We start from the raw sequence: 63,772 nt of genomic DNA on the forward strand, positions 1-63,772 counted from the left end.
CAAGGTTAAGAAGCGGGCAAGGAAAATCACAGTCGATACCTCAACACCCTGGGAAGAACACGTTCAACAGGCTGCCCTCAGGAAGGTGCTTACGTGCCATCAAGACAAGGACCATTTGCCACTTAAATAGTTTTTTTCCCCAAGGCTATTTCTTCACTAAAAAGCACATTTGTAGCAAAAACTCTAAATGTCTCCTTGTCTTAGCTAAAGTTTCTTAAAGCCTGATTATTCAAAAAATACCTCTAGACCAGTCCAATGAAAGTGCATTCATATTTTGTCGACCACACAGCATGATTGCGTAAATCATATGTAAAAAATTAGTAAAACAACCAAAAAATATTTTAAGGACAAACTTTATTTGTTGTTGGATCTTTTTTTCTTTTCACTTACTTGTTCACCCACCAGGTTAAAGTTTTTGTTATAATCAGAGATGGGCATTCCGGTTAAGGATGATTACAGGGATGGACGTAAACACACTTCCGTCCGTGCCTAGTCCGTCCTTTTTAAAAAAATTCCCGTCCTGCGTCCTAAACATGGGCACCCATCTGGGACAGACAGACAGACCGTTCCTTCACTACGAGGGAATGACCTTCTCTTATACTTACGATGGGGCAGTTTAGTTAATTGGATAGGACTTCTTTGAATTTACAATATTAGGCATATTTTGTGTAGGGCATGATAATAGTAGCCACAAGGTCAGCAAATTCGATTTGCAAAATTATTTGTATCATGGCCAAATACAATGAAATTAAGTTTGACCTTGAGTGTAAAACATTTTCTGCATCACTAAGCGGTGACTGAATGTGGCATCTTCACCTATCCCTCCACTTTTCCACATCCCGAACGGATACCCATTTTGTGGACGTAGGCTGGAGGACGAGTATTTATTTTTTTTTTCAACTGATGGACAAAGCAAGGGTTTTTCGTCTGTCCCTTTTATCGTCCCTAATAAGGTCAAGTACGGAAGGCCATTTCACTGACAGAAGCACACCTGTGTTGCATGTAATCCGCCACTACACTACTTCCGACCGAATGTGAAAAATCACGATGCGGTGGGCTGCCCGCCAAGATGCTTGAGGCACGGATTTCTAAATACACTTATTAATTTGTATCATAGTAGCTACTTTTGTGTTGTGAAATTAATTAAAATTAACAGATTTCGAGTTGCTTATCACTAAGACATTAAAAATATAAAGAAACGGTGATGTCATTTTTGTTTGATTGATGGGCACTCTTATCTGCAACAGCCAATCACGACCTCACTGAAAATGATGTTTGGTACGCAGACAAATATGTCAATGTTTACATGTGAGAGTCCTGCGCGAAACGAGGACACTGAAGTAGTCTGCCACTTAGGGCATTAGTCACATCAAAACAAATAAAATCTCTCGTGGCTTAGTATGTCAGAAAACTGCAATTACTCATACCCAAAATGTATGGACATCTCTACTTATAGCCCCATCAAACTGTTTATGGAAAATGCGTTACTCTCAATAGTGACATCAGCTTTGGAGAGATGAGTGTCTCTATGAAGAGAAAAACACCCTGCCTACTGCCTGATGACAGCTGGATAGGCTCCAGCACCCACCGCGACTCTAGTGAGGAGAAGCGGTACACATAATGGATAGATAGCAATAAGTTGAAGAAGTAAACAAAAAGTAATTGTTAGAGGTAAACAATGACCAAACATGCAGCACTTTGAGGCGTATTCATTAGTTCTCAAGAGTCCATTTTTGGTCGTTGGGTGTTATTTCTTTATTGTTCTGCATTTGCTGTACTGTTGAGTCAACATTTTTATTAAGTTTCTCTGTTGTAAAAATGTATTTCCTATCATAATAAAAGTTGAAGTACTCTCTGCTTTCTTTAAAACTGGTCATTTAAAATCACTGTCAAGTTGTGATAATGCTTGTGATTTTTTTTTTTTTTAGAACTGCAGACACTGCTCTCCCCCAACCCACCCCAATTTAAATGTACTTAACCAATTCCTTGAATACAGAAACGCGTGACCCGAATGATGACAAGGTGTAAAGAGAATGGATGGATTTTCTGAACAGAATATTAAAAGCAAAACCACTCGACATCGAATGATGACTGACATGATCTGATGTTAGGGCAGCATAATAAATCATTTAACCTAGCTTCTATATCTCTAAGTATTACAAATGGCTTCACAGAAGTTCTCTGTCACTTCAGCACTTTGGAGCAAAGTTGCTCCAAGTTAGTACAAATGCCTCATTGAATTGTCAATGATTTAAATCTGGGAAGAATTTGGTTGTGCTGGTGTTTTATTTATTTATTTTTTATTTTTCTGTCCTTAATGAGAACATCTGAGCGAGAGAGAGAGAGAGAGAGCCTAGAGTGCATTTGTGCAAGTTTGCAAGCTCACCAGCTGCTATCACTAAATATGGCTGCTCCGTTAGCCTGGCACTCTTCATACTGTCGCAGTAACAAGACCAGAATAACAAGCTACTTCAACCTCAACACCTACCGAGTGAGAACACTAACACTTGTATAAGCCACCCTGTGCGGTCATAGCCTTCTGCTCTCTTCGTAAAATTATATATATATACGATATATGGATATCTATGATTATATTCTATTGTGGGCATTTTCTGTTGGATAGAAGTTTAATACTTCAGATGGCTCAAGTTTATCTTCTCTAGATCTAACTGAAATATTCTTTAATTTCATGATTTGGCTTGAAATTCAACAAAACGGGTGCACATCATTGGACGTGTTGAATGAATACAATTCAGGAAAAATTAGATGTTTCCCTTGTCTTCATGCAAACACTGAAACTGTTACTCTGGTTGCCAAAATCTTAGATTTCAGCGATCCCAAAATTTTGGGGAAGAAAATCAAGACACGTTTAAAATGTGTTTCTCATAACAGCTGAGTTTTTGTGGACAAACCCTAAGAAAAAACTGACCAACCTTTAATGTAATATGTTTCAAATTTACATTCAAATGATACTCCGGTTTCCTCCCAAATTCCAAAAACATGCATGGAAGGCCGATTGGACACTCTAAATTGCCCCTAGGCATGAGTGTGAGCGTGGGTGGTTGTTCGTCTCTGCGTGCCCTGCGATTGGCTGGCAACCAGTTCAGGGTGTCCCCCACCTACTGCCTGAAGATAGCTGGGATAGGCTCCAGCACCCCTAGTGGGGAGAAGCGGTATTGAAAATGGATGGATGGATGATAGCATCAACTGAACAGTGATACGTTGTACATTTTATGGAAATAAGAAGAATAGAGTCTCTGTCAATACTACCTAGATTAGCACTTTTAGTGAGCTACATCATTGGTCGTCCTGATTTTAAAAACTTTGCCCCAAACAAAAAATATCAAAGAATTGTGATGTGAGGGGAAGAACTTGGACCCAGAAGCAGACAAGTAGCAAAGTCTATCACCCAACAGGCGGTGAACGGCATAAACAAAGCAACAATGGAGAGCAAGGCTGGACGCAGCAGTGGTCGAGCACCCAACGAAGAGGCATTGGAGAAAAAGAGATGTCCTGACGATGGGCTCATGAGCAACCTGAGCGGAAAGACTGAAAGACACTCGGTCACGCCCTACCCTGAGATAAAATAAAGAACCCTCGCAACTGACATCAAGGACACAAACATACTCACGACAATATTTATTTCAAGACAAAATAGTGCATCATAGCAAAGTTTTGTTAGTCTAATATATGCAAAATGCTTGGCGTTAGGTTGATATTACATAATCAACAGGCACCATGACGGCTCCTTAACCTATTTTCAATTAAATAAACTTGCAGATAATTCATTTTAAAGAGAAAATTTAACAGGTTGTGCACTCAGCAAAGAGAGCAAATACACGCACCGATAGAAGGCAGAGTACCATTTTTTTGTAAGAATGATAGATAGATAATTGAAATGAACACAGAATACTTAAATTGAAAAGGTAAGTCACACAATTGCGGCTTGTAGCTGAATCTGCAAACAAAAGTGGAATATTAATAAATGCCTATTAAAAAAGGAACATTGTGTATTTGATCCACTTGTTCTCTTCTCTTGCTTTTATTTGATAACTTGTCAAATTAAATTGTCCTTGCTCTGTACTTATTGTATTATTATTATTATTATTGGCAGTTGGGCAAAAAGAAAAGCTGAATGCATGCTCTCAGAAGTGTTGAGCCTTTATCTGAATATTCACCGGCATCCATTCTGTCTGTGTCATAAGCTACGGTCACTTATAATACAACCTCCGATGTGTCTGGCAGAGTTATTGATTTTTTTTTCCGAGGCTACTTGATCCCCTGTGAATCGTTCCTGGTGCGTAAATGGCCTAACTGTTCCTAACAACACGGTTAGAATGTGTGCGTTCAAAGGATCTGAGAGGTTCTTCGACTCGGTGCAGCACAACACTTGGGTTGGAATGCGGCATTATCGAAATGTGAATGCTGAGAGAAACATCCTGCTGGCAGATTGTGTAAAACCCTCTTAGCAGTACTATGGCATTTTCAAATGACACAATAAGAGATTAAACACATGGGGGATATTTCCCGGTGGTTCATTCATACTGACTATAGATCTGTAGAGTGAGATTCAATTCATGAATGCATTCCTTTAATTAGCGGTGTTGTGATAGCTGAGGAGGATCTGTTCACGCTCCACTGAGCATGGAATATTGTTATGGAGCAACAATACAACAGAACGTCGACTTGGAAATAAACAGGCCAAACCACCAAGCTCACCCCTCAAAATGTTACATCTGTTTACTTACAGAATTGCAGGCTAAATCTATGTAGTTGAGTCGGAGCCATGTGATTAGCATACAGCCTTAAAGCTGAATTGCAGCATTCCAGTTGTAAAATGCGTTGTAAAATGGCGATCTGTGAGCTTATATCTCGCAGCGTCTTGTGTGCGGATTTTAGCATATGATGAGGGACTGTGGAGCACTCTTGAGAAAAGTATTTAACCTTTAACCACTTCCCTTAAAGTCACACTGTTCCAGATAAGGGCAGAGGGAAAACAAGAGAAGGTGAACATTCTGAGAAGCAATGCTGCCACCACCAGGCAATAGTGAGCACATAACTCCCAAACATAAATAATGCTGTTCCTTCATGGCTTGGATGCAGTTACAATTGCCTGGAAGAAAATAATGTTTTCTTTCTTTGTTGTTATGATTACTGCAAAGTCTTGAGCAGGCATGACTTGTCTTTTTACTCATATTGCCTACAATGTTGAATCAATTTATTACATAATCTGAAATTAAATATAAAGTAAACGACTTTAGTCTTAAGACTTACTTGATTAGTGACAGATATGAAGCCACGTACCGTTTCCATGATGTGTTATGTGTGTTCGTGTAACCAAATTTGAAGTCAAACTAATGTTGAATAGATGCTGTCATTTTATTTCAGAAAAATAATTGCTGGACTGAACCACATTTATTCTATACAGCATAGAAAACAGGCAAAATAAAACGAAACCATTATTACTGTTTTATAAATACGTATCATTACAGAAGGACCTCATTAAAGTGTTGTTTTGCTGTTTCTGCATTGCTGTTAAAAATGCATTCAATGCCTTGCGCAAAGTTTTCCCCACTGAACTGAACGTGAAATTACTACTATACATAATTTATATACAGTATAGTGTTGTGTCTGATTTAAAAATTTTGTTGCAAATTTATCATCGTAAATGTGGAAAGCGGTTTCTAAGTGATGATTTTATTTATGAGTGGGGAAAATATGCTACTGTTACTTTGTTTAAAAAAGTACATGTAATTTGTGTCCCGCTTGGCAGAAATAACTGAAATCAAGCTATTGCTATAACTACTATTAAATCTTTTGGCCGCCCAACTATTGGGAGGTTGTCACAGATAGATGCACAATTGGGGATCTTCTCCAAGTGCTGACATCACGACGGTTAACGTTATATAATCCTCAAGTGGAGATCTTCTCACAGTTCCTTTTAAATGTACTTTACACATGCCGAGCTCCTACATACGAGTCTGTTGTGCTTCCACCGTATAGACTGTATGCCTCTCTCTCTCTGCACTGAATTTAAAGGGAATGAGGGGAGCCACTTCCATTGGCCAGAAAAAACGACACCTGTAAAGAAACTTTACCCATGCACACAGAGAGACTTTGCGTTGAACTTGCGGTAAGCACGAAAATAGTTTCTATTTTAAACGTCGGTTGATACTCCATACATGGACAGCCCTCTGCTGGGACATGACACTTAAGATTAATTATGTTTTTAATTACATTTTGCTCAATGTGTACAGTGAGCAACACTGGGGACAAGAGAATGACACAAGTAGGACGTTTGTGGTCATTTGCTTGGCACCAGTGCAGAGGGAATTTGATGCTGATAGCACATACTGGAATGAAAGGTCTTTATCACGCAACTTTCATAAGATATGTGACATTCCGCAGTTAGATTTAATATTCAACTCGAACAAAATGTGGAAACATTTCTCGATTTAAATAGTGACCGTGATTTCCCCCAAAAAATATAGACACAAACAACAACAAAAAAAACCTAAAAACATGAAGCCCCTCACTGTTGCAGCTCTCTAACATTGAATTGACGGAGAAATGAGTCAGTATTCCCATTCTCCAACTTCTACTTACATCTAGACTTCATCCGCACGCACACGCACGCACGCACACACACGCACACGCACTCGCCAGAGCCCGAAAACACTCCCAAAGGCCTCCACTGTGATGGCAAGTCTACTGTAAGCCTTTGTGTGTTTCTCCCGCACGCTTGTATATATATATATATATATATATATATATATATATATATATATATATATATATAGAGAGAGAGAGAGAGAGAGAGAGAGAGAGAGAGAGAGAGAGAGAGAGACAGAGAGAGATTTCTGTCGGGCTGATCAATTGTTGTGTCTCATTAGTTTTCCTGTCCGGTAGTTTGCTTTCTGTGCCTCTGTCTGTGGTTTCAAGATTTTGACAAAATAAACGTGTTAAAGAAATTTTTGCCCAACCTTTCAATTCGTCTTGATTTTTTTCAATAATTTAGAATGATTTCCAATGGTGTTTTGTACCTAAAAGTTCAAGCCTCTAAATTAAATTTGAGCAGTCAAAACCAGGGCACAGAATGCGCCTGTCGTTTTGTCCCTTTTAGGGATTAGCCGGGATGGTCCATTTGTCAATAACAAGCGCAATTTATCTATTCTTTTATCAGGAAAATTATATGAGTTTGCATTTTCTAGACTTCTGCACATCTTGCTGATGATCTGAACATTTGAATCAGGAGTGATGCAGCAGGGAGAGATGGAAAACATGCAGGACATCGGCCCTTGAGGAACATGAATGAGGACCCCTGGATAAGACGGTCAAATTGTGCAGTCATCTGTTGTTTTAAATGGTAAATTTCACCTCTGATTAAGTGGGAGAGTGATTGCAAGAAACTAGACAAAATTCACACTTTTTATTTATGTTTATTTTTTATAGTTTGTACATTATGTGTTGAGACACATTGTCATTGCAATACAATAAAAGAAAAAAGTAGAAATTTAAACATCGTCTATTGAGGGAACACTTTGCATGCAGTGCTGTAGAAATGACATCATGGTCTAGTACCTACACTTAATCCCTGGATTGAGAGCATGTCAACAAGTGTCATGAAGAACGTGCTTTTGGCTGTTTTGCCTCTTAAATCCCTCACAGAGCAGTAACACTCCTCTTCCGCTTCTTCTTCTCTCTGGCTGTTGATACCCACGATTTGCTTGCCCTGCCATTGGCACGCATTGTAACTTTTTGTTGTGCTCCAGCTATATAATACAATACTTGCCAGTTGATGGCTCATGAGCTGCACCTTGAACTCCATTTGTGTAAACTAATTCATGAAACTGGCTGATGATTGGTTGATTACGTCATACATTTCTATTCATTTGAGAAATTCAAGATACACCTGGAAAAGAAAGTGTCATGGAAATTCTAATGGAAATGTATAGGAATATGGAGAGCTGGGCACTTGACCCTTTCTTGCCGGTCAGTTCCCTGCGCTCCGTCCGCAAGCTGTTTAGCCTTCCGGCCTCGACCTTCCGACCTTATTCCTATAAATTTTTGGCCCCCATTTTTGGGGTGGGGATTGACAAATTTTAAAAAAGGGTTCCATTAATTTAGTCTTGCCCATGAATCAGGCCTCGTGCGCACGATGTACCTTCTCGCAAAATGGGCAAACAACAAAAATTGTCAAAACATGTCAAAAGGGCCACAACCAACTTAGACAGGAGTGTGCATTCAAGTGTGCCTGTTTTTCATTATTCTGGCTTCACGTAACCCGTGCCTCCCGCCTGCTACTGGGGCATACCATTAAAAGAGAGGGGTGGGGGGTCAATGCCACAGACAGAGAGAACAAAGGAGAAGTCTAACCGTCAACCCACTTCAGTTTGACGAAACACTTCCCACCATAATAAACCCATAATAAGGTATGCGGATTTGAATAGTAAATAAGACAGCTAATGATTGTTATAGGGATTGTGGTGTTCTAATGGTATGCCCCAGTTGCAGGTGGGAATCGCGGGTTACGTGTTGTCAGAATAAGGAAATACAGGCACGCTTGAACGCACGCTGCTGTCACACGTCTCTTCTTACACAAACAGTGATCTTTAAATAAACCTATGCCGTTAGCATCCCACCCGCAGCGGCGTCATGCACGGATGCTTTTTTTGCTTTTCTTTGTTTTTTGTTTTTTTTGTGGGGGGTGGGGGGTGGAACAAATTTATATAAATAAGGCCGGAGGGTCAAGTGCCCAGCTCATTGCGTTTGTGAGCAATGTTTGCATAGCGGGAGATTTTCCATTCGCATGCATTATCCATTATTTCTCTGAATGAAACATGAGAACACAGTACAACCAAGTTCATTACTACACATTGGAATCGCACACTACTATAACGGATTTGGGGACAACCCGGCTTATGTGGGAGAGTAACGATCTCCCAACCCAAAGTTGCCTGTGTCCCTCCAGTTGTTCCTGATGCAGCGTCATCACGAGGTGACTGAAAGAGACAGTCAAATGCTGATGCTAGAAAAGCACCATATAAACGAAAGCCCTTTTACGTAAACATCGGCAGATGTGGAAAATAGATGTTTAGTTGACATCAATTAAAGAGGTTCGATCTTTGCTGGATACATATACCTGTATAGTATCTTGTTTGTGAGCAAAAAACTCAACGTGACAGCGAGTATTTGAAGTACAAAGACTTCCTTTGTGGTGTAGGAGTGCTGATGCTGAGGAGACGAAACACACAATGTGCTATGTGTGGGCTTCATAGAGGATGATATGCATGCAGACAAGCAGTTTCCATCCAGACTATTGACTTCACATCCCGGCTAACTGACTCTTGGCTCCAGTTTCCTATTGTTCAAGAGATGAGAGTGATATTTTCATAATTATCCAATAAGATTATTCCCCAAATGTTGAACTATCTCTTTTAAACAGACACAGAATTGCCCTCACATCATTTTCATAAAATGTAATTTATTCATTTATTCTACTCACCAAAAAAAAAAAAAAAAAAAAAATGAAGGAAGCTTGAAATCTGACTCTGAAACCCTTTTTCACTTCTGCATTTCAAATGTTCAAGTGTAACAGTCATGAGGACACATCCCAAACACATCATGCCAGGACTAAAGAAATTGAAGATAACCTTCCATTCAAGGTAGTATGTTGAAGGCTTCCAATGCCAGAGAACCAATTTGGTCCATCAAACATTAACAAATGGAAATAAATATGAAAACGTGTTGCCTCATAACTTGCTTTCCATTTGAGTTTTCTGTTTCATATTCTTTAAAACAGATAAGATTAATTAGTCAATAATTAAGGTTCGATATCATGTTTACATCTTTACAGTACTTTGAAGTATTAGCGTGTGTCAGTCACATGGGCCTCTTGGCCAGTTGTGGTTGTATTTTCTGTGACGTCACATGATCACATAGGCCGCATGGCCAATTAGGTTCATTCATATCCATCCATCCATTATCTGAACCACAGATGGGCTCCTATTTTGCCGGTCTGTCCCGCGTCCTCCGTCCGCGACCTGGGCACCCTTCCATCCTTACACCTTCGTCCTTATTCATAAAAATAACCCCTACGTCTTCGTCCTCTTAAAGCGCTTCCATCCTTGCATTTAACCCAGCCCCTGCTCCGCAATAATAATTATTCATTGCAAATCACCGGATTACCAGCCTATACAAATACATGATTTAAATTCTTCATGACTCTGGCCTTGTCCCAGTGCATGATGTAATTTTCCCTTTTGCAGTGATTGGTGATGGCTGACTTGTGGTGCTCCTGTTGCGGCTTTCCTTTTATTGCTCATCTGGTCGCTGTATCTTTTTCACGTTGGTTTTTATGTTTCTTCTTCCTTGTAATGAAACTTCTCCCCGTCTCCCCAACGTATGATTTATTGCATGATTGGCATAGTATTTCCTAAATGGTATTGAATTTGTTTTCGGGGTGATATCTTTTTATTTGTGTTTCACGGAGTGTTGTGTTTGGTTTGACGGTGTGTGTATGTTATATTTTTCCATTGCGTTTTGTATGCATTCTGTGACTCCTCTTATGTATGGCAGCACTACAATGCCTTGGTGTTCCTGTTTGTTTTTTCCTTTGCTGAGTTGTTTTTGTTTTTTACCTCTCCTGCTCTTCTGGTTCTGGCCCACTGTGGATATTGCCATTTGTTCAGGGCGTATAGTATGTGTTTTTCCTCTTGTACACTGTCTTCCAGGCCCGTAATTACTATTGCGCGTTCATGTAGTATCCTGAGAACTTACTGATTTTGTGGATCACGGGCTGTTCAGATGTCCACATATTTATTGGTTGGTGTGTTGCCTGTGTACTTTTATTTTAATGTCTCTGTTGTCAGCGTGTTGCATGTTCAGGCCCAGAAAGGCTATGGATTTGTCCGTTTCTTCCTCATGAGTCATCTTTATATTCCCAGTGATGTCTATGGTGTTTAGGTGGTCTGTGCGTGCATGCGTGCGTGCGCCCTGCTTTAACTTTTTCCAAAATATCGGACGCTTAGCGTTTCCACAATGATGATCTGCATTCTTCCGGCGATGTTGTGAGTACTTTGTGTTCCAGGTCTTCCATGAAAAAACTGCACATGAAGGCTGACAGTTTTATTGTAAATGAAAACTAATGAAATAGCAAAAACGAAAAAAGACATTTAACAGTTAAGATAATGAAATAAAAACGAGAATGTTTAGGGGAAAAACAACTAAAACGACATTGTCTGCTAACAAAATTAAAAGAAAATGATAATCTTGGAGATAATCTGTATCATTTTCGTTTTTGCAAGCTTTTTGTGATCATTTAAAATGCAAAACATGGCGCTACCGGATTTATCACAGCCATACAGCACCTCAACATCATCATCATCCATTAACTGTAACATTCCTTGTGACCGGTGGTGGGCGTGAATGAACAGGAATGTGGTTTAAATTTGGGGCTCAACTGCTAAATGAGAGTACCCAATTCCTCAAGCTGGTGGGCCAGCAAGGCGACTGTAAGCACAAACTCCTGCCGTCCCACCAGCTGTCCTTGACTAGCCAGAGCTGTGTTAATCCGATTTGAGTCACGATAGTCAATGATTGGATTATTCGATCAACAAATAACAAAATTGGACTCCAAAAATGGGTAACTGCAATGTAATGTGTACAAAAAAATTCGAAAAAGGGCAAAAAAGGACACTAGTACAAAAAAACAGGAACACAAGATGAATCAAAAACGCTTGCCGAAGGCATGGATAAATATAACAACAATTGCATGCCATGAAAAGACAAGAAAAAAGAAAAAAATGCGGCAGAAACAAACCCAGAGAGTAATCCTTAAGAAAACCAAGAATACTTACAAGAAAAATGCAAAACGAGACGAGATACTACGTGGTGCGAACAAGAGATAACGTCTAGAAAATCCAGCACTTGAGACAAAGTCATGAGCAAGAGGAATAATCCGACACTTGTTGTCGGCTTAACAGTCCCTTTATACCGAGCTAATTGTGATGCGCGGCAGGTGCGGTGCTGGATTCGAACGCCCTCCACTCCAGATGAAGTGATGCGTGACAGGTGTGTTGCTGGAGGGAGGACCTTCCACTCCAGCTGGAACTGAAAACAAAACAAAACAGAGACATGACAAAATCTAAGTGATTTTCTATAGAAACTTTAGCACGTTCTTCATGTTCAATACATTTTATTGAATTTGTATCAAATATTTTATGCATGTATAAAACATATGTCGAACTTGTAATTTTCACAAGCGTTTGAAAAGCCCTCATATGATTTATGGATTATTTTTGGAATGAAAATGGGGCCATAATTGTTTTGATATTTGACTGGATATGTAATGTCGTTGTAAGGATAATCCTACTCAGTGTATGGAAGGAAGATGTGATGCTTGCAATATATAAACGATAAAATGTATTCATATGAGGACACTTCTCAGTGACCCTTAGTGAATACTATAAAGAAAATGCAATACAGTTTTTTTTTTTGTTAGACCTATATTGAAATACCTTGGTGAAATACTAAAGCATTTCGGGACAACAGAATTGTCATGATGTTATTGTTAAATACCGTTATGGTTATGGCAATAAGATAGCTATGGATGGTCAGCTTGAGTGGAAAGCAGAAAATGCACTCGTCTGAAAACACTGATTATAGGCGAAAGGGCGCAACAAGTTAATTTCACACTGGCTTAGATTGAAAGGAAACAATGCTGACAATATTTTGCTCACGTTCCTCTCCACTCCAAACTTAAAATGAAAAATCTCTTGTGACAGAATAGAAGTCACCGTCATCACATTATGCATTTTAGATCAGAAGACACAGGAAACGGTACTAAAATATTTACACAGTATCACGTTCCTCTCTATTGGAGCTGACACGTGCAACAAAGGAAATGAAAATGTGGTCTCCTGCTTTTCACCGGCTGAGAAAATTAAACAGGCTTGTATCACAACTTTGAAGATGAAATCAGATGAGCAATGCTGTCACCCACATCAGTATGATTTTCTTTGTCAGTGAGCTCAAAATAGACTTTGTTATTTGACCTGCATTGTTCCTCTCAGGTTGAAAAAAAAAAAAAGAACAGCTGCGACAAGGTAATGACTTTGTAGTCAGGAGTGGAGATATTTATTATTGCATCGCAATTTATTCAGTCATATTCCAGTCCTCAAGAGCATTCTTAGTTGTGCATTTAAAATAATATGAAAACATTCAGAGCAGCACCCCAACACCTGCGGGGCTGCATTGTTTTTCCTCCATTTTGTCACAGTCTCGTTTAGGTATTTCCCATTAGACAATGACTTCTCTCATTGTGTTTTTTTTTTTTTGTTATTTATGTTAATGTATTTTTCATTTGTATTTGGCCCCCTCTAACTGTTAAATACCTCTGTTGTCTTTAGATTCAAATTCTGAAAAAAAAAAAAAAAACTTTATTCCCGCAATGTAATTAAGGCAGCAGTGAGCTTCACGGTTACTGATGATGTTTGCAACATGAATGAATAAGTAATGCAATATAATGGTTGGATGGATAAAAAGATAAATGAAAAAATAAATAAGAACGTAAAATGCAAAGTAGTAGAGGTTTGACATGCGGCAGTAGAGGGGGCACAAGTCAGTGCAAGCTGTAGGCCAGTCCCATGGAAGTCTGGGTAAATGCAGTGGGTTGCGTCACAAAGGGCATCTGGCTCAAAACTTTGCCAAATTACGAGCGGTCATCATAAGAATTTCATACCAGGTTAACAATGACTGCCACCTGCACTGTTACCCTACAGGGTTTGGGTCGAAAATGGAGTCTGTGAATGCTGAGACTGCCAGGGAGTTGGTTGACGAAGTTTAGGAGAAAGGCAGCTAAGTAGGTAGGTGGAAAATCAGCAAGGCTAGAAGCATAGGGATGGCAGCAAGAGAGCTTGGGAGGGGCCCTTTAGGTTCCACCAATTTTTTTAAATTTAATATTAGCTGCTCCCACCAGAAACCACATCGAGGGGTGGAGGAGATTTAGGTTTGCATGTAAATGACTTCGGAACGAAAATGATCCCCCCTATAAGACAGTGATTGACTTTGATTTACGACATATTAGCACACCCCCTTTTGGAGCTCAGTTGTAATTTTTTTTCCGGTTTCAGCATCTACGTCACTGCAGGGAGGCAACCGAGGTAATATTGTTCAAATCATTCAAAAAGTTCTGCAGTCTAAAACGGTGACCAATCACCACCAAAATGCAAATGCAAATTACTAGGTGGTCTTCTTGAACAGTGCGCATCGGGAAGCGGCATGTGCTTTTAGTCAGCTCCGGTTTGGGAGCATCAATGTTCAGCGAACAAAAAGTTCCAGCGAGGAGGCCGACTCCATAGCCGAGTGGGGCCGCATTGGAACGTTACACTGAGTGGTGTACGCGTAGCCCGGAGTCATTTCGTTCCCAAGAATAAAAAGGCATGTTGTAGTTACGCATGTCTACTCTTTCCCACTTCAGTCTCTGTAAATATCCCGACTGGTGCTTTTCTGCTGTGCGTCTTTGCCGTGATTAGCAAAGAAGCAGTGTATGCGCCCTCCCAGCAGACATATATCTATCTCTGCTCACTTCCACAGTTCCTCATTCTCATATAAATGAGCCACGGAGAGTTTAATCCTTCTGATATGTTGAAGTGGTCATGGGATCTCCACATGAATTTTGGTGCCAATTGAGCACCATTTTTGGACGTGAAAGCAATGAAAGTACAAGTTCCAATGGAGGGTTTGTAATACGTCCCTTATCTGACTCCCACAAAGACATGAAGAGAGCGGAGGGATACAGGCACGGCTGTATTCCTCATTAAAGGTAGGCATTTTTCAAGTTGTCACTTATTTCCCAATTTCTCCCAAATGAATGGATACAAAAAGAAAATGTTAACTAGTTTCAGTTTCCAGATCAAAAAATATATAACGTGAGCTCGTTAGTGCAAAATAGCCCATCTTGGGTCTTGTCCTCCTCTAAAGAACCTAACCCTAAATTAAGTTCATGACTGAATTCTTACAATCACAACCCAGGTCCATTTTATGCTTTCTGTTTCAAGAGGAATTAATGTTAACTAAAATGAGAAAAGGCGTTATGCTCCACAGGTGATTGTCAAAATTTGGTACAGGTACGACTCATGTTACACAGGCTCCCTCTGGTGTTATGTGAAATAAACACGGAATTAAATCCATCCATCCATCTTCTGTACCGCTTCTCCTCAGTAGGGTCGCGGGGGATGCTGGAGCCTATCCCAGCTATCTTTGGGCAGTAGGCGGGGGACACCCTGAACTGGTTGCTAGCCAATTGCAGGGCACACAGAGACGAACAAACATCCGCGCTCACACTCATACCTAGGGGCAATTTAGAGTGTTCAATCAGCCTGCCACGCATGTTTTTTGGAATGTGGGCGGAAACCGGAGTACCCGGAGAAAACCCACGCAAGCACGGGGAGAACATGCAAACTCCACACAGGACGGCCGGAGCCAGGATCGAACCCACGCCCGATGCTGTCTCTCACTGTGAGGCCATCGTGCTAACCAGTTGCCACCGTGCCACCTGAATTAAATCTTAATGTTTGTTTTTTTTTTTTTTTTATAAACGTATGTATATTTATTATTTAATTGCAGTTTTTTGTGTGTTTGATTTAAGTGCAATGACATTGTTCAAACTGGAAGATGCCAGTATTTTAATGGAGGTCGTGATAGTGGTGCTCGGAGAGCTGAGCTTTTTTATTTAGATGGTACTGTAATGTTCACCAACCACTGCTCTACACAACCGTATGCATGTTACCATGATTAAAGAGTGGGCATTAAAAAAAGCCCCCACGCTCCACAACAGCACTTTTGTTATGCTTATAAATATGTATACTGTACTGTGTTGTGTTGAACTATTAAATGAGAATTAACTGCAAAAATAAAACACTGTGTTTTTGTAAGGTATCATATGATTAGATTGTAAACATGGTCAAGGTGATACAACAAGTAACTTTGCAAATTGCTGACTTGACTTGGCCGGCCGGGCATGAAGAGGGAGGCAGGCGTTGCGTTGTTGCCTCAGGCTAGACTCTTCCTTCTCCTCTGCCAACCTCCTAATGAAGCCCCGGTGACACCAGGCACCTGTTCATGCCGTTACACCCTCTTGACTCCTGCCACTGCTTGCTGAGGGTTAAATGTGCCCTTACTGCATATAGGTGGGCTTTTACTGATTGTTCACCCCTGTAAATGACTCTCTTTTGTCTTTCTGTCTTTGCCAAGCTAAAAATGCACGAGGGTCATGCCACCGGCCTCCGGTGATGTCCCAAAAGTGGTGCAATGTTGAGTAGGATGCCCTTATCTGTCATTAAGTTGCCATTTGTTGTTGTGACTACGATTCTTTTCCTCCTTTATTCAATGAACTTGCTTATAACATCTGCTTTTTTATCATGCTTTAATTAATTATTAATTGTATTCACTTTCTCTTGTCAGATGAACATTTTGTTGCCCCGAGGGTTTATGTTTATTTCACAGCACTGTTTTCAGTTCAAATAAATGCTTTGCTCTGAGAGCATATTAAGAGTTTTGCTTGAAGTGATGTGTTTTCATTTTGTTAAGTGTTGTCTTTTGGGAGTCTTTTGCACCTTGGGATCACACCATTTTGTTTACTTTGAGAGCGTAGAAGAGAATGTTTCACGTCGTGGGTGGGAGAGATCCTGCCATCAGCCTTAGTTTTGTTTTAGTCCCTAGGAAATTAATATCCTTAGATTTTAGACAATTTTATTATTACTGCAGCGTGTTGGGAGTTTGTGGGCGATGTTGCCTTGTGCTCGTTTATAAGTATTGTTTTAAAATGTTTTATGTTATGAATACATGTTCTTGTTGCATTTTTAACGCCTAAAATCAGAGTACCAAGCTCTTTTTTTACATGTTAGCTGTTTATGGTACTTTAAGTCACAGTGGGAGAGAGCACTGTGAGGTATGCTGGAATTGCAGTCATGTTCTCCTGATTCCTCACGGTGTAATCGGGAACAAAAGTGCTTTGCTTGACGACTTCCTTTTTAAAAATCTGCCATTGACGTGTCTCTAATTGTCTAAGGGGAGCACGGCACTTTGTTCTTGGGGTTGTTTTTAACATTAGCAGTCGGAGACCACTTCACTTCCACTATCTCAGGCTGTTTGCCATTATGCGTCGATGTCTTTTGATCTCACACTTCTTTTTGAAATACACAAAGAGGCCGCCTCACTGATTTTCTCCTCTGTCTGTTATTTAATGTTACAAAGTATAATCTCATTGTACCGTTCATGATTTATGAAGTCCTATTCATTGAAGAATATGAGACAGGGTCCGATATTAAGCCTTTTTTGGGGGACCGGCATGTTAATTTTTCATCTTTAGCATCTTTAAATTGTATTTTTGCATTATAAGATCCAACTGAGGTTTCACAGTGGCTGACTGGTTAGCACGTCCGCCTGTCAGTGAAGAGGTACAGGGTTTGATTCTGGCTGGTATTATATATTGTGGAATAATAGTTTAGAGCGTTAGACCGTAAAACAATATTCAAGCCAACAGAAAGTAACCTGCTTAAAGAGGTACTTTGCTAATACGATGCAATTTTCAGCAGTAAAAAGTTAACATTTCATATGTAATGAATTTGATAACGTCATTATTTTTCATGGACAATTAATACATTTAAAAATGCATTTTCCCACTTGCTGTCGAATGAAAAATAACATCAGTGTTGAGTGCTCAGGTAAAACCAATCGCGGCTCACCTTGATAAAAGCTGAGCCGTGATTGGTAACCCATTTTTGTTGAATTTACTCTCACCTTTTATCCTTGTTGAAGGTCTAATTGTTATATATCATAAATAAGTTTAAAAAAATGACATAGTCCATGGAAAATATGCAGTGTAGGTGTTGTGTTTACCCAGAACAGCACAAAGACGCAGTGTTCGGCACATCAGGCCTCCAATGAAATATACTGGTCATGGACGGCTGTGGCGTTTGTTGTAAATCAAGTCAAATGAAGACTCTCTTACCCACAGGTGGGAACGTGGGTCTGCATGGTTGCCTGTCTGTATACTGTATACCGAGCGATTGACAGGTTGATTTAATTTAACCCAGTCTCACACCCCAAGCCCCGTTCAAGCTGCACAATATGAACAATGAATGAAAGTTAATGTCATTAGAATTCAGAGAGCACCATCCACGGGTGACAGATGATCAAAGACATCTAATATGACGTGTGTCGTGAATGTGAGCATCTTACTGACGGATCCTTATTGTCTCTATAGTAGGGTTAGGCTATATGAATGTCCTCAGTTTCCTATATACTCAGCCACAAAAGAATATACTGTATGTGATAGACAATGCAGAAAGGTCTCTACTGTGGGGCAATAATCGTTATTGACTTTTTGCCTGGAATGTCAAAGGATAGAAATACTGTAAGTGTCATGTTTTAGAAAGAAGAAGGGCTCAAGTTGGGAAGCAGGATTGCAGGGAGGACATGATTCAATTTAAAGAAAACAAAATAGCAAACACAGAACTGGAATATAATAAATAAATCCAAACAAAATGTACAAAACAAGAATCAAAGTAAGAAAACAAACACTAGGAAAACCAAAACTTGGCTTGACTTGAAGAAAACACAAAAGCATGTGTCAACATTGTGTTTCTGTTTGGAATACTGTATAGCATTATTTGACTGTATTACAGCCCCCCCTACTGTCAAACTGAGAGAGGTCTGGGCATGCGCAGTGCCGGGGACTAGGAGGTAGTTGAACATGGTGGAAGGCAAAAAGGCGGTTGCGGAGGTAGTCAAATAAAAGTATTGAAAGCTTAAGTCAACAATGGTAGAAGAGGATGGCTTCTAACTACAAAGTAATGCCGAGGTTTGACAAAACCAAACCGTATGAATGCTGAAAAAATGAAATCAACGTTTGGAGACGGATTACTGAACTCAACAAGAAAAAGCAAGCACTTGCTTTGCCTCTGGCCCTGGAAGGAAGAGCTTGTGTAATCGCCATGGAGATTACAGCTGATGATTTAGATAAGGATGATAGTATGGAAACATTGTTAGTAAAACAGGAGGGTGTTTTGCAAAGAGGAAAAGGATCATACATACGAGGCCTATTCACATTTTGATTGAAGAACGAAAGACAGCTCCGTTTCAATGGAAAATCCATCATTGACCTTGAACTGCGTTACACCCGAATGGAAAAATATGACATGACGCTACTTGATGTCGTAATAGCATTTAACCTGTTAGAGACAGCCAGTCTCGATGAGAAAAACAGACAGCTTGCACTCACAGCATGCACGGAATTGAATTATGCTGAAATGAAGTCCACGCTAAAACGGATTTTTGGAACAAAAGAGACATGCTCGTCTAATGCTATTCAGCTGAGTCAGGATGCAGCTTTCCTTGCGGATCAACGAGGAATAAAAGGCAAAAGAAATGCGGCGTCCAAAAGTGTTCAATTGAAGACACCGTTAACAGGTACCAATCCATTGAATACATTTGGCAAGCGTTTGAGATGTGCTGTATGTCAAAGTACTTTCCATTGGGCTAAGAACTTGCCCCTACAAGAAGACCAAAAATAATTGACGATGAAAACGTGGATGAAGTTAACGTAAATTTGTGGACACAGGAGCCCAGGTCTGACTCTGAAATTTTTCTGACTGAATCTCTGGGAGCAGCCATCATAGACTCATGCACTCGCACGGTATGTTGTGAAAAGTGGCTGGAGAGTTATGTCGATGAACTTGGTCAAGAGCAAAACGGAGCACCCCAGTTTTTGTTTTGGTGGTGGAAATTTAGTGTCCTCAAAAATAAAAAAATGAAAAAAATCAGACTGCCGGCTGAAATGGGACAAACAAGATGTAACATTGACACATAAGTTGCCAAAGCACCCTTGATATTGAGCTAAACATCCCTAAAGAGGGCTGGAGCTTTTTTGGACATGGGAATATGACAAAGCAGTGATGTTTAAGCAAACTTTAATCCTTAATTTCACCAGTTCAGGACACCACTGTGTGGATAGAAGAGATAAAGACGACATAAAAAATCAAATTAAGGATTTACCGGCAGCGTCAACAGAAAAAGAGATCCTTTTTGTGACTGAAAATATGCTTCCAGATGAGAAGCACAAAGTCCTACTCAAGCCCCACAAATAGTTTAGCCAAGCATCAGCAGATCGACTGCACAAGCTTCTTCAAATTTCAGGAAACAAAGACAAGGATTTCCTCATTAGCTTGCAACAGATACTACATGACTGTGATATATGCCAGAGATACGGCAAAACGGAACCAAACCAGCGGTTGGTCTGCCGCTAGCTTCAAAATGTAATGGGACAGTGCACAGACACGAGCTGGAGCAAAATGTGTGGTACCAAATGTCATTGACCAGTTCACACGCTTCAGTGCGGGAAGTATAGTGAAAACTAAGCGGTCCTCTGAGATAGTGAACTCCTTTATTCAAACATGGATAAGTTTTCATGGACCTCCGCTGCGACAACGCTGGCAAATTCAATGAGGAATTCAGGGATATGGCAGGGAATTTCAATGTAGAAATAAAGACAACAGCAGGATACAGTCCCTGGAGCAACTGACTGCTGGAGAGACACACTCAGGTGCTTACAGACATCATTCTCAAGGTCAAACGGGACAATGGATGTGACTGGCAGACTGCCCTGAAATGGGCCCTAATGGCAAAAAATCGCATGTACACTCTTCATGGTTATAGCCCACATCAACTTGTATTTGGTCAAAATCCTTACCTCCGGTCTACGCTAGTTGATAAGTCACCTACAGTGGCAGGAACAATAATAAGCGCTAAAGTGGGACTACATATCAACTTTGCATGCATCTAGAAAAGCTTTCATTGAGTCTGAAAGTTTGGAGACGTTTGGAGGACACTGCGTAAGCAGCTCAGGCCAACAGATGAAAAATACGAAACAGGTGATAAAGTATACTTCAAACGAGCAGTGCAGAGTGGAAGGGACCAGGAGTCGTTATTGGACAGGAAGGAGTTGTTGTGTTTGTTAGACATGGAGGGATTCTTGTTAGAGTGCATCATTTAAGGCTCAAGAAGACACACACACATGAACAGGATGAACAAACTGTACAAGATGTTTGTCGTGAAACTAGTAATGAAAAGCTTGCACAAACTACACTCGCTAAAAACATAGATGTAAAGAGTGCAACAAGTAACGCTGCCAGTGAAAAACATTCAGACAATGACAATGGACGAGAAGATAGAGAAACTAATGCAGAGCAAGCAGTACATTCAACAGAGGCACAAATTGATGTTGAGCACGCTGCCCATGATAATCCTGCCCTTACTGCCAATATCAAGTTAAAACCGGGTTAGACTGTAACCAAAAAAAATCAAAGTGCGCCAGTAAGAGCTAAAGTGCTTGGCAGAGCAGGCAAAGTCACAAAATTGTTATAATCTGCAGTACATTCAATCTGATGGGAGTGATGGCCAAAAGGAAGCAGTTGATACGTCAAGCATTGATGCTCTCAACATTGAATAAGAAGTCATGCATGTGTAACACCTCTAGAGTGATTACAGTTAATTATAGACCAGTACTAGGTTCGACTATTAAGATATAGATATAGATAATATTAACAACCAAATAAAGGACCACAGACAATAGAATAAGTTTGAACTGCCGGCGTAATTTAGTAAATAACAGTTGTAGACATAGAAATGACATACAATTACACACAATTGACATACAATTTACACACAGTTGACCCAAAGGAAAAATGTTTTCCCCCTTTCTTTCAAGTGAATTTTTCTTTATCAATATCCTTTTCTGTTCAACTATTATTTAGTTTGGAAAATATAATTTCAACCCGGGTTGTTGTTTAATAAAGTCTAATTTTATGTTCAAATCTTACCTAATCTATACTCAATTACCTTACCTCACTTTGTTGAATAAAGTTCAGTAAGAAGTAAGTATTTTGTTTGATCAGTTAAGTCTAACTTCAATTTTCAACCATTTCACTGGATGTGGTTCACACAGTCAACATTTCAATAATACCGTTACAGCATTATCATGCATGGTTTACAAAAATAAATGTGACACAATGTACAAAACTCAAAAACAATTCAGCAAAAGACTGAATCGATCCCAATGTCCAAGTGTCTTGTTTGAATATTTGTGTTCCTCTAGTTGTCCTGAATAGTCAATCCTGTGTTCCGGGAATCCACTGCAGTGTAGCAGAGTAGAAAACGGATTAATCCTACCAGGTTGATGAATCAACACAACGTCCAGTAACTGCTCTCCGCTCCTGCGTGAGAAACAGCTCAAGGGCTCGTGGGTGGCTCGCCATCTTGTGTCTCGTTCAAGAGTTCAGCTTCGTCATTTAGCTCAGAAGTTTCTGAACCAAACTTTAATGGCCTATCATAACAACAAAATAATACTTATACAAAACCTAAATATTACATCAGGTGGCATCAAATGCAAATTAAACTCGTTTTTTCGTCGAATGAAATCGATGCTCACACAATGACGCAGTTTAAATAATGGAGGTGGCCGGTGAAGAATGGAAAACATTGCAGGGAAACTACAACTAGCATTCAATTAAGCATCAATTCACCTTTTACAGCCATTACTTAAAATAAAACAATATACATTTACATTGAAAGGTTTCTTTTCTTTTTTCCCATTTGACCAATACAACTGTAAAATGTTCATTGCATGAAATAAAATACAATAAAAGTCTGAAACTCACCAAGACCCGTTCAGTAATTAGTGCATCACCAATTGAAGGACAGGTTGGAAAACTCAAAAACGACTCCTTCAACATACAAAAATAACATTGAATAGCTCGGTCTCTCTTTCGTTTAACCGTAGTTCTCCTTCAGCTTCTTTATCAGGTATGAGAAGAATAAAATAAAGTGCGCATTTCTAGTCACGTGACTAACGGCATTATGTCGCTACGTGCCTTTCAAAATAAAAGCGTTCACTTAGCGCGGAATCATTTTGAAGAATTACAAAAACACTAATTAAACAATGAATTTACCAGTGTTTAACCTTTTAATATATTTCTATGTCATGTTGATCATTTTTCCCGCATCCACAATGAATATTTTGTTAATGACTGTTTTAATAACAGGCTCTTATTTTATGAGGCTATGTTAACCAGGGTTACACATGCTGATGTACTCAACAAAAGTCGCTCCTCAGATTCAGCAAATGTGCTAATTTGGAATCATCAGTCATTTGCTCCTCCCAGCTCATCTTGAAATTTGGTAACAAAAAGTAGACTACATTTTAAACTTCCTAAAAGGTGGTCTATTTTGCTGCGCAGTTGGTCCAATGCAATTTTGCTGTATTTATTTACTCGAGGCGGCAGACAGATTTGGCACTCAGCGGACATGCACGGTGGACTTCATGTTATTTCTTTCAGAAATATGACAACAGGGGGATAATCCTCCTGAATCATTGTTGGAATTCATTCATTGAACGAATTCTAATCATTATCATCTTATCACTTATGTGCTGGGAGGTGGTTGTAAAACTCGGACGCGTGATCGGGAGGTGCAAATGCGGCACACACACGGCCGCCTATGTGATCCAAAAGGAGAGATATTGCAATTCCCGTAGCAATGTCATCTGCACAGACTCGTTTTCTTTTTCTGCAATGTTCAAGCTCGGCAAACTTGGGAATCCACGCTGCACCTCGTTGATTTCGATGCAAATGAGGGACACCGTGAGGATAAGCTAAGAACAACTCTACCTTCCAACAGTGACGAACAAACAAGCTGTTACGCCTTCTTTTACCGGCGCTAGCAAAATACCAAAACAATGAAAAGTATTGAAAGTATCTCTGACACTGTGTTGTAACAGCAAAGATATACTGTAGTGATTTTTTATTAACAAAAACGTGCAGAATGATGGCAAGCTTTCCAGTCATTTTTTTTAAAATATGTTAACTGCACATTTTATTAGAATTTTGTTTCTTCTTTTGCAACAACATAACCTTCATATAATCCTGTAAAGTATCTGTAATGGTACACAGTGATGATTCATTTTCACTGTGACAATGACAGAATTTAGCTCACTTGCAAGCTATTGAACCATGAAAATTAATTTGATTAACGTGGAACCTCAAAGATAACAGTAATTGTCGCAGAGCTCCAGCGGATGTACATAAATGTGGAGATATAGATGTACACAGCTGTGCATACCTTAATCAGAGTGCAATTATATATTGCCATGCGCTGGGTAATTCAGTGCAAGCTTTCATAGAGAAATAAAAAGGTCCTAGTGACAGTGAGGAAGTAAAAGCCGAGAGCATTAGACTCAGACAGCCTCCAGAAATATCGTTTAAAAGCAGTCATAGACTAAATGTAAAATATTTCGCTTCACCAGCATTTCTTGAACACCGACTTTGCTCTACGTGCTTGTATGTCCACAGCGCTTTGTATTGTTCACCTTCAGGGATTCCTGCTGTGGAGGCCTTCCAAGTTAACATCAATGTTTCTCAGGAGCACTACGGTCTCTAAACATTGTCTGAACTTTGACAGTTGCAGCTGTGTGCAGCCGCTTGTGCTCTCAAACATCTGACACACTCCTGCTGAAAACCTGAGTTGCAAGCCTCACTTTCATCCCCTGTTATTCCCACTGAGTTATTTTCAACATGTTCTCGGGTTTACTGAAGTTACTTTCGCTCCTGGAGATGCCTCTAACTTATTTTTGTCTGATGGAGTTTACAAAGCGCTTCATTCAACGTGCAGCTCTGCTGGGAACGTCGTTGAAGTTTTTGTGATGAATGAGTGTTCTGCGTCATTCGTCTTTGCTTGATTCACGTGGCTCGACACTCCACACTGCCGTATGAGATGGACCATTAATGACAATTACTCTTTAATATTTTATAGAGACCACATCAAGGTTTCCATGTATGTCCTTTTATAGGCCACTTATTTTTTTCTAGCAATTGTCAGTGACGAAAGCCTCTTGATAAGCAATTATTTATGCAATTTACGGTCTTGGAATTTCCAACCAATATGAATCACAAACTGACTTATGGCCTTTTTCTACAACTCATTCAATGCATCACTTGTCTCTTAATGTTGTTTCTGATTATGATCTAATACCTACCCCTCAAACATGGGCATTTTAATGCAGTCAGTTTTTTCTTTTTTATTTGCTGGGCATTTTCCATTTTAGCATACTGACCTGAAAGAAAATTCCTCCTTTGGGATTACCTAATCATGTTTATATGAGATTAATCACTCTTAGTAGCTATATAATTTGCTAACAAGTTGCTGGACTGTTTTTATGACTTGTTTGCGGTACACAGGACCTTGAGGTAAAAACAGGTGTTCAGTTTCAGTTTTTTTTTTACAATTATTTTCCTTTTGATCCAATAATGTCAATGATTTACCAATTAAAAATTAGTTTGCATAATTCCTAGTCAAATACAACACATATGCTGGAGGCAAAGAGCATCGATCTTGGAGAGGTATTTCTCCCGATGTGGCCCAAACAAATACACGCATTCACGTCAAAATGCATGTTGGAGCCAAGACAGTACCATGCCAAAGCCCGGCTGGGGGCTGTTCTCTGCTCAGATCTAGTTGCCATCTTCAACCAGGACACTCAGCGATCTCTTGCATTCCCTTGCTTGCATTGAGGTAAATGTGTTTGGCTCCAATAAATTAAGCGAAACTTGCCAAATTCTCAACCGATTTTGAGACACATTTGTTTGTTAGAAACATCAGACATGCTTTATGATACCAGGGGAATGTTTTTTTTTTATAATCGGTTCTTTTATCATAACATTATAAATGTAAGCCCAAACGCTTTTACAATTTTAGAAAAAGAGATCAGCAAAAAAGAAAAAACAATAATGGATGTGACCTCATAAAATAATGTTTCCATTATTAATTAAAAGCTTTGAAAACAAATATTAAAATTAAGGTCAAAATTAAAATGTAGGCTAATCTATTTAGGGTTCCAGGACACACGTATGTAAAATTTTATTTAGGTGTGTGTGTTACTTCAAAGAAACACCTCATGGATGCACTGGGACGCAGCTTCAGTGATGTATCCTGGTCATCGGGTGTTTCGGCTCTCACAACATCATACACCCTCACCCGGGTGACCCAGTCGGGGGTGATCAGCCCTCTTTATCCAAAGCCACCGGGTAGCCCTTTCAGCGGCTTCGCTTGCGGAATTTATGGCCCTCATCTTTGCCACTCCGACCTTGCACAGGGACCGTGCAGCAGATCCCCTGCAGCCTACCTCTATGGACTCGTAGAAGGTCCTCCAGCGTAACCCCCTGCACTCGTCCACCAGTTCCTGGTACTTAGCTCTCTTCCTTTCATTTGCTTGCTCAATGTGTTCTTCCAAGGGTACCGTCTACTCCAGTATGATCAGCTGTCTTGAAGACTGAGGGGTCATGATCATATCTGGGCGTAGGGTTGTTACTGCAATGTGCTGAAAATCAAATATAAGATTTACATATAAATAAATAAACAACAAAAAGGAGTGACATATAGAAAAAAATGCATTTAGTGATTATGGAATAGCCGCCTAAAAAGTAGTGTTTTTAAAAATATCCCAAAAAGGGGCAGCTCTAAGCTCGAATGGAAGTGCATTCCACCAGTGGTGCAAAAAGTATGTATGCGGCATATACGGCGCATATAGGGGCGCCACGCTAGAGGGGGCGCCAAAGCAATGGGAGAAAAAAAATTTCAGTGACCATTTTAATGTATTTAACAGCTGTTTGTTCACGGGTATGGTTTGATTTAATCACTAATATTAATAGAGGCACGTCACTAATAGGAGCCACTCTGCTCCGTGACTGTCACTGGGTTTACGATGGGGCGTATCATGCATACACATGTAGAAAATGTGGCATGACATAAAGTCAGTGGCTGTGTTCGTGTGTGTCTAATAAGAACCAACACATTTGAACAAGGTTCTTAAGACAGGAAAACTCCCAGAAATGCTTCTTGATAGTATTTGAGATTGTAATCATAAGGGCGTTCAAAAACCTGTTTCCACTGTATCCGATGAGTCTGACACTGATCAGATGCAGTGTCTAATCAGTAACTTATTAATTAAAAAATAAAAATAAAGATTGATTTAGCCAATCACGTACTGTAAAATCAAACATTCAATAAAAGCATTAAATAAAACATCTATGTTCCCCCAAAAATGTACTTATGGGCTACATATATAAAATGTAAACGTTATTATTATTATTATTTTCTTTCTTTTTTTGAGGGGTGGGTCTGTAATGTGTCTGCATACCCCCCAGGAAGTAGGTAATTGCGCCCCTGCATTCCACCATTCGGGAGCAACCGAATCAAAGGCTCTGTCACCTTTTGTTGTTAATTTTAGTGCTACAAGCTTAATATAAACTAGTTGCAGAATCACACGAACTCCATAGTTCATATGTGGCTGGTTTGAAATGAGTATGGAACATAGCCTGTCAAAATACTGTAGCTATTGACTACGTTGAGTACAGCAGAGCCCACCAGTGACAGAGATTGTTATGATTTACTTTTGCTCCTTGTACAGCACTTTGTTCACGGCGGTGGTTGTCCTAAAGTGCACTATAAATACAGTTGGGTTGAGTGTTTTTATTTATTTATTTATCAGGCGTTAGTAATGGCAACCAGAGGAAGCTTAGAAACGTGCAAAAGTTTTAAACTATCTAATAAGTACTGGTATGGAAGCTTTCTGTGCCTTTTCTTGTTAAATGCTATTTTACCTTTAGGAGCAGTGACTTCTATACACGCATGAATTGTCACGTAACAATAAATCCTGTCCATTTCAAGAAGACACTTGTGTTCCTGGCATGATGAGTCATGCGAGCAAGCTAACAAGTTTGTCAATACTGAACAGGCTGCAGGTAGGCTGTTGGTTTTCTGTAAAATAAAATATGATGCTGAATTATTCATGTAAACTGTGTCAGTTTTTCTTGTTGTTTAATGCAGATTCATGAAAACAGCTTTTGGGTGACTCACTTTTGTTAAAGACGGTCAGTCTTTTTCCATTTTTGATGATAAAGGATTTTGAAATTTTAAAAACTCCACTATCCAAATTAAAATACACCGACACAAAAAATTTGGAAAGTAACGGTGGAGGTGGGGTTCCAAAACCTCAGATGAAACTCATGAAGAAATTGGATATGTGGTGGAACATGACATTTACCATGTTCTAGTGACTATATGAATTACTGACTTCATTAGAGTTACTATCAAGTCATTCAGGCCTTTCAACAAAGTAACCACGAAGCTGTATGAGAAGTCTCAAGCAATCCCCTTGGCATAAATACATCAACATTTCATTGGCAGGCCGTGCCAAGCATTGGATCACAGTATGAGGGCTGTACAGTGCAAGTGACGACTTGAAAAACAATGACTTTTAATGAGGAACATGGCCGCGCCCCCCTCAGCACTCTCCATGGTACAACAAGAGTCACCAAAGCGACCGATGACAAACTTTCCATTGGAAATCATTGTACTTTCATTGCTTATAACGTCCAAAAACATTGATCACTTGGCACCAAAATTCATGTGGACTTCATTACATATGATGACTTCAACATATCAAAAGGATCTCCAAAAGGAGGTGTGCCAATTCATGTGGACTTCATTACATATGATGACTTCAACATATCAAAAGGATCTCCAAAAGGAGGTGTGCCAATTTGTCGTAAATCTTATCACCAAAAAAAACCTTCAAACACTCTTTCATCGGGTGAATTTTAGTACTGATGTCATTTTTCGATGCAAACCTATTAGAAATACCAATATTAACGTAATCCAAGTGTCCCTTCTCTGTAAATAATACATAATATGCTGATGTGTATCCTTTTTACATTTCTTGCTTAAAGGCAAGAGTGAGTCACTACCAGTGTGTTGAGTGACAGTCTGCTTTGACTTCTTACGTCCACCAGATGGCCCTAATGTTGCTTTCACTGAAGTACAAAAACTCAATCTAGTCCAGCACAATTTGAAGGAAAGCTGCCAGGATGGGGAAAATGACAAAAACTGCTTCACATGTTCACAAACACGCTTGCCATTAAAAGTAAAACATACTGCAGGTAGGGTTCAAAGCTGTAGCAAACTTTCTGAAGCCTTTGTCAGACTTTTTATACTCATGTGTCATGCTTTTAATTATCGCAGTCCTTTGTTACTGTTATACTAGTGGAGCTCATACAGCCTGAAACAAATTCCTTGTGTGTTTTACATACTAGGCTAATAAAAGTGATTATGATTCGAGTCCTCCACAGTAGTGAAGGTCTGTGAATTCTTAATGATCGTGTGGAAGGCCAATCCAAATGTTGACCAAGATCTCATCCTCTGTTGTAACCACAAAAATGCAGAATTCAATAAAAGATTTTGTTTAAGTATTCAAAGTTGAAAATTCAAACTTCACATTGTCTATTTAGCACCATAAATGTATTCATGTTAGGGCATTTATTTTAATTGCATACCTTATTAGGAAAGATCAAATCATAAATTTGTGTTTGGCAAACACTGTGGAAAAGCTATTTTTATTTTTTGATCACTTCATGACACCATAGAGTAAATGAAGCACCATAAAGCTTTGAACCATGAGTGAAGCCATTGGCTTGAAAGTTTCAAAGTTAATATATTTTCATGATTTTTCCAACCCTATTTTCAGTTTTTACCTGCCCAGTTGGGTTCATTGCCCAGTTTTGTTTCGATTTCTCCAAAATTTATCGATGAAATTGAAAACGCAAGATAATATCATTTTCCCCAAGCTTGCACTGCTCTGTCCTCTGTCCCAAGTATCACTCACCCTCTGTGCGGGCCCCTAGCACTGGAATGACTGGACCTACAACTCTGTAGCTTCGCCGCTGGCAGCCCTACTGACTTCAAACAGCAGCCACCCCCCAGTGTAAGTGCACGACGGTCACTTTTCTCACTCAGCCATCCTTTGCACTGCTGCCCAGACGTCCTCTCCTCAGGCTTCTGTCCACACTTTTTCATTGGCGTAGCCAATCACCTGCACCTGCAGGCTCTCGCTTCCAGACACAGGTGTCGTCCATTGCCCTGATCTGCCCCCATTTCCATGGCAACCACCCCCAAAATCCACGACAAAAATAATGAGTAGAATTCAGTTTGGTTCGGGCCCTAATAAATCTAGAAGTCATCATATGAGATTAACTAACAAAGGCAAAAACTGACATTTCCGTTTGTTAGTTTTGAAAATGTGAACTGTATTATAAACTACCTTTTTTTTTTTAAAATAGTCCTTTCATTTTGTTAAAACTGTTTTGTTAAGGGCGGCACGTGGCCGACTGGTTCGCATAATGGCCTCACAGTAGAGACAGCATCGGGCGTGGGTTTGATCCCGGCTCCGGCCATCCTGTGTGGAGTTTGCATGTTCTCCCCGTGCCTGCGTGGGTTTTCTCCGGTTTCCTTCCACATTCCAAAAAAAAAACATGTATGGCAAGTTGATTGGACACTCTAAATTGCCCCTAGGTATGAGTGTGAGCGTGAATGGTTGTTAGTCTCTGTGTGCCCTGTAATTGGCTGGCAACCAGTTCAGGGTGTGCCCCACCTACTGCCCGAAGATAGCTGGGATAGGCTCCAGCACCCCCCACAACCCTCGTGAGGAGAAGCGGTTCAGAAAATGGATGGATGTTTTGTTAAGTTTAGTTCTTTGTGTTTTCATTTACTTATAACATTGGATTCATGCTAAGAATTATACACAGTGACCATTTTGTGTTTCATGAACGTTACAGTTAACCTGCTATAATAAATAAAATTATTGTAATCTTAATTCGAAATGTTTTTAAGATCAGCGCTCATGACTCAACAATGTGAAAGGGAAAAATGACAATACAATATAAAAACTATAGCGGACATAGAACAACATAAGTGCTTGTCTTACTTTTGCAACACACATCTAAATTATTTCCAAAATTTAGGAGAATATTTTCTGGTCAGATGAGCCAAAAGTTGAAATTTGTAGAAAGTATGTGTCTCGTTACATCTGGCGTAAATGTAACGCAGTCAAACAGGATGGTGATAGTGTGCTCCTTTGAGAAGACTTGCTCTGATAGATGGAATCATGGAATCTGCTCTTTGATGGAAAATCCTGAGGGAGAATGTTCGGCCATCAGGACTTGACCTTAAGATGAAGAACTTTGCTTCTTATGAAAAATAGTCCATTCATGCTTAAAAACCTTCCAGTGTTTCTGAATTAAAGATATTCTGCAAGGGCGAGTAGACCAAAATATATTACCACGTAGATGTGAATGATTTATGACTTGATGAATTATTGTCAGTTATAAAAATCACTTCATCTCAAGCATAATTTCACAATTTAAACAGTGCATGCATTTTTCGTTAACTTTGGTTCGTACCTTAGTCTGCTCTTCACATTTGTTTGAGGATCTAAAAGTCTGGAAACTATGCAAAATTCAAGGAAGAGGGCAAATACCTACTTTTTCACTGCATTGTATCATGCCCCTTCAGAATTTTTGCAATTCTCTACATAACCAAAGCTTGTGGGAGTTCAGAAAATGAATTCTGATCATTCTAACAATGTAGAAGCCACGTGAATATGTCAAGTTTAAAAGCAAAACACAAAAATGGAACCCCAGAAAGAAACGTGAATAATCCTGTAAAAGGATATACTACTACTAATATAATATATGATAGAATAAAGGCACTTTTTCCCACCAAAACACATTTTATTCTTTTCATAGAGAACATTTTCGATGCACAGACCGTAGCTTAAAAATGGATCTGTTAGGAATTCTGTTTAGATCACATATTGGACACACAGGACAAGTCAAGCAAGTTCCAATTGATCGTTACAAGAACGTATTATTCTTTGCTAGTTTAGAACTATGTACCAAAAGCCCAGGCTCTGTGTCAGTTATTTAAAAAAAAATAAAATAAAGTGTAAAACAGGAAGAAAATGCTCAAATTAAGGTCGGGGAAAGTACATGGACTTAACATCTGTTTAAAAAGAAACATTTAAATAAAAGTAGCAAGAATATACTTAAATCGTTGAAAGTTATTCCTCTTGATCATCTCTACTCCTTCAGTGTTAATATCAGATTTGTATCGGAAAATATTTAAAAAAAAAAAAAAACACAGAAATGCACTGACAAAAAAGGGCTGTGTTGTAAATTACATAATGGCAGTGAAAAGTAACAATTGAGTGCAGAACTTAATCAGGCAGTTGAGAAGAAAAACTTTCTTCAGCAAGAGGATTTCACTTTGTTTTGTAAAATTGGGCTTGACTATACATTTTGGTTAAAAAGAAATACATGAAATAGTTGCATTTTGTGAATGCTGCATGTGTAAGACATTAAGACTTGCATAATAACTACATTGCAAACCATGACGTAGGAAAAATGTAACTTTCCTTGAACATTCATCCTGGAGTGCACCTGTTCCTTCATGAAATGATGAAATCAGAGCTCAGCTGCCTTGAACATTTACTTAACGTTATGAGCTTTGTGATTGAAGTGACTGATTTAACACACCCAGACACGAGCACAAACAGCCGAACATGATGGGATAGAAAGCCAGTCAATGTGTGAAGCATTAATGGATTATTTAGACAGTCTAAATGTCTGCTTCCAAAACAACTGGTGACTTTTGATTTTTTTTTTTTAGTTTTGGAAAGATCAACAAACATGATGAAAGAAAAGAAATTGGAAAATCTAAATCACACTTCCAGTTGCACTGCATTACATTCCGTGGTATCCAAAGTTTTCACACAAGGTCAAGTACTCGCAAAGTGCAGCCGTGATCACAAAGGAACAGCTGCACTATTCCACTGAGTCCAGCGGGTGGCACTATTGCACCACATTGCTCCACACAATGATCTTCAGAAGTAATGTGACCCAAAACATGTGTAGTGAGGGGATGAAAGCTGATATTCATATTAGATTAGGTTTACCTGCATGCGTAACCAACCCAGTTAAGAAGTCCTTGGCACTATTCAAGGGGGGAATTATTTTGAAAAATATCCAGTCATTCTGACCCAAACCGTTATGTTACAGCCGCTAACTGGGTGCAGCTTTTACTACCACAATCTCAATTTGTGGTTGATTTTGACTGTATTAGTCTGCTTATGAAAATGATTAATAACCAATATATTAACTTTACTTTAAGTACCTAAGGGTCACTTTCTTTAAAATGAAAAATTGTTGTAAATGTGCGCTCTTTGTGCACAAATATCTTACAGTCAATATTTTTGTGGGCTTTCAGAACTTTTGCCAGTACTGTAAAATCCCAAAAGTCTCTATTACATTTAATCAATGCCAGTCGTTATTACGACCACTCCAGTAAAGCTACTTAATAATACAAAAGCTTTCTTGCATCTTGATTCAAGGTTAAAAGTAACGAACTAAAACTGACTTTCAGCTGAGTCAATGTGGATGCAACACAGTGGATATTGTCTAACCAAATTAAGCGAGTCAGCTTGAAGCAGACTGAGAGGTTTTCGAACGAGAGCCAAGAATCAGCCAGCATCAGAAATTGGTGATTTTGGAGTCTAAACATTTATTTATTGCAGTTGTGTGACGAAGAGCCCTAAACCAAGCATTTGCAACACTTCAAGTAATGAAGCACATTGTTAGACATGCGCAATATGCAGCCTGTTTAACAGAATATGACTTCCTTACTTTATTTCCTTATTTCCCAGTTCTCTGTTGGCAAGTGGCGGAATGGTAAAACTGCCCCACCCCCTTGCCACCCAAGGTATCCATTTGAGTTTGATCGCTTTCTGTTGTATAAAATACACACGATTATTAAATGGGATGCCTTATAGCCAAAAGCTATGTAGAAACATCAGCAGATTGTGTATTGCGTGAGCATTCGTTGTAATCTGCCTCAAAGAAGGTGGAACAAATTGATTGCTTATTTGCTGGATGCAGTACGGTATTTGCTTCCCCCTCCTCTGGTGATCTTTTATCCTCCTCACTTATTCTACGGTTTAAATTCAATGACTGCCCACACGCCTCAGTTAAACACCCTACATGTTTGCAAATCAGTTTTTGAGCTAGAATCTTAAGAGGGTAAACGCAAGATGAGGTCACCGGAGAGGGACCTAATGAATGCTTCTCCAATCTGGAAGCTCAGTGATGCTTGGTAGATGTGTGCTCTCCGTGCACAATGGGTGATGACGTTCAATCACTGAAGACAACACCTTTAAAAGTTAATGACCTTGAAGGAGGGGTGAAAAGTAGGAAATGCATTCTGCTTTCGATGCCATTCGCCCAAACATTTCTCCCATCCTCACATAGGTAACAGTCTCTTATGGAGGTATGTGTGTCGGTGGCATCCACTTCAAAGGCTGTGTGTGTCTGTGAGGGAGGGTAGCGTTACCATATGTGGGATTCACAGTGAGTCATTTTAATGACGCCCACTCCACCACCTAGTCTTCGGTAATTCATTCCTCCATACAACCTGTAAAGAGGTCAAATCAAGTTAAAACAACAGGGATGAGAGCGGTACAGATACAATGTAGGTTATTTTAAAATAATGAGTCATTTTCACGTTTTCACAAATTGTATCCAATGAGTATACAGAAACACTACGTGTATAAAGTTTATAAACATTTCAATGGTAATATTGTAATACCTCGCTACTTCGCGGTTCACCTTTCGCGGGTTCAGTGCTTTGCCGGTCTAAAAAATATTCAAAAATTAAAAACTTTTTTGCCCGGGAACGATCGGGGCTCTCCATTTGCTCCGCTCCGCGGGGGCCTTGTAGTTTCGCCGAGCGGCACGACGGGGCGCTGGAGCGGTTAGACGGCCGGCGTGCGCCGAAGAAGAGCGTGGGCGAAGAGGAGAGTGGACGAAGAAGAGCACGTTCCCCTGGGCACGATCGGGGGCGACGTTTCGCGCGGTTCGGACCGTACCAGAGCTCCGGCCGGCGTGCGTGGCAGTTAAGCCGAAGAGGAGCACCTTCCGCCCGGGCACGAGCGGGGCGAAATGAAACCGACTTCAACCGAACGGAGACACGCTTCGGGGGAGCAGGTCCGGCGTGCGTGACAATTAAGCCGAAGAGGAGCACCTCTTCCGCCCGGGCACGAGCGCCCCGCGAGGCTGTCAGTTATGAATGAATAAATGAATAAATAAATAAATGAAGAATGCCACCTTTCATTTCACAGGGCACACCGGACGGCGTACCAGCAGGTAAAAGTTGAAGTAATTAAATAAATACAAAAAGAAGTAATTAAATAAATACAAAAATAATGGCTGGGGGATAAAAAAATAATAAGTTTTAATAATAATTTGTTTTTTTTTTGTTATAACATGAATTTCACTCTCTCTCTCTCTCTACCCGTATTCTATATGGTGTACTGTATACAGGGGGGTATACTGTATACCTGTCTAGGTTTTTTTAAGCATTTTTGAAGGGGCGCCGCTACTTCGCGGATTTTCAGTTTTCGCGGGTGGTCTCGGTCCCCATTAACCGCGATAACCGGGGTATTACAGTATCCAACAAAACTGGAAAGGGTGACTTCTAAAATGATGTGGTGAGGATGCATGATATGTGATCGCTACATTGAAACTACAAAGCATTGGACAGTAAGTAGTGCTATATAACTTGAGGTCCAATTTAGGCTGAATGATTAATAACATTCAAATTGAGATTACAAGGTAGTAAGAATGCAACTCTGCAATTGCAAAGGCAACAACATAAAAAAACCTTACTTCATATTGAACATCAGCAGGCTTTAGTTTTTTTTTTTATACATTTATATAGTGTTTAAATAAGTTCAGTGGTTGAGAGGTACAGTCTAAATGTTTGCCCATTGTTCCAATAAGCATGCATGGTTGAAGTCATAAAGCCACAGATTTGTTTGCATAATAGTTGTCATCTAATTATAGATTTACTGATTTATAGGATTATGCCACACTTGCTTGGTAAAATTGTTGCCATAGTAAAAACTTGTCAAACTGTTTTGTAAGTTAACAACGCTAACTGAAGTAGATAAACTGTTTCATATTAGTGCATGGTTTATTTGGATTTATATTTCACCAAAGCCTATCCTATATAACCAAAACATTCATGTATAATAAATCTTACATTGTTTATTGTAACACAGATAAATGTATTGCTTGTGTTTGTGAAAAAATACATGGGAAAAGGCCCTAGAATAAAACAATTGCATAATAAATCATATTATTCAAGTCCGTACTTTCCGGACTATAAGTCAATTTTTTTTTCCATAGGTTGGCTGGTCCTGACATTTACACTCTGGAGCAAGTTATACATAAAGCCATATCACACACAACCACGAGAGGGCACTCTAGACTTATGCACCGATATCTCCTACTGCTTACATAGACAACTGAGAACGACAACACAAATGCCGTCAAGAGAATCGGATTCTGCAGACTACAAAACTGCAAGTAGTAAACTTTACTGCTGAAAATCGAAATTGATCAGCAGAGAGAAAGTTTGAAGTGAATGAGATATTTGTTGGGGACTGGCAAAAAGCAGAAGCTACTCTTTCTGCCAGATGACCACAGCTAGAGGAACGAGTTTGCTCGTGGCTGATTGAACAAGGTGCTGCTGGAGAGGCTTACGTCGCCACGCTCAGATACTGTCCAAGGAGATGGATATAAAGGACTTTGCAGGAGCACCTTCTAAGTGCTTCCGCTTCATGCAACGCAACTGCCTCTCAATCAGAGCACGGACAGCGATGCCCCAAAAACATTACCATGAACACTTGACACCTTTTCTGTTCATTTTTTTTTTTCGTGTAGCTAAATAACCTTTAATGTGTTAGCATATCTTACAACTACTCAGCCTGTTCTTTATTCTTTTATTTATGTTATAACTTGCTTCCAATATGAAATGTCTGATTTTGATCTAGTATTTTGTAAAATACATTACCCGCAAAAAAATGCAAATTATACTCCAGTGCGACTTAGCTTACTGTTTTTTTTCTACCTCATTATGCATTTTTGGGTTGGTTCAACGTATACTCCGGAGCGACTTCTAGTCCAGAAAATACAGCAGATTAATTTTCAAAATTGTTCTGTCACTTCCAAAATCCATGTTAATCTATTAGATTTATCATCAAAACTGGAAGTTGGCAAAAGTTGGAATTTATATCAACAGGAGGGACGTTTCATGTATAATTTTGTTGTTGTTTTTAATAAAATTGTATATTGCAAAAGGCAACAACTGAGAAAGATACTAAATTGGATCGGATTTGGGGGCGCAAACATCAGTGCTGTCTGGCAAAACGTACACTAAAGTCGGTCATCTTAAAAATCCCATTTGTGGAAGTATTGCAAATTAAATTTGAACGAAAGAAACTTGCACGGTAGTCTGTTTGTAAAGCTGAAATGTTTGAACCATCAATATTCATTGCACAGGAAGAGGAACCTACCTCCAAGTATTGGCATCAGGGTCATAAACTTCTATAGTTTTCAAATATGTTGTCCCATCAAATCCTCCTACTGCCATTAATTGACCATTGACCACAGCTAGGCCCACCTAAAGACGCAGAAGTCAGATTCAATACGCCACCATAAAATTACTGATTGAAGTACAGTGGAACCCCTCCATAATTTGAAAATCTGCCAATTCATATATTTACACATTTTTTTTCAATTTGTCATAAAAATTCAATAATTTAAAACACAAATTTGTATTCCCCATTTCCCACCATGACCGTGTTTTTTTCCCCACTTTCTTCAATGGATTTCAATGGTCTAGCTATGCGTGGATTTTTGCTCTTCACTGGCCAGCCTGGTTACTATGCCACACGAATAACAGGGGTCCACTGTAATAACAATGACTGCGATATATACCCCACTGCGCCTGGATGTCATAGCGACGACAGGAGACCACTGGTTGGTCCTGGGATTGTAACGCTCCGCACTGCTCAGCTCGGTTGTGTCATCTCGGCCTCCAACGGAATAAATCATGTCTTGGTAGACTGCACAGCCAAGGTGCTTTCGTCGGGTACCCATCGGGGATACTGTGTGCCATCGGTTCTCCTGAGGATTGTAACGCTCCACTGAGGAGGAGAACGAGAAAGGGAGACCGACGGGTGAAAACATTTTCCAATCTGTTTTCCTCACAGTTCCCAACTCTTATTGCATCATCGTGATATTTTTTAAACAAATAGCCCCATTCTGCATTTTTGATACTTTGAGTTCCAAAATCCTTACAAAACATACAAAGTGACGTGCATAATACTTAAAATATGTTGAGTGAGTTGGTTTAAAATCTTAAATATATATATATATATATAATTTCCAAAGGGGTTAACAGTCTAGACATCATTTACTGTTGGTACATTTTTTAAAACTACACAGTTTCAGTTGGAAAAATTCATTTAAAACCTGTATTTAATGGGGATGTCCCATCAGACCCTCCGACAGCATACAGAAAACCTCCTAGAACAGCCACAGCGACACCCAGTCGCCGGGTGCTCATGGAGGCCACACGAGTCCATTTGTTCTCCTTTGGATCATATCTGCACAGCAAGTGGGTTGAAAAAAAAATCCATTATTTTCATTAGTATTTCAATGGGGAATAAAATGAGGTTTTATTTGTTACCTTTCAACAATGTTGAGACAGGAAACACCATCCTGTCCTCCCACAGCATACAAATAACCACCAAGAACAGCTACACCGACACTGGTCCGACAGGTGCTTGTTGGGGCCACATCGCTGCTCCACTGGTTGGTCTTCGGATCATATCTGGAAATACCAGAAGAGATTGTTTAATCTGGCCCACCAAAGCATTTACATTATTACACTGTGAGAACTATCATGTCTTGCAGTAACTCCCTCCCCCAAAAAATGGTTATTGGTTTTGTTATTATTATTATTGTTATTATTTAGATTTTATCTCATGAAATTATGGGGACGGTAATTCTCAAAACATAGGACGAGCTCTCAAGTGCTACACAAAATAATCACTGAATTAAAAAGAGAAAAGCAAGAAAAACGATACATTTAAAACATGAAACATAATCAAACATATTGGAATCATGAGTGAAAATAGCTTTATCAACCAATGGAAAGAAATTTTAAAACTGTCACACATAGCAGGCTATGGCTACAACAGGTGGATGTCACAAAACATAACGGCAAACAGCTTGACGAAACTATCATGCTTCAGTTTGCAAAAAGAAAAATAGAAAATGTAGAACAGGAAAGTCATAACAGTACAAAAGCAGAAGAGGACGAGACCAGAGCCAAGTCCAGTTATTAACAGTGGCTACTCTGGTAATGTTTGGGCATCACTGCTCTAAGGAGACAATTAAAAGCGGCTTTTTTACACACCTTTCTACAGAGTTGAGATAGGAGGAGCCGTCATGCCCTCCTACAGCATAAAGCAAATCATCCAGGACACTGACGCCCACTCCACAACGCCGTTTACTCATTGATGCCACCATCCGCCATTCATTGGTTTGAGGATCGTAACGTTCCACACTGGATATGGCATCCCCACTGCACCAACCACCAACTACAAGAAAATGAAAGATGAAGACTGATGAAGAACAGGGAGAATTCTAGGACCTGAAACTATGGAGCGCTCGGAATGTCAAGGCAGTTTGAACATTGATAAAACTAAAATATTGGCATACAGTATATTAGGGCTGGGCGATGAATGTGCAATATCTAGATATTAACACGGTATAAGATATTAATATCGAAAATGGAGACATCATCAGTCACGTCTCACACTGCACTGCATGTACACGTCAGGCCAAAGAACCACATACCTCCTTTCAAATTTGGCATGGAGCGACACTTAATATTAGCCGACTGGTAATATTGATGACTGTCATTAAGTTCTTAAAAAAAAAATAAAACATGGATTTTCCACATCCTTTTGGACAAATGCGGAAAAAAAGGTTCCAGCCCTACAGTAAGTACTATACAATATGGCCATTGCTTTGGTTGAAATTTATTATTTGAATTTGTCAGTTATTCAACCTGAAAAAAAACGGCAAAAATTATGTCTTTCTATTGTAACACTTGAAAAAAACTGACCTGCAAAAAGCACTTCACCACACCGTATGGGTTTCCTTGGGCGGGTTCTTGGGCCCTGCATCAGTGGCCTTTCTTGTGGCAGTAGCAGGTAGTTCTTGGCCTCATCGACCAGGTCTCTAACAGCCACAGAACAGGGTTATCATCACACAATACTCACCAAATAAAAACAGAACTGACAAGGTGACACATGTTAAGGAAAAAAAAATATGAGCGAGGCAAAAGGCAAAAGCCCTGCGTGCATGCTACATGAGAAACAGGTTCCACCTATCATTTGGAGTACCTGCACTCTTCATCACTCTTGATGAGAGGGTCTGATCCCACAGTGCCCACCAGGAACTTGGGGCTAAGGAGTGGCAGTCTGACATGTTGCAGAACCTAAAACAAAACCAAAACCAATGAGTGTCCATTTTTCAACTAAACTGGAAGAGAACTACAGGCAGTTGACGCACTGTTAAAACCTGAAACAAACCTGGGGTAGTTGTGGTCTGCGTTCCTGAATGCTGTATTTCACCCAGGCCATCACCGCATTAAAAACTTGCTCCTCACTTCGCACATTAAGTTCATCGCTGGAAATTATATCAATTAACTGGTTGGCAGGTAGCAGCATGAACTCCTCACTTTCCATAACCTAACGAGACAATGAAAAAGAGCACAAAGAAAATCTTGATCATTTTCATAAACCAGATTGGTAACATTTTATTTAGTTGGGAGGTTTCCAACGTACACAGTAAACATTTAAAAGAAGCATTAGCACATGAATAGCCCAATTGACTATTTATCTAACATTGGATACATTGGTAACCACTGCAACATTAATATAAGCAATTGTAGCAACTAAATGATTATGAAACTGTTATTAGTAAATATAGAATGAAAATTAAAAAAAAAATTTAAATCAGTACTGAGCTCTTCAGGGGCAGTTGTTAGTTGTGACATATTTTTTATATACAGACCTATCACATAAGTGCCAATGATTCACCCAAAAAAAGGATTTCTCTTAAGATTGAAAACTACCCCACAATACCATTGGGCATGATTTTTTATGTGCATTTAGGACACACCACTTTAGTATTAGATTCAATAATTCTACCTTAATCTGCATTAATATTGTTTATTGGATGCTAATTTGGAGAAAATACGTGATGTGGTGACCATGACCACGCAATCTTTAGCGATTGATTGCTCATTGCCTCACCGTCTGAAGCGACAGAGTTCAGCTAAACATGCGGCTGTACGTTGTATGTCGCTGCCCACTTTTTTTCTTCCCCCCGACTACAGTAGTAGCGTGCACAACACAAAAGTAACTCCTTTGTTAATTGTGGAACAAGTAGCTAAAAGAGGTACTATGTTAAATACAGAGCTACATTTTTCATGCGCAGCTGATAACTGATGAATCATTGATTGTTGTCTCAGATTGTTGTCTCTTGTTATTGGAGGTTAATGTATGGAACTGAAAAATGTCACTATGAGCACATTCTCACCTCTTGAAAATTGTGTTGAGTGAACTTGTCGGCAATGCGAAGCAGCTCCCGACAGGAATGAGTGTCTGCAAATGCCCTGATACCCAGACAGTTAGAAGGATCCAGCTGCCTCTTGAGAAACTCGCAGCAAGCCTCCTGGATCTCAGCAAGCTGGAGCAAACAGGCCGCGGGAAGCAGAGTCTGAACATTCCCCTCCTCTACCGTCACCTACAAGGGGAGGCAGCACATCTAAATTAACGGATGATTTTTGGGGGGGGAACGGGGGGGTGGGGGCTGAAAGCCATTCCCACGCCAATAACCAAAAAACACGTTGTCATACAAACATTATTACCTGTGAAGTGTAGGCAAAGTCGATCAAAAGTTCCATTGCTCTCTCATCAATGTCTCGAATAACCACTTCAGTCTGTCTACTTTCAGCAAGCTCCCCAGTAAACATTGCCCTGAAAAGAGCAAGGAATAAACATTTTAGGTGGTATCAAATTGACCATCAGAATTGAAGCAGTCAATTAACAGATAAACATTAACGTCTCTAACTAAGTCACCCTTTTACCTGAAGTAGGGGCTGCAAGCAGAAAGGATGACGCGATGGGCATAAATTTTCTTGGCACCCACCACCAGTACCACATCACAGAGCTCACGGTGCTTCCTCAACAGGTTGATCACCTCCAGGGTCTGCCGCGGGTGTTTGTCCGAGACGTACGGCATGCGTGCGGGCTGGGGGACGCCTTCGGGAAGCTTGTTAGGGTCCCCCAGAGTACAGCGGCTGGTGATGTCCATTCCAGTGGCGTCTTGACGTGCGCTGGTGGCCCTAGCGGTGATCCACACGGTCAGTCAATTATTCTTATTCTGTGTCACATTATCTGAAACCTCGCATGTTTGCGCAAATGTTGCTATATAGTTGTCAAGCACCTTATAGCAGTGTTAAGTTGAAGAGAAATATAAATAATCAAAATGGCTGTTCATTTGTTGAGGAATCAAAACATTCAAAACCCTGAGAAAGCATTAAGTTTTTACAAGAACTAAAGCCCTATTTCATGAAGATGTTCATCATGAGAGGTATGTGTAAATTTGTTAAAAGAACCAACGCACCATATACAAAAAATTCAAGCGTTAACAAGGCAATTTAATATTGAATGACATTTGCCGATCACTGTCGTTACCGATCACGTGGATTGACTGTATTTCAGTGCTGCAACAAAAAAAATGATTCAATGATTTAATGATCGATAAATCAGTGTTTCTTTTTCCAACTATTTTTTTAATTAATGTAAAAACCCGACTAATCTGACGATTAATCAGACATTAAAAACAAGCTTTAACTTCCATTCCTTTGTTTAAAAAAAGGATGGTATTTTAAACTGACCATACAGAAAATGCACAAAGAAATTAAGATTTGGTTACTGGATTGATTTGTAACGTCAGAAAAAAGGGTATAAATGTAGCTTTTCTTTTGCCCAAGGTAAAAGCTAATTTTTCAAATGTTTTATTTTGATTCAACACAAATATATTTAATCTGCTAACATGGAGGACTACAGAAATCTGATATTTTGTGTTTGGAGGCTGAAATTCAGAGTACTTGGGCGATTTTAAATTAAACGATGTCTGTAAACAATTGAGAGATTATCAAAAATTAATATCAATCAATCGCTGCAGCTCAAGATGATCAGTACGCTTTCATGAAGGTCTACAGAAATTAGCATATTTAATATTAAGAGGTGTGTAAGGTCGGGATTTTTGTTTAGCCTTCTGACTGTCACGCTCATACAGATGGATATTGCACCTTGTGTGCTGCGTGAGCAGCTGTTGGACTCTTGCCGCTCTGATTTCCTTCGTCATATTAAATTTGTTGTTTTGAAGCTATTTACTGTGCTCTCCCCCACAATCAACCTTTTCGCAGCATATGTTGCAAAAATCAAGCTTGACCATTGTGCCAGTTCAAGGTGCAAAATTAGTCTATCAATCAACAACTATTTTGATGATTGATCAATCATTTAACATTTATTCAATTAGAGATTTCTCAGAATGTCAGCCTTTCAACATTAACATTCAGCTTTCTGTAGTCCACCATAAAAGCAGACTAATTATATTTGCTCAATCAAAATAAGACATTTGCAAACATCTGATTTTATTTTGAAAAACAAAGCCCAACATGTTGCACTTTCTAGCAGATGTTACAATAACTGAACCATAATCAATTCATGTATGTGCCTTTTCTGCACTACTAATTTGAAACAATGTCCTGCATTTGAATAAAGGGATAGATAGTAAGAAAAATGTTTCTCTATATTTGATTTATTGATTAATTGAAAATATGCTCCCTGATTAATTGATTATCAAATAATCAGACATACCTGCGCATCAGCTTTGGGTCCATGCAAGGTAGAACAGTGTTTGGTACCACAACTTAAAAGCCTGAAAACACAATAAAACAATATCAGACTTTAGGAGTGTGTGTTCCCCCTGCCTCTTAACCAAGTTTGGGTAATCTGAAGCAAAAGACAGCTGTATAAAAAGAGCAAAAATATCACAAATGTCATGCCAAAAAAGGGATTTTATTTGCTTTATTTGCTTCAACTAAAATTTTTCTGTTGGTCGTGCTGAAAAACAGCCCCATGACACAAAATAGACGGCCTAATGGGAAAAAAAAGTACGATTATTTGATGTTCGCAGAACTGAGATCTTGCACGAGCTGACCACTCATATGACAACATGCATGATAACAGTTCAAACAATGAAGTTCCCATTTTTCTCCCATTGTTTGGGTCAAATCCCCAAAATGGACAGTACATCCTTCTGAGCCTACTGCATTGTATGGCAATATATAATGTAACAAAGTAAGTATGGCCTTTGCCAATTTAAACAAGAAATAGATCATTGTTAAAATTGATAAAGGTAACACATACCGAATGCTGATCTAGACTGTGAGGTAGCTTTTCTAATATTCCACTTTATTCATGTCAAACTCATGGAGTCTCCAGATGGTCGTCGGCTCGCCGGCTACTACAAATAACTGTTAACTGGTTGTCCGTCATCCGTCCCAAAACGCTGGAACTTGTTGAATGCTCATATTTTGCAGATAGTACGTTTTATAAATAACCGACACTGTCTATAAATAAAACTGTCAGAAGAGGCAAGTCGTGTCGTTTCCTGTTAACAGTTTGTAGTTTCAGCAATTAGACACATCCCATGGAGTAGATCAGTTAGCAAAGGTTTCTAAGATCGGCATTTTGTTTTCAGGTCAAAATTAAGGACAAGTCAAATTCCCAAACAATGTAATATACTGATAACTTGATGTTAAATTAAAAATGAAAGAAAGAGTTGGACCGCTTTGCTAACAAATAGTAAACTAACTTGCACGCCAGTGACACGAGCCACAGGCGATTTTCCATGACGAGTTTTTTTTAAGAAGTACCGACAGAAAAAAACAAAGGTAGTGTAAGAATAATTTAACGTATGTACAAGAAGAGTCATTTTTTTCCATGGAGAGAAATGATTCATTTGGCTAGTGCCGAAAATTGCTATCATCAGAATTCCATGCTAACATGAACTACATTGTAATCAATCAACACGAAACAACCAGAGCTGTTATCAAAAGTTGTGTGTGTCTAACTGAAAGAAATTGTATTTGTTTTAGAGGACTGTTACCTTATATTTACATGCCCAAATCAGACGCAGACAAACATAAGCATCTTGGGTCGCTAATGTTTACAAGTTCAATGGTTGAAGACGCTGGGTTTCTTCGTCGTTGATGTGCGCATGTCAAATGCCAAGTACCACTTCCGGTCGAGATGTTTTCGAAATAAAAGGATGGGATAGATTACGTCATTGCTTTAAACGCGCTAGATCGGTGGTTCGGTTCCCAACCTTTTTTGTCACTTGTGCACCCCCGAATCTTTTTGTCATGCGTGTTGATGATTGTCCAAAAGTAGTATTTATTAACAGTTTTAACATTTGATACTCAGACAGCTCTTAATTGTCCCTAGGTGTGAGCGTTCGCACGGATGGTTGTTCGTCTTTGTTTTGTGGGGTTGTTCTTGTCTTTGTGTGCCCAGTGATTGGCTGGCAACCAGTTCAGGGTGTACCCCGCCTACTGTCCGAAGACTGCTGGTATAGTGTCCAGCACCCTTGTGAGGAGAAGCGGTTCAGATAATGGATGGATGGCACAAAGTTGAACATGGTTAGTTTACATTAAAGGAGGTCAAGAGCCAACCTAACAATTAATGTTCAATCAAACTAAACTACGAAATGTTTGTTTCTCATCTGAAAGTGATCGATGCAATAGCGTGATCTGAAGGTTACCATAACCAAAAACCAACTGTATCTAACCCGACATTGGCAAACGGAAAAAAAAAACATGAAAACCCAAGGCCTCTTCGGATTATTGTTTTTGCCTTGAAAATTTCCTTGTCTTATAGTCCACTTGCAGATCTCCGGGTCACACATTGCGTTATGGGTAAGGAAATTTCTTCAGCTACCTACTTTGAATGGGGGTCATTGCGCAAGGCAAGAGTGACCATGGGGGTCCACCCAACCGAAAAACACCAGGAATATTTAATTTTGAATAACAGAAGTGCACGATCATGCAAAAGAACGTTAAATACAACATCAACCCAACTAAATATGCAACGTTTTCTGAATGACAAAAAAACAGTCAAGCAAAAAATAAAAATGCACAAAAAAATGAATAAAAATAGTTGGTTGTGGTCTTTTGTTACCTCTCAACACAGGGTGATTAAAAAAAAAAAGCACTTTCGCACTATTGCACTTTTTCATGACACCCAAAAATCCACAATTTAAAAACAAGAAGAAAAAAAACAATTCTAATTGTTTGTCATTTATTTGTATTATTGCATTAAATCAGAACTTATAATGATAGATAGGCGAGCAAATCACTGTCATCGTAATGTTTAAAAAAAAAATAAAAAATGTTCCCCCCTTCTTTAGATTATGGACTAATATGACACTTACTTGCCATTGGGAGGAGTGAAGCCATCTGCGGCCATTTTACATTGCCAATCTCTAAGCCATTTTAACTTGAATACATTGATTTCTCCACGACGTTTTCTCATCATTTTCTGTCTCTACTGCAAAATTATACTGTATATGGGATGTAGTTGTCCCAATAAGTCTGGAAAAAGTGCTACATGTACATGTCATTGTAAGAATTAAATTTTGTCTTTGAAGATCTATATCTGAGTGCTAGCTGTGCTACTTAAATATTCGCCTACATTATGTTGTCAGAAACGTAACCAATATAATGAAAGCAAAGCTCATCAGGACAAATTTGCTGCAAAATCAAAACCTAACCAATGGTGGACACAATTCATGATATTGTTACAGCTCCATCTGTTGTGATATGCGCTATATCTCTCCCTGCAGCATTTAGAAACAATAATCCATGCCTTCGTGAGATCTATGCTAGATCACTGTAATGCACTTTAGAGTTCGCGTTAAGATATTTCTGTTTGTCTTCAAATTTTAAAATGACCTCGCCCCAGCGTACCTCTCTGAGCTCCTCCACCTCTAGACCATAGGGAACATGTTTTTCTTCCTCTGGCGTACTACAATAAAGTTTAATTACACATCCACTCCAGTAGTTGGCAGTCGCGCTCTCTTTGCCTATTGTGCGTAGCAAGTATTAACTCTACGGTGTAGGTTTGTTTTGCAACGGAAATGCTATTAAATATAGTTGTTGCGGAGGGTGGGTGGCGAGTTGTTTTCTTCTTGTTAAGGGGGAGGCGTAATAAGAAAAGCACTGCTGTATTGTACGTACAGATGAAATAGTCAATGTAGAGCATAGCAGTTATCACTATCATGGCCAAGCCCATTATTGTATTCATAATCACTCCGGCAGCACCATGAAGTTTCCAGCGTAGAAATTGCGTATCTCATCAAGGTAAAGTACATAAAGCCAATGCAGAATTTGTACACAGTCGTATAGTTGGCAACAACACAAGAGATTCACGAGAAGCTAACAGGGAATACTTTGGGAAGCAGCCACAGGGATGAACATCAAACAATCAAGAAATGTCAGATAAGAGCAGCAAAAACACATTTTAAAATAGTCTCATATACTGCTACCATCTTTAATCCCTCACATTAGCATCCATTTTATACTTGCAGTTGTTCCACAAAAGTGCAATTAATTCCTGTATTCCAGCATTCACATTACACAATAATGACAATGAATATTGGCTGTTGGACATTGCGGCAATGCATTCAAATGAAAATACAAGATTACAGTGCAAGCAGAATTGAGGATAGCAATCAGTCAATCTTGTTTTACAATCTTTGCACATTTGACTCACCAGTCGATGAAAAGGAGGCTAAAAGAAATTAAGTACTGTATCCAGTATTAATATGAAGTTAAACTAGTGGCTGTGAATTTTGTTGTGGTACTAGACAACAGGCATCATTTTACATACTCTAAGTATACAAGTGGAGACTGAAATCTAGACAACAGGCATCATTTTACATACTCTAAGTATACAAGTGGAGACTGAAATTTCATCTTAACTCAAATATCTTGCTGTTTTATTTCATCATTCTTTGCAAATAAATTAAATGTATAACATACGTTTGTAACATAAAATTCCACTAAACAAATATACACCTAACTTCCCTGTGTGCCTGAAAGATTTGTTTTAAGTGCATGGGGACACATTCGGAAGAGTGAACTTTACAATAATTGCCACGAATCCAGGCTGACATAGGCTCACCTGCCACCCAAATAAGGCTAAGCAGTGTAGAAAACAGATGGTGGATGGTGAACTTGGCCCTTCCCGTGGTAGACGGCATCTTAAGCGTGGCTGACGGGCAGCTGTGTCAGTGGATGGGATACTAGTGGCTGAAGTAGAAGTGGGTCTGGAGTTTGTACTGGAAATGTAAATTATGCATACAGATGGGTTAATGAAACCCAGTACATTTTGCATCCATTTTGTCATAATTTGCCAAAAATATCAAATGCATATATAATTGCACATAGTGCTTAAAAAACAACTTCACTTTCACCAAGAAGCTCTGACATTTGTTCAAATATTCCAATCTATAAACTGGTTCAATAATTTTCTGTTTGAGAATTTAGGTTGAGATGTGCCTTAAGTAAACGTTTCTTACCATCCATATAGGTCAATGTGGCGAGAAGCGGTACATCTGAGTTTATATAATTTGTGTATTGCAAGTCATTCATCAGTGGTGGTGTCAGTTGACCAGTAGGAAGTGACGTCATTGTTTTAGAGGCAGAATTCAGGGGGATGCATTTCTTTTGACGGGCTCTGCAGTTCTGAAACCAGACCTGTGGTTGAGAGAAATCACCAGGAAATTTAGATAAAATGTTATCTTATGTTAGGCAACATGCGATCTGTGTTGAAATTACAGGGGGCTTGCCAACAGGTTGTAACAACAAATCAACTCGATTTAAAAAAAAATAAATAATAAATAGACAAATGAAAATGTTGGCAAAAAATAATTATTCGGGTCACATTTTTTTTTTAAATAAACTGAGTCAATCAACTGCTGGATTTGGATGATGCAAGCATTGCTGGCAAATGATTGGATCCTGATTAACCAATCACAATCAAGTCCCGACACTTTCAATGCGCACAGTGTGCACTGGAAGCACGATTGCACATGTTACCAAAGGCAAGATAAAAAAAAAACATATATATTTACGCCAGTCCAAAAAAAATTTTTTTTCTGGATTTAATTATGTGTTTATATGTATATATTTATATTATAAGTGTTGCTAGTAACAATATGCGAAGTTACTTTCAAATATAGCACGTAATTATAAGCACATTAGAGAAATTGTATTTTCAAATTACGTGTGCCACCCAGTGGACATACAAGGAAACACAGTGTGACAGCACTGTGTCAGTTCTATATGAATCAACCAAATACCCCAAGTCCGTTTTTCACGTCTATTTTCACAGGATCGTGTATTTTTATAAAAAAAATATTTTCAAAATGTGTTTATCGTGTACAATGTCTTGTTTGATATATGGTAAAAAAAACAAACAAACAAAAAAAAACAAAAAACAAAAGAGAAGCATGATGAGTTTTGATAATTGTCGAAATCAAGTCTTTAATTCGTAATATGTGGTTTTCATCCATGTAATGTTTTATATTTAACATTTAAATGGAATTCATTTGAGGCAAAGAGTGAAAATGTGATCATTTTACTACTTTACTTAATTTTTAAAGTTATATTTTATTACTTCAAGAGCTCTGCTATGTTCATGCACTGCTAATTTGAAATAAATAAACACATTTATATACATTTTTTTAATTAAGGGATGAATAAAAAAAATTAAAATAAAAAAAAACATTGGTTACATCCCTACTTGTCATCGTTTTGGCCCACCTGAATCACCCTGCGGCTGAGTCCAGTCCTCTCCGACAGTTTCTGGAGAGTCTGAGCATCTGGGTTGTTGTCTTGAGCAAACTGAGTTTGCATTACCTGAAGACAGAGTTGAGGGCATGAGGCTCACAAATGTGCTGAACAAGTCCCTCACACCCACATCTTCAATGAATGTAAATAAGTACAAAACATGACTAAGTTCAAATGAACAGTTTGGGGGAAGGCTTAAAATTTGAATACAGTACACAGTACCTGCAACTGGTCAACAGTAAAGCTGGTCCTGGCCCTCTTAGCAGGTCTGGACATGGTGCTGGAGCCATCTTTTGCTGCCTGCTCTTCATCTATTTGGGATTCATCTTCAGATACAACACACACAATGTATATTATGATTTTTAATTTTAGCCTCAATTTTTGTGTAGTTTTCTTGTCCTACCGCCATTTTTATGCCATGTTTTAAATAACACTGAAGTAGATGCAGCACATATTCAGCTAAAACAATGAACACAATTTACATTTGATTGTGTTCCTTTCATATGCTCACCATTTTCTTTAGAGCGTTTGAGACTCTCCATCAAAAGATCATAGTGGGGTCGGCAGAATACTCTGTTCTCAAATAGTCCGCATTCCTCCCCAGTGGACAGCTGACGTTTACAGGTGGCACAGGAGAAACAAGCCACATGGAAGGTGTTGCCTCTTGCCTGCCGTACCCAGTCACTGATATGGATGTTACGGCCACAACGTGTACAACGGGTGCCATACTTCCTGATAAACAATATAGAAAAGGGTGGAATCAGGACTGTACCAGGTCCCCTTGATAAGGGATCTAATGCCCATGCTTCACTGTGCCTTCTACTAGTCATTCAGAGATTAAATTTGAATAAAATAAATATATAAAAAAAATAAAAAGGTGCATTACTGTATTCAGATGTAAATGTTAATATTCTGCATGGTTGTGTCCTGTGCAAAACATATTGTGTTAACAACTGGGATGGGACCAATATTTAGTCTACTTAACAGGTTTAATTAAAACCTAAGATTAATTTCAAGACAAGGATGACCATTTGCAACATTAACAGAATGCCTTTTATTCACTGAGCCCCTAATGTCTCTTGGCTTACAAATTGCGGGAAAAAAGGTGATATTTAAAGGAGCTGGTGGAGAATTCACATCACAGTTTTGAAAGTTACCTTGATGAAATCTCAGTAAAAAAAGGACAATGTGTTCATGTTAGTGTGACAAACTCCCACAACACAGCCCGTGAAGACTGACCTGAAGTAGTCGAGTTTGCAGAAAACTTGCCGCTCTTTAATATAGCAGCTCGCATGTCTCCCTAGTGATGTCTTGCATACACAGCATGACAGGCAGCGGACATGCCAGCACAAATTGTTCACCTGAAGGTAGAACTAGATTAGAAATATGGTTTTTCCATACAAACCTCATGTCCAACACTGCCATTGTATATAGGAGAGCTAAAGGGGCATGTGTGTATCAAACTGAGATCAGACCAAATTATGACATTACTGGATTTTTGTTTGCAGAAAGCAATGTTCAAATAAGTCAATTCCCGTAAACTACCATATGAGTGGGTCTCACACATTTATTTGAACCATCTTAATACTCTGGGTAATTATGTCATTTCTGTACTTTAGTGCCCATTAATGCTGGGTGAGGACTTACCTTGAGGAGATATCTGTCCACTATCTCCTGGCAGCAAGAGGAGCAGAAGATTTTTTCCTGCCGAGAAGTTACAGCGGGGTTCGAAGAGGAAGATGACAAAGGGCAGGGAGAATAAGAATCCTCAAAAATGTCTTCAGAGCCAGAAGAACCCTGTCAGGAGACGCAGTCGGACATAATACAACACACTGATTTAAAAAACTAACTTTTTATGAAACAAACAAGTTGGCAGTTTAAGTTTTGCGTTTAGAACATCAGAGGAGTATAAAACGCGACAATAAAAGCTTTAAATCAATTCAATACCTGCTTTGCTAGCACAATGACTGTTGACATTTATTGTATTTGACACAGGCGGCGGCACTTTGATGTGCGCGCTCAGTTAATCGTGGTCGTTTTACACTGTTTTACCCCACAAAACCCGAACGTTTAGGCGACACAATCCAAATATTGTCCGTTTAACGTAAGGAAAAAAAACTTACAGTGTCGACTAAATAATTTTCAGCTTGGACAAAAGTGTCCGTAGGAGTCAGCTGTGTCTCCGACATGCCTCTGCCTCAAATACTGACCGACTGACAGATGCTCACTATGACTAAATCAGGAAGCGAAGTACAGATTCCCATGACAACCAATTCATTAAATTACAACCTACACGAAACAATACTTTAATCTTCAACATTATTCTAGTTTTTATTTGACACATGCGCCGTACTTATAGTCACTTCCATATTACAGGAATGAGACATTCACTATAAATTGTATTACAGATTTCGGGTTGGCGTCTCATTCGAAACGCTGTCCTGCCGACCAGTGCACAGCTGGACGCAGTTTTTGAGTAATTTGCCTCCCAGGTGTATTTAATTGATTAGGCGGCTGCTGATAATTACCGTGATTTTAAAATTGTTTGCTGAGGCACGCATGACATCCCCAATGGCTTCGTTTTAATAAACGATATGTCAATAAACCTTTTATGGGCAATGTTGTCTTTAATAAAAAAAAGAAGGATCGTGTTACATGGGTTGGTATAAGGCGACTAACGTTGTTTTATAAATGCACAGATTCGAGAATGTAAACATAAAAAACATGGAAAAAAACTGAAACTGCGCTCATATTACGACGTCTTGTTTGCATCTTTTATGCCCGAATATATTTTGAAAATAGACATAAACTCAAATGTCACGGCACTGCGCTAAAAATAAATAAACTAATAAATAAATAAATGTACTCTATATCATTAAATAATACTCAAATTGAATCAACAATTAAAACCCATGCGTCAATTTTTAGGTTTTTGACATTCTGATCTTAATACTCATTATTATTATTATTATTATTATTATTATTATATCCAAGAAAATCCGATACGAGTTTATGCAGTTGTCCAACCCCGCGAGATGGTAATGTCTCAACTTACCACGCTGTTGGAGAGCGAGTTGAACATTTCCCCCACAATCGCATCAGCCAACTTCAGTTTGGAGTTTTACCACGTCCTTATTTCTTGTCAACCCACTTCTTTCGGCAATGAGTGTTTTATTTCTCCATTTTTTAAAAAAGGCACCTCCCACTCAGATACTGTAGGCCCCGCCTGCGACAGCATCATGAACATCACACGCGTCTGGTCTATTATTATTTGACGAACAACAAAGGATTAAAATATTATTCTCTGATGACTTTATCTGCAAGTTACGAAAGTAGCCACACATAAGTTTAAAAAACAAAACAAAACAAAACAAAAGAAATAAATCAATGCTTTTAGTTGAATGTTTGACTTGGGCAGACAGAATTTGCTCCGGGAGGAGTTTTTTGGCAAACCAAACCAAAACCAACATTTCTGGAAATGTTATTTAAAACGAGATATTTTCATTTTAGAATTTTTTTTTTTAGAAGAAATCTTTGAGGAAATGCAGGTTTTTAGGTATGATTTCAAGTATAATTGGGATCCCTGCTAGATACAATACAATATCTCACATCATTATCCACACCGCTAATCCTGTACAGGGTCGCGGGAGGGTGCTGGAGCCTATACCAGCTGACTACGGGCGAAAGGCGCACTACACCCTGAACTGGTCGCCAGCCAGTCACAGGCCAGACATAGACACCATCACAGAGTGGGAACTGAACCCACGCTGCCCGCACACAACTCAGGCGAGTGTACCACTACAGTGGTACAGTGCACTACACATCAGTGACCCACAATGTAATACAACTTTATTTATATAGTGCATTCTCGTCATTAGTTTTAATGCAACCTCCAAAACTATGCAAAACGTTTCAACTTTACAGAAATAATCATTTTTGTCTTGAGTGAAATGGATCTGTTAGGGTTTTATTAAAATTGGTTTGCACAAATTTGTATCGTGATACAGTACACCAGGGATGCTACAAATGAAGCAAAAAATCTACATAAGAACCAGAGGCAAAATCCTTTTTAAAAAATCCTTTACATTGTCAAACCTTTTCCATTTTTTTTATCCAGCCCCTCTTACTTTAAATTTAAGGATTTAGCAAAACACTACTGCATCTAGCATCTGCTCTTTAAAATACTTGGCACAGTGGATGACTGACTGATTGTGTTACACAATGGTACATTCTTGAAGTAATTATCATACAATTTTCAGATTATCATTTTTTTCCAGCCTAAGGCAGGCAGTGTGTCTGAGAGCTCTGGACAACCATCAAGCCACCTGTTTCTATAATTCACCGCAGATGGACCTTTTAAGGACACTTGAAGTAGTGTGTGAACACAATTTGTTTTTTCACCCCATGCGAGTTCCATCCATCCATTTTCAAAACCGCTTATCCTTATGAGGGTCTTGGGTGTGCTGAAGCCTATCCCAGCTGTCTTCTGGCAATAGTTGGGTTACAGTATGAACTGGCCGCCAGCCAATCACAGGGCTCAAATAGACAAACAGCCATTCCCACTCACATTTACAGCTATGGACAATTTTGAGTGTTCAATCAACTTACCTTGCTTGTTTTTGGAATGTGGAAGGAAACTGGAGTACCCAGCAAAATCCCACGTGGGCACGGGGTGAACATGCAAATTTGGCCCACGAACCCACAACCTTTGCAATGTGAGGAGGATGTGCTAACCAGTCGTCCACTGTCCACCTTACTTATTGGATAGCATGGTGACCTAGATGTATGTGATGACTTCGTAGTTAGTACGCCTGTTGCAGTCAAGAAGTGCTTGGTTTGAATCTCGGCTCAGCCCCTCAAGGGTTTTCTACTCAATTTAAGTCCCTAAATAATCCATAAGTGTGAATGTGTGTGCCCAGTGACTGACTGTTAACCTGTCCAAGGTGTATCTTTCCCCTCTGCTAAACTCGGGATATCAGCTGCAGAAGACTATATCACAAATCAAAGGTCAGTTCCATCCCAAGTGAAACATCAATCATGATGTTGAGGCTTGTGAGAGATGACTGTTTGTCAGACGGAGGGTTTGGCTTCCCCTCTTCAACCAAAAACAACCTAGTATCACACAAACATTCAGTTGTTTTGGTTTTGAGCAATAATTGTTTTGTGACTTGGTCATGTTATGAAACTGTCAATGTTTCCCATCATCTACTTAATATTAACCCCTTCATCTAAGTTAGAGTTCTAAATTACCGGGACAACGAAAGTAAACATCAGTTCCAGAATCCTAGCATTGTGTGATAACAAAGGCCCAAATTAGCTTGCAAATTTTACAAGAAGAGTTTTTGAGTACATTTACAAGTTCATTATCTTTAAAAAGTCACTCAAAGGTTGAACCCACTTTATGTTTTTGTCCACACATTTCATACAGAAAGGAGCTCAATGCGATAGAGAATCAAACCCATAACGACCAGGTTGGGAAGATAGCAACTCTACACCTGACCAATGCCACTGCTACAGCCCATTAGTATATTATTGGTGTCAGGTGCAAACCTCGGAATCCTACCTCCACAGCGACGCAATTTTTGGCCTCCTTTGGGAGATACCAGCAATATACTCATTTGCCCGTCGCAGAGCTGGAGCTCAGGTGTGGAGCAGCTGTCTCCCACTCTGGAGGTTGACGGTTCAATTCTCAATCACATTGAGTCATCTTGTGTATGAAATGAGCTTTGTGAAAAAGTAAAAGAAAATTTCCCTTGAGTGTTTTTTTTTAATTCAATAAACTAGTGAAATTTACTCAAAAACTCCTCTTGTAAAATTTACTTTGAACGTCTGAGTGGAAAAACTTTATTAGATTTTTTTTCAAGCAAATATCACTCCCAACTTTTTACATTTTCTAAATGTTGGACTTAATGGAAGTGTGTGAATGAGAGCGAGGTGGGCAGCATTATTAATTAAGATAATAAAATTCATCACTTTAAATTACACTTTTTCATTTGAGTGATTATTTTGTTGTTTTTACAATTTTAGTAAAATAGGACCATTATTACATTACATTAATCTTAATTTTACCAACTCAGCAATGTTAAAATGTTATGTAAATGAACTTTACAGTCCATAAATGTTTTATGATGATTGTTACAGGTAGTTTGACACTAGAACAGATACATTCAATTCATATGGAAAATATATTTTTCAAACTGCGAGAAGGTATAGTCGTGTCTTCAAACACATTGTGTGTGACCTTCTACTTCCCACTCCAGAGTATTTCATTTCAAACAGAATTGTACAACGCTCATGTTTGTTGGAGCAATGAGAACATTAAAAGATGCAACATCAAGTTTCCTAAAACGCAGGTCAGATGAATCTTTTGAATGGCCACTTGCTCACCAGAATTAATTAGAAAAATTCCTGCAAGAACTGGTAGAGTCACTGGCGGGTAGAGTAGCTGGCATGCGAAATGGAGTCGATGGCTGCGCAGGCTGAGTCTGTCAATCCACTCAATAACAAGACAGACCAAAAGCTTGGAGCTTTTTTTTTGTTATTATGAAGCTTTCACCACTTAATCTGTGCATGCACACACCAAGACAATTGTTTATCCAATAATATGATAAGCACGTCTATAAATGAATTTCAAAGGTAAAGGAGAAATATTTTGGGATGTTTTCATTTTCTTTTTTCCTCCCTTTATGTCTGGACTTCCCTTCCTTCTTGAATTTCTTCTTGTTGGTTTTGTTCCGTCGCTCTTCAAACACATTTTACTTACCTCACTTCAATTCTTTTCACCCCATCAGCCGTCCTGCTTCTATCACTCCTCCATCTCTCTCCCACTTCTCCCTGACATGTCTCTAAGTTTCCTGTCCTTTGTGAAACCCACTTCACAGTCACATCTTGTTTTCCTCCTTCTATCCTGTTTTAATTGAGTCCCCCCCCCCTGATGTATCAGAGTCACGCTACTGGAGGAAACGGGTGAACAGTGGCTGCAGAGTGACAGGTTATTCTGGGCAACATGTAGAGATAAACATAAAGGGGTAATGGAGGTAAATGTCCGTTCCGCTGGATGGGTGTGATGCAAACAATGGCTCAGTAGGTTCTGGCATGATAGGAACACAGTTAACACTCATACAGTAGTACTGGGTGGTATGGTATTACTGCCAAAAAAGAAAAAAAAAAAAAACAAGTCAGAAAACTTGCATGTCTTTACAATTGAATTGGCCATTATTGCAATATCGATATATATTTTCGATGCAGCCCTACTCCGTACTTTTATTAATTTGAAATGTATTATATGTATACATTCTATTACTAACAATGCATCATCATTAAAAATAAGTATAATGTATAATATAATTCTTATAAACAGTGCATTCATCAAAATTAATATTAGAGTCATGTGCATCGGTCAAGACTAAACCCATTTAACAGTTATCCTGTCTGGTTTTTGCGCACTTCTTTGAAGTGATTGGTAATGTTCCTGCTGTACGTTACGGCTGCAGTGATGCCGCTCAGATAAGCACAGACCCACTCACGCATGGCCTGGCCCTATTAGCAGGAAGTTTTACATTTGTCCTGTCCCTGTATGTGTGAAGGCATGTGCCTTATCTGAATGGACCGCTGTCTCCTTTGGCTCACTACTTTCCTCAGTTAATCTAAAGAGTTGAAAGCAATGTATCACCCGTGCGCTTACTCATATAAACATGGTTTGTGACAGGACACCAGAATGAATGGAGTCATGAAAGATGGAGCGTAGGAGGCTGGAGTGAAAGGAATCGACAATTTCCTTGAACCTGTGTTCAAGTCCACCAATGTCTAAGGATAAATTGCTTAAAAAAAATGTGTATTATTATCGTCTTTGTAACTCCTATTTGGCAATGTATTACTTGCTGTTGTATTTCTGCATTGTTTAACACCTATATGGTTGTATTTAAATTTTCAGTACTACAGTATTTGAAAGACCAACGCAGCCATTAGCAAGGCATACAAAGATAAAAAAGGCATCCATGCTCTCAATCACACCTAAGGGACAATTTATAGCAGTGGTGGGCAAACTACGGCCTGGGGGGCACATGCGGCCCATTAGACGTTTTAATCCGGCCCGCCAAAATTGAAAAAAAAAAAAATACATGAATAAACATTGTTAATGTTTTATTTTCTAAATACTGTGGTTTTTCAAAGACATATATGTATTGTTGTAATGCTTTTGTTCACTTTCATTTAAAATGAAACGGGTTTTTTTTCCGATGAGCTGAGGTTACCAAAACACTCCATCCATCTCCTCAAGGTCCGGCACCTCTGTCAAATTTTAGAACCCATTGTTTGCCCACCCCTGATTTAAAGTGTTCAATCAACCTACCATGTACGTTTTTGGAATGTGGGAGGAAACTGGAGTAACTGGACCAAACCCACACAGGCACAGGGAGAATAGGCAATCTCCACATAGGAAGGCTGGAGCCTGGTATCAAACCTTGCAATTCTGAACGAAGATGTAATCAGCCATCCATCATGATAAAACATTTTATTGCATATATTTTTTAAGGTGGATTTCCCTTTAAGTTGCCCACTCCTGCTATAGTGACGCCACCCATCTTATCCTGTACACTAAACCCCAGTCTGGTCACTCGTAGGGCAGAGACAGACAACCTTTCACACTTAAAACATATCCCTTCTGAGTGGGAAATGAACCCACAGTACATGTACAGAAGACAGGGGGAATAAACCATCACGCTATCAGTGGCTCAATGACAATCTAAATATATGTAATAGTGCCTTTAGTCGCAGCCTCCCCAACTTTAATTGTTTCTTCCTGGGCCCATGCACCAACTGGGTTTAACATTTTCTGCACGGTCATACGATTTGCTTTTCAATGTGTTGTTTTTCTCTATGTCATTTCAATAAAAAACTTTATAAAAATGCTTTAATTTCTCCTATAAGTTGGTTGAAGTGTATTTCAACTAGTGGAAATGTATAAATTAAGTACATTGGTTATGTAATAATTTATTACCATGTAATAATAAATTTTGTACATTTTTGTAAGCCATTCAAATTTTACAAATATTTTTTTTGTCTCTGTGAGGTGGTGAAAATGGAAATTAAATCCCATAACATTCTTTTATTATTCAAACATGCACATAGCCTTTTTGGCCAGAAGAGGGTAGTGTGTATCCATTTAGAACGCATTGTTTTTATGGTAGTTTCAGTGGAACAGATTCACTTTTATTTATTCATTCATTTAATTTTAATATGATATATTCCAATTTGTTAATTCTGAAGTTACTTTCTTTTGTTATTCATTTATATATTTATTGATGTATTTATTTATGTATTTAAGAATTTATTTATTTATTTATTTATTTATTTATTTTTCAGCTCAAACACCTTCCTGTTTGTTAATTCTGAAGTTACTTTCTTTTGTAATTTGTGATGCCTATTTTCTTTTTGTACAACATTAACATCTATTGATCTGATGAGTTGCGTTGATTAAGGACTCATACTACAAGCAGTTTCCAAATGTCTTTATAACATGTTGAGTCTGTTGTCAAAATACCCTAAGCTATTATTGCAATCTTTACACACTGGTTTTTGTCATTCTGAAATTTGCCTGTTTGACTTGCCACCACAAACGGCTGGCCCAATACAATACAATATACTACAATACAGCTTTATTTATATAGCACATTTCACAACAGGTGGAGCTGTAACAAAGCGCATTCCATATGGTGTAATAGAAATTAGCAGGAATTTAGCAGACAAATGAAAAGAAAATCCATACCAGCCGATGTACAGATTTCATTCGCTTGGTAGTAGCAGAATTCAGGGAGATTGAATGTACTTTATAGAAAGCAGGATAAAAAAAAAACACTGCGCATTACGAACTGCAAAACCCCAAAAGTACAAATTCTATTTTCCCTGCTGGAGGCCACTCCAAGCTGCCAAATTGTACTTGTGTGTAAATGTGTGGACCTGTCTAGCCTATATATGTGGTGTAGCCAGGGGCGGGCCAACTGTGGTTCAATGGGCCGGGTGTGTGCTTCCATAGACCAACCTCTGAAACAATGATTCTTAAGGTACCTTTTGTTGACTTCACTGTATTTTTTAAGATCAAATAATCTCTTCTTGTATTCCCAATTCCCCACTAATGTCTCATCCCCCAATCTAACCCAGACACCCCCTGCACAGCCTCTTTCCAAATCCCCTTTCCAAATTTCCCCTCTCTCAACTCCTAATCTTTTATTCTGCAGCCCCCTAACTGCCAAATTCACTGACTGATAGAAAATCTCCCAATCCTCTCTCATTATTAACGTAGATATTATTTCAGATAGAGGTTTTGAAAGAGTCATGGCAGTTCTCTTGTCTCTAAATTGTGTTTGTAAATTATCATTCCAATAGAATTCCCAATAAAGCTTTAATGTTGAGTTTTAGGGTGTTTTTTTAAATGATCCATGTTGCATATTACTGTGTCAACCTCTAAACTAAGCTCCAGCACTGCAGGGGTTCATTCCTTATTTAGGTCATCATCGCATGGATGAGGTCCACTGGAAACTCCGTTGGATTGGTCTACAGAGCTCCAACATCTGGTCTGTGTGGCCTACTTTATAATATACTGTATGGTGTGACACGATGCAATTTCGTTACGGAAGCACACACATGCGGTCAACATACACTTACGCAAACAATTATGACATCATATTGAGAATCATACTCCGAGTCCAGCGTGTCTGAAATGATGAACCCGTGCATATTGAATGTTAACATATTATATAACATAAGTATTGTTCAACCTGTCTGCTTGTTCCTTGCTGTCAACTGTGGTCAAGGCAATGTTATGTAAACTGTTCACTGTTCACTGCCAAATGCAAAGTCACAGCCAGGCTGCTAAACAATGAAGTCATTACGCATGCATTACAACTCACTGCAAAAGTTTGGTAAAGCAGAGGCACACCACAAATCAAGATGCTCCTCAGAGTTTTATGTTTTCACTGGCCTCTGGTTTACTCTCATATCTAAAACATGGATGCTTGATGGGATGAAGACACTTAATTGCCCTTAGTTGTGAATGTGAGTTCTCTGTGACTGACTGGCAATAACTCCAGGGTGTAGACCAGCTCGTGCCCACAGTAAGCTCCAGATCAAGCCCAAATTTGGTGAAATATGATGGAATAATGAAATTCCCTCTCTCACCCACATTGTTGCTGTATATTGCTCATGTGCTTCTTTTTGGATATGTTCAAACAAAAACATTTTATTGTACTACTTGAACTTGGTTCGTCATGAGATGTGCTGAATCCTGCAATAGACTCTTCTCACTGAAATAATTTATTTTACACACAGTGCAGTGCGTTGTGTTGTCACAGCAAAACGCTTGATTGATAGTGAAGGGCAGTCGAGTCATTCTCAACGGCCAACTTTACATCATTAGAAAATGGGGAACTTGCAGTTCGTTATTAAAGTATTTAGCACATACTGATTTCCTGCACAGACTCCAACAAGAACATTATGTAGGAGTCACTTAGATTGGCCGTGAATCGAATCAACTGTTTTCAAGCTCACAACGACGCAAACACATATTTTGTCGATTTTGAGTTACACCCGCATTACTAGCATATATAACTATGATATAATAAATCCTGGGGAAAGATGTAGAATCTGAAAAAGGGGTGAGAGAAGCCAGTTTAATAATTAAAAAAACTGAAGTTGATGCACACCCCATCTAGCCCGAGATGCACCCATCTCATAGCTGCCTACGTCGTGGCAACAGACTGAGTGTCAGGGCTGTCTGACTGCTGTCCTGAACAGATTGTAAACACTCCAAGATTGTTGGAAGTTGGAACGTGGCAATGAGCGTTCACCATGGAGAGAGCAGCTGCCATCCATTCACATAATCTGCCCTGCGAAATGACACTCTCACATTCAAGACTGTTGTGGATGGAATAATTTACACAATTATCTCTAGTAATTAAATTGCAATCAAATCTTCCAGAATTGAATGAAAAATCAACTCTAAACAGCACAGAGAGTGTTTAGGATCCCCTTGCTGCTGACTCTGGGCAGTATTCCTTCTATGTCTTGTTGTCCTCAGCTAAACTTTAAACACAATCAATCACAATATCCTTATCAGACATCTGAAAGAGCGCACTAGTGTCGGCGATCTCATATCTGTGTCCTACAAATTTCTGCAAAAGGGTAGGTGAGGCCCGTCTGCCTGCCGGGGCTTGAATCCCCAAATCCTGACAGGTCACCAACTGCAATAAAAGCTTTTCAGTTCGGGAACTGTTCCCATAGAACATCGTGGACGATCAATCTCTGAAAGCCTTTAGTCTTATGAAACACTCACTCTGAATATTTATTTTGTTTATGACAGCAATGACAGGACTTTGATGCTTTGTGCTAGCAATGCACTCCTGGTAAACACAGGAGTAGAGACAGAAGTCTGTACTTTGGATGCTGAAAGCCAAAATGGAGAAGTTGCCTGTAGTGGCGAATAATGGGGACAGGAACGAAAGGATGTATCTTTCAAGTCAGTGGAAATGAATTTCCTTCTGGTGATCCAGAATCTTGGCAGCGTTCTGCATTTGGAATGGCATGACTTTGACAAGCAGTATTGGAGTAGTTAGGGAGACCAGCAGTAGGCAGCTGGAAGTCACAGGCCGTCTGGTTATGATTGAACTAGAATGGCTTGATGATTGAGATACTGAAAACAGAGAGAGAAGAAGCAGAATGGTGGCTGATGTTTTATGAACACAATACTACAATTAGTATTGTATCTATTTGCTCTCTCAGGTACACTGCCTCCTGCAGAGAGAATGTGACGTGAGAGATTACAATGTCACTTCTGTAATCCCTGATAATCCTGTAGAAAGAGTTGCCTCTAAAAAAGATCACCCAGGGCTTTGTTACTCAGTTGAGTTACATGCGAGGCTGCAGTTGAGATAAATTTTCACAGAAGGTTGATAGATCAAAATATAGTGATAATAATTTTGAATGTTTTCTTGTGTTCAGTCGATGTTTTCTCATTGCTTCGGGGACCTTTGAAAACTCAGATCTAGAATTGTGGCATGCTGATTTGAGGGGATGCTTGTCAGTTTTATTTACCTCTTGTTCTACCCTGGGATTTTGGTGGCCCTTAATGACATTTTACATGTGGCCCCCGAACAGTTTGGGGCATTATGTCCTGTTCGTACTAAAGCAGGGATGGACTGGCCGTCTGACGTTGAGGACAGATGACTGATGGGCCGATGTATTTTGGGGCCGACACAGTGCTATTTTTTTTTTCTTCCGCATTTTCCCCCAAGACACCGGCCCACACTCAATTTACAAAAAAAGACAGCAAACTAAACCAACCAACATCAGTGACAGCATTATGAGGTGGCTTGGGGTGGTGAGGAGTCAGAAGGTTCTGGATATGTGTGCATTTTATTTCATAAAACTTTGGCTATGGAAGGTATGACAAACAATGACTTAGTTAGAGAGAGGGATGCAAAAATGAGTAGATGGGTGCAGACCCACATGTGTACTCGTTTGCAAAGACATGCATGAGCGGGCCAGTGTAACCAAATGGAAGGACTGATTTTTTAGTGTGAGTCCAGGCCTGAGATTAAGTCATTTCATTATGCACTTGGCTAGCACAGTTTTAAGGTGCGACTATTCTCCTGTCCAGACGTCTCAAATCAACAATATTTACTAATCACTTTATGACAACGACCGCTGCATACTATAAATGATCCATCTGAGAGCATGTACGCATCGTCAAGTCTCCTCCATGGCTGACAGCACTGCAAGTCCGTCTCCATCATGTAATCATGTAACTATATTATTAAAATAACTAAACGATAACATTGAATAAAAAAATTAAAAAATAAAGACCACAGTTGCCTTTTGTAATTTAATTCTTTTAAAAGTACATGAAAAATTACATGCGTGTGACAAATTT

At 39.2% G+C, this 63,772-nt stretch overlaps 2 protein-coding genes and 1 long non-coding RNA gene across 3 annotated transcripts; all 3 read right to left on the reverse strand.

Annotated features, from left to right (window-relative positions):
* Positions 1–21,636: 21,636 nt before the first annotated feature.
* On the reverse strand, positions 21,637–23,128 carry LOC148325596 (uncharacterized). The gene is made up of 2 exons (XR_015846182.1): positions 22,719–23,128; positions 21,637–22,384 (listed from the first exon to the last, which is right to left on the reverse strand). It is a non-coding gene; the product is annotated as an uncharacterized LOC148325596 (long non-coding RNA).
* Positions 23,129–31,655: 8,527 nt separating this feature from the next.
* On the reverse strand, positions 31,656–45,256 carry klhl20 (kelch-like family member 20). The gene is made up of 14 exons (XM_088311387.1): positions 45,105–45,256; positions 43,811–43,871; positions 42,010–42,267; positions 41,791–41,899; positions 41,460–41,666; positions 40,448–40,606; positions 40,259–40,353; positions 39,979–40,094; positions 39,265–39,448; positions 38,533–38,676; positions 38,316–38,449; positions 37,779–37,987; positions 37,355–37,461; positions 31,656–34,410 (listed from the first exon to the last, which is right to left on the reverse strand). The coding sequence occupies exons 2-14, from the start codon at positions 43,831–43,833 to the stop codon at positions 34,326–34,328; spliced, it is 1,830 nt and encodes a 609-aa protein (XP_088167513.1). The 5' UTR covers positions 43,834–43,871; positions 45,105–45,256; the 3' UTR covers positions 31,656–34,325.
* Positions 45,257–47,922: 2,666 nt separating this feature from the next.
* Positions 47,923–52,328, reverse strand: lhx8a (LIM homeobox 8a). The gene is made up of 8 exons (XM_088311966.1): positions 51,972–52,328; positions 51,496–51,645; positions 51,088–51,209; positions 50,360–50,580; positions 50,071–50,174; positions 49,822–49,917; positions 48,576–48,753; positions 47,923–48,335 (listed from the first exon to the last, which is right to left on the reverse strand). Exons 1-8 carry the CDS (start codon positions 52,035–52,037, stop codon positions 48,259–48,261), a joined length of 1,014 nt encoding a protein of 337 aa, XP_088168092.1. The 5' UTR covers positions 52,038–52,328; the 3' UTR covers positions 47,923–48,258.
* Between the last annotated feature and the right edge of the window lie 11,444 nt (positions 52,329–63,772).

Source organism: Idiotropiscis lumnitzeri, chromosome 12 (assembly GCF_059441095.1).
Source record: "Idiotropiscis lumnitzeri isolate Australia: NSW breed Sydney's pygmy pipehorse chromosome 12, RoL_Ilum_1.0, whole genome shotgun sequence".
Classification (NCBI taxonomy): domain Eukaryota; kingdom Metazoa; phylum Chordata; class Actinopteri; order Syngnathiformes; family Syngnathidae; genus Idiotropiscis; species Idiotropiscis lumnitzeri.

Bases quoted from the DNA above. Each gene is read 5' to 3' on its own strand.
- klhl20 (XM_088311387.1), bottom strand. From the start codon at position 43,833: ATGGACCCAAAGCTGATGCGCAG. The intron at 41,900-42,009 runs GTAAAAGGGTGA...TGCTCTTTTCAG, and splicing joins GCTTGCAGCCCCTACTTCAG to GGCAATGTTTACTGGGGAGC. The intron at 40,354-40,447 runs GTTTGTTTCAGG...GTTTTGTTTTAG, and splicing joins GCAGACCACAACTACCCCAG to GTTCTGCAACATGTCAGACT.
- lhx8a (XM_088311966.1), bottom strand. From the start codon at position 52,037: ATGTCGGAGACACAGCTGACTCCTACGGACACTTTTGTCCAAGCTGAA. The intron at 51,646-51,971 runs GTAAGTTTTTTT...GTCTCCTGACAG, and splicing joins AAAATTATTTAGTCGACACT to GGTTCTTCTGGCTCTGAAGA. The intron at 48,754-49,821 runs GTGGGCCAAAAC...TCTCAACCACAG, and splicing joins TCAGCCGCAGGGTGATTCAG to GTCTGGTTTCAGAACTGCAG.